At 36.7% G+C, this 72,089-nt stretch overlaps 1 pseudogene; it reads left to right on the top strand.

The window, feature by feature from the left end:
- Positions 1–27,282: 27,282 nt before the first annotated feature.
- On the top strand, positions 27,283–49,773 carry LOC110566517 (60 kDa heat shock protein, mitochondrial-like; annotated as a pseudogene).
- The last annotated feature ends 22,316 nt before the right edge of the window (positions 49,774–72,089 follow it).

Genomic DNA, 72,089 nt, shown 5'->3' with positions numbered 1-72,089 from the left:
TATATGTTTATATAATACACAATATATTATTCAGCTCTGTTTAACATGGCACTGTAAATTTAAAATGGCAGAGAATCTGCTTAATTTTTCTGCTAATTAATTAGTTGTTAATTACCTAGAACACTGACTATTTTACTGGAAAGTTTTAAATAATTTTACATAAGGCTGCTGCTATAGTTTCTACTATAGTTTCTCTCAGAACTTTTGGGAGTTAATGATCATCATGGAACTAGAGTGGGCCTTAGAAATCATTCACTGTAACTGATTTCTGAAACTGAGTGCCACCTAGTTTCAAAGATGTCCATATATCTTGGTTTGAATAGTGTTAATGATTAAGCTGAATTAATGTTCACTGCTACATAATTATATTGATGCCTCTCATTCTTTAATTTTATGAATAACTATCATTTAAAACAAATTTGCATATTTTAGCTAATCCAGTCTGTGGTGTCACTAAAATATATCCCAAATGAAAATAAAAATCAAAGTACTTGACTAATAACTTAAACTTGTAATTTACTTTCTGTGCTTGCCATTCTGAGTGTATTGTGTTCCTAAAGGGAATTGTTCTATGCAGTATTCTGAAAACCTGAATTAGTCTTTCACAACAATGGTTCTCGATCTTTTTAATGTCTTGGACCCATTAAAATCTTAATTCTATAATCTTAAAAAATGGCAAAATTAAGCACATTTATCTTGAAAATAATGACCATGGCATGGCTTTCATACACTGTCAGAAGAATGTTAAATAGATTGGATCAATTTAGAATCTCTGCTTTGGATGTGCATGGAGTTGAAATCTTCTTACAGTTATTTATTTTGAGAGAAAGACTGTCAGTGTGTAGTAGCACGCATTTTAACCCTAGTACTTGGAAAGCAAAGGCTGGTGGATATCTATGAGTTCAAGACTAGCTTGCCCTATATAGATCCTTATTGCGCCATGTTGGTATAATGTTCTTTTGGAATGCATACACCTTACCCTTGTTCATTCAAATGCTGATTTCTGATTTCTCTCCTCCATTCTCTAGTTTCAATCTGGACATTGCATTGTGATACTTATTCTAAGCATCACTTGTCTCAACTTGTGTAAACATGCCAAAATAAAACAACCAGCCACAATGTTGGGCAATGGAGAGGAAGAAGTAGGCAGAAGAGGGGAGGAGCCAGAGGACAAGAAGGAGTGGGAGGCAAGGAGGAAAGAAAGGAGAGAGGCTGGGAGAGCAGTGGCTGGAGGAGAGGTCTTGGAATAATGTGGAAAATTGAACCATACCTAAAATTTCACAAAATGCAAGTATAATGTAGGAAATCTAAATGTTAGGAAACTTTTGAGGGCTTGGGGATTTAGGTTGGAGTAACTATTGCCCAGCATTGTGTTTTAGGTTAATTAAATAAATCCCAGTATCTGTGTGGTGATTTGGGTATACAGCTGGTTTAGGATTAAGTAAAAGATACTAAAAGATAGATCAATAGTCACTAAAAGATAGTTCAATAGTAAAAATTAATCAACAATACAAAAGAGCTATACATGTGTTGGGCCATATCTAACTTCTTTTTTCATATCATCCATAGGATCCTTTCTTTGACACTTTAAGATGGCACTCATACTTATTAGCATGGCTATGTGGCAGAGTCCAATATTATTTATATTATTTATCCTATATTATTGCCACAGTATCATGGATGCTATAGGATATATGTCTTTCTCTTAATATAAAAATGGAAATACAACATGTGACAGAATAAAGTTAAAGTAAACTATTATCCAGATGTAAATACAGAACTCCACTGAACTTTTGAATAATAATTACACTCACTAAAACTTAAGAGAAAACAAGCTATCTGGTAAAAGAAATATGTGAACGATCTAAGTGGACACCTTACAAAAAAGTTTGAGTAGCTAATGAATTCAAAATGGGTCTTGATTTTTGAACAATCAAAGAAAAAGAAATTAGGATCTGCAGACTAAATCCTTTCAGTTAGATTATCTGTTTTAACAAGAAACACATAAAATAATACAAGCCAGTGAGGAAGTGGAGAAAAGGAAACTTTCACATTACACTGTCAAAGATTTTGAGTATGGCTATTACTAAGAACAGTAAAAATGATCCTCAACAAAACTATACCGAGCCTACCAATGAGCTAGTGTTCCAGTTTTAAGTTATATATGTCCAAGAAAAAGCTTTCAACCAAGAGATATGCTCAAAATGATTTTTGTAGCAGTATTTAAAAGAACTAATATGTCATATTTATCTACCCTATAGCGAAAGTGTAATAGATAAAGGAAAAAATGGCAAATGTACACAAAAGAGTATTATTCATCCAAAATTGAAAATGAAATATGTCATATGAACCAAAATGGAATTGAAGAATATCTTTGATCAAGTTCATTAGCCAGAAACAGAGAGACAAGTTTTGCATGTTGTCTGTCATATTTGTGTAGCTGTGGTTGGTTATTTTGTTACAGCAGTAAGGAAAGTAATGAAAACAGAGGACAGGAAATGTCAACCTAAAAGTACAGTAGTAATTAATATATATTGGTAGTAAGAATGGGTATAGGTAGGTAGAAAAGGGGTGGCCTGGAATTTTTTCTGTGCACACTGTATGTTTGCATAGAAATATCATAATCATCTTCATTAATATGTATCATTAATGTAAATAGATAATGAAATGAATATAAAAATGTTAAAGGAAAAAATCTCCAAGAAGATCTGATTGCAAACTATTTTCTGTTTAAAATTAAATGTAAGTAAAAATAAGACTAAAATTTAAGGTCAAAGACCTAGGAACAAATAATTGTCAGTTCCCACCCCTAAATGAGACATCTGTGTCACAGGAGAATATGAGGTGGGAAGAATCAAAAGCAAGCGGATGGGGAGCAGAGGTATGAAATCTTGTGTTCTGGACATGACATGGTTATTGCAATCATGATCTCACAACTATGTTACCTACAGACTTATGGAAAAGAAATCATCCGACAGCATCAGCAGGTCCGAGGAGAAGTTCTTGAGGATCGACTAAGGAGCAATTGGCCCTTCACAGCTACTTAAGGAGGAAGAATTATTCACTGGGAGTGTGGTTACATGTGGGTTGCATTCTTGATTAGTTTTTAATTGTCAACTTGATACAAGCTAGAATGAGAAAACCCAACCTGAAGAAGAAATAACTCTCTTGGATATTCACACTGGCCTATGAGTGTGTGTGTGAGACAGGGAATGCACTGTTAATTGATGTTAAAGGAACAACCACTGTGGGCCACAGCCGCTCTAAGCACAGGATCCTGGGCTGCAACCAAGTTATCTGCAAACAACCAGAGAGTAAGTCAGTAAGGAGAGGTCCTTCATAGTTGCTGTTTCAGTTCCTGCTTGCTTTCCTGCCCTGGCTTCCATGTATGATAGTTTTGAACTCAGAAGTATAAGCCAAAGAAGCCCTAACCTCCCCTAGTTTTCTTTTGAACGGAACAGATTATTACAACAATAGAATTAAACCAGGAGGGTTGCCCACGCTCAAGTGTATGCTCACGCCCTTATGTGTAAAACTAACTGAACTTAGCTGGTTACTTTAAAAAAAGGAGCAAAGCATCTGAAACTGAGAGGGGATTTGTTGGCAAGAATCTAGGGAAAGTGGCACAGGTAAAGAATCTGGGCAGATATGATCATTTCATTGTATGGATGTATGAATTTAAAGTAAAAATGAAAAAAAATAAGTAGAAATCAAAAATAAACTATGATTTAAAGATACAAGTAGCTATATAATTGCAGCTGTGCCTGATCTTTATAAGAGATTACGAGCTTTCTCCCTAGTCCCTTTTTTCACAGAAAAAGTGTGGAAAGCGAGATCTGAAGCTAGCAACCATACAGTAAGGTGCCGGTTTGTTTTGATTTGTTATATTCAAGTGCTTAGAATCCTACATCTTAGAAGTTGGTGATAGAACTGGCTAATTTTTTTTTTCTATATAATGGGGAAGTTTGTCTTCATTGTCTCCTTTTGTCTTGGGGGTACAGAAGGGCAAAGAAAACAAAACCAAAAAACGGCAATAAAAGTAGAAAAGATTATGTAACAGAGCACAGGTAAACACAAAGTGTTTACAAGCGTAGAAGTGTATGTAAGTCAAGTACCCACGTCTGAGCTGTTCCTGTGACTGCCTTACAAACCTCCTTCACCTCTCCAGAGCTTACAATAAATGGTACATTATAACATAAAGACCTAAAGAAAACCTGATCTATCAGGATTTACAGTTGCAGAAAGTAGGGAACTGTTGTTGTTAGGAATGGAGAAAATTTGAAAAAAAAAATCTTCATAGAAGCTAAAACTTCACAAAGTGAGAATAATCATGGGTAAGTCAATAGTGAAAAACTATATAAATTGAAAAAAAATATAGATTTAGTATAAGTGATAATTACTAGGCCCAAACAAATAAAAAAATGCATACTTTGTTAAACTGTTGTAACTATGTTTTCCAAAAACACAAATTGTCAATATTGCAGTTTTCTAATACAATACAAAATTGCAGTCTTTTTATTTAAAAATCAACTATCTGAACTGTTTGCCCAAAATAATAAAGTCTCTTATTTAGACTCTACCAACAAAATCAAGAAACCTCACTCAGGAAAAAAAAAAAAAGTTTCGTTTTTTTTTTCAAAACTTCAGTGATAACGACTAACTTTCCATTAGAAGGACACATAAAATTAGGTATTTCATCTTTGAGAGTTCAAGGACAGGTTGGTCTACAAAGAGAGCCCAGGAAAGCCACAGCTACAGAGAGAAATCTTGTCTGGAGAAAATAAAACAAAACAAAGGTTTTTCAGTGCTGTGTATCTGCATATATCTGTATTGTAATTTAATTAGTTCCACATTGTTAAGAATATTCTGAAAAGATCTTGTAGGTGATAGGCTATTTGTCTATTTAAAAAAATATGTTTCATTTTATTTAAATTTCAAATATGTTTAATATGTCTTATTTTTCATTTTATACGAAAGGAAAATAGCAATTGTAAGAGAGAAAGAATTTATTTTGGAATTATGAGTATATTCTGAAGCTAGACAATAGTAATGTGTGTGACCATAAATCTACTAGAATATGTACATCTATTTTTTGCTTTTTATTATTCTTATTATAACTTATTACAATTTATTCATTTTGTAGCCTAGCTGTCGCCCCTCCCTTGGCTCCTCTCAATCCCACCCTTCTTCCTCTTCTATCCCTATGTCCCTCCACTAGTCCACTGATAACGGAGGCCCTCCTTCCCTCTATTTGACTCTACACTATCAAGTCTCTTCAGGACTGGTTGCATTGCCTCTGTGGACTGCCAAAGTTGCATTCCCTAGGGGGAGGTGATCAGAGAGCCTGTCACTGAGTTCATGCCAGAGAAAGTCCCTGATCCCCTTACTTGACACCCCACTTGGGTGTAGACTATGTAGTCTATGGACTACATCTGAGATAGGATTTTAGGTCCTCTCCATGAATTGTCGTTGGTTAGGGTATCATTCTCTTCAGGGGCCCTGGGGTTCAGTTTTCATAGCTTTGTTGGTCTCCTTTTGGAGCTCCTGTCCCCTCCAGGTTTTTCTATCTTACCCTTCTTTCATAAGATGAATGGATACAGAAACTGTGGTACATTTATACAATGGAATACCACTCAGATATTAAAAACAAGGAAATCATGAAATTTGCAGGCAAACAGTGGGAAACAGAAAAGGTCGTTTTGAGTGAAGTATCCCAGAAGCAGAAAGACATGGTATATACTCACTCATACATGGTTATAAGCCACATAATATAGGATAAACATGCTAAAATGTATACTCCTAAATAAGTGAAATAACAAGGAGGACACTAGGGAAGATGCTCAAGTGAATGAGGATTCAGAAGGACAAATGCAATTTAATCAGAAGCAAGAGAAGAAAAGGAACAAGATAGAAGCCTACATAGACAGCCTCTGAAAGACTATACTGATCAAGGCATCAAAACAGAGACTGAGAACCTGAGCTAAAATTTGGGCAGAGTGTGGGGAATCTTATAAAAGAAGGGGGAGCTACAAATACATCTAAATTTTTATAAAATAATTTCATGGCGATTTGCATTTCAATAAGACTGGCAAAATATGAGCAATGGAGACATGAAGGGCAAAGTAAAATATCGTATGACTATAATCCAGTCATAGCCATAGATTATCAATAAATATTGTCATGGGTACAAATTTACCAAAATGAACCTATCAGCTATTAAAAAATTGACATTTGTATTCTAAACTAGCAGAACAACAACAGTGAAAACACATTTGTAATAACAGGATGAAATCTGAAAACCTGATAGTTCTAAAGGTTTGGCCTTGAAAGTTGTTTAGAATATATTTTTTTCAGGTTTAAATTAGACTATGTAAACTGCAAATAGTTAAGCAGAAAACTGGTTTGAACTACTTAGCAAGTTCATGAATGTGTAGACATGTGCGAATGTGATACATATTGTACTAGCCTGATGGTCTAATTGTATATTTAGCTCTATAGTCTACAAGGTAAATATATAAAATATGTACTCAGAATAGTGTTTTTAAATAATTAGAAAACTACGCAGAACACATTATATCACCACATTTCTACATATGCATATGTATATATGCACATACACAGCATATTATCATCTACAAATTTAACATCATTCTTTTGTTCTTAAATTTTTTTTTGTTCAATAATGTTTTCAATAATATAAGATTAAATTTGGGGATCACTCATTCATACTATCATATCATCTGTGAAAAGTGATACTTTGACTTCTTCCATTCCAATTTGTATCCCCTTGATCTCTTTTAGTTGCCTATTGTTCTAGATAGGACTTAAAGAACTATGTTGAAGATGTATGGAGAGAGTGGGCAGCCTTGCTTTGTCCCTGATTTCAGTAGGATTGCTTTAAGTTTCTCTCTGTTTAGTTTGGTGTTGGATATAGGCTCACTGTGTATTGTCTTTGCTATGTCTAGGTATGTGCCTTGTAGCCCTGATCTCGCCAAGACTTTAGCCGTGAATGGGTTCTGAATTTTGTCAAGTGCTTTTTTGGCATCTAAGGATATGATATTGTGTTTTGTTTATTTTTTATTACAGTTGGTTTATATGGTGGATTATATTGATGTATTTCCATATATTAAATCACCCTTGCATGCCTGGATGAAGCCAACTTGGTCATGGTGGATGATATCTTTTATGTGTTCTTGGATTCAGATTGTGAGAATTTTATTGAGTATTTTTGCGTAAATGTTCATGAGCTAGATTAGTCTGAAGATCGTTTTGTTGTTGTTGGGTCTTTGTGTGGTTTAAGTATCAAGGTCACTGTGGCCTCATCGAATGAGTTTGACAATGTTCCCTCTGTTTCTATTTTGTAGAATTTTTTGAAGAGAATTGGAGTTAGCTCTTCTTTGAAGGTTGGGTAGAACTCGCCTCTGAAACCATCTAGCCCTGGGCTTTTATTTTTTTATTTTTTTATTTTTTTAGAAGGAAGACTTGATGACTGCTTCTATTTACTTTGGAGATATGGGACTAGTTAGTGTATTTATGTGATCTTGATTTAATTTTGGTAGGTGGAATTTATCAAGAAAATTGTACATTTCATTTAGAGCTTCAATATAGGCTTTTGAAATAGGACCTAATGATTATTTGGATTTTCTCAGAGTCTGTCGCTATATCCTCCTTTTCAAATATGATTTTGCTAGTTTTTCTCTGCCTTTTAGTTAGTTTGGCTAAGGGTTTGTTTATCTTGATTTTCTCAAAGAACCAGTTCTGGTTTCATCAAATTATCACTCTTTGCAGATGATATGATGATATACATGAGTGACCGCGAAAATTCAACCAGAGAACTTCTTCAGCTGATAAACACCTTCAGGAAATTGACTGGATACAAAATTAACTCTAAAAATCAGTAGCCCTCCTGTACACAAAAGGCAAAAGGGTCGAGAAAGAAATTAGGGAAATTATACCCTTCACAATAGCCACATATAACATAAAGTACCTTGGTGTGACTCTAATCAAGCAAGTGAAATACCTGTTTGAAAAAAAAAACCTTCAAGTCTTTGAAGAAAGAAATTGAAGAAGAAATCAGAATCTTGAACAATCTTCCATGCTCATGGATCAGTAGGATTAACATAGTGAAAATGGCCATTCTGCCAAAAGCAATCTACAGATTCAATGTAATTCCCATCAAAATACCAACATAATTCTTTTTTTATTAATTTTGGTTTTTTCTTATCAGTTACATTTTATTAACTCTGTATCCCAGCTGTATCCCACTCCCTCATTCCCTCCCAATCCCCCCCTCCCTCCTTCATCTCCACCGTGCCCCTTTCCAAGTCCACTGATGGGGGGGACCTCCTCCCCATTCATCTGATCTTGTTTTATCAGGTATCTTCAGGACAATTCTTTACAGACTTTGAAAGAACAATTCTCAATTTCATATGGAAAAATAAAAAACTCAGACTTGCTGAATCAATCCTGTACAAAAACAGATTAACTGGAGGTATCTTCATCCCTGATCTCAAGCTATATTACAGTGCAATAGTAATAAAAACTGCATGGTACTGGCATAGAAACAGAATGGTGGAGCAATGGAATCTAATAGAAGACCAAGAAATAATCCCATAGGCCTATGGATACTTGATTTTTGACAAAGAAACCAAAACCAAACAATGGAATAAAGATAGCATTTCAACAAATGGTGCTGGTCTAACTGGATGTCTACATGTAAAAAAAAAATACAAATAGATACATATTTATCACCCTGCACATATCTAAAGTCCAAGTGGATCAAAGACTTAAGTATATAGCCAGACACACTGTATCTGTTAGACAAATATTTGGGAAGAGCCTGGAACTTATTGGCACAGGAGAGAACTTCCTGAACAGAACACCAACAACACAGGCTCTAAGATCAACTATCAATAAGTGGTCTGTCATGAAACTGAAAAGCTTCTGTACAGCATTGGACACTGTAATCAAAACAAAAGAAGAAGCTACAGTCTATGAAAGGGTCTTCACCAACCCTATATCTGACAGAGGGCTAATATCCAGAATATACAGAAAACTCTATCATGATCTCAGTTGACTGCTTTCACCCCTGATGATGCAGCCTTGCCAGGCCACGATGGGAGAGGACCAACCAGTCCTGACAAGAGTTAATAAGCTCTGGGCAGATGGAAATAGTGGAGAACTCCCCCTTTCTGTGGACTAGGGGAAGAGGGAAGACGATGAGGGGAAAAGGGACTGAGGGTGAGACTGGGGGAGTTGAGGGAAGGGGCTTCAATTGAGATATATAATGAATAAATTGTAAAGAAAAAAAGTTTAAAAACAGTAAAAAAATCACAGAAAGATGGAAATGTATATACTTTAATATGCATGTATTTTTAATGTGTTTACATTTCTGAATGTGTGCATACACCTGTACACTTCTTGTGCCATCTCTATGTTTTATTTATTTTTTTAATTCTCATTTGTTATTTTTTCTCATTGCTTTATAAACACAATGAGAAAGAAAGATCATGGAACTGGTGGGAAGGTGCGGAGGTGGGAAAGATCTCTGAAGAAATAGAAGACGAGAAACCATGATATGTTGCTTAAAATTGTTTTCAATTAAAACAATAAAAGGAAAAGAAAGAGGCAAAATATACTTCACCTCTTTTAAGCTGCCATGTCTTTAATCTTGATACTCTATTCATCCAGAATTGCCTCAAAAATTAATTAATAGATAGATAGATAGAAAAATAAATGGAAATTTGAAGCTCTTTTCAAATCATTCAAGCTCAATCGAAGACTCCAGTTAATTTTTTTAACATTTCAGTACTATTCAAGCTAATGTGCATGTGATATTTTTTTCAGCTCCATCATTATTCTAACCAATCTACCACATTTTAGATACTAAACTTTCCAACTACTTCTTACACTTTCTATTCAGAGACAAGGTCTTATACAGTCTAGGCATACCTAGAACTTACTGTGTATATTATATGACCTTGACTATCTGCTCTTCTTGTGATTGATACAGAGTTTTGATATTACAGGCATGTATCACCTCACCTAGCTTATGATGGTGCTGAGCCTCCAATCTCTGGGCTTCATATGTGTTAAGCAAGCACTCTACCCATCGGGTTGTGTTCTCAGCCCTACTTTCCTGACATATTAGGTAACCACTTAGGAAATACATCCTGCGAAGACGAATTCTCCCTCTCTCAGTAGTTACTAGTAGCCAGTAGCTGTTCATCAAAGAATAAGGACCACTGATATTTTTGCCACCTACATTGGCATGTCAACTGTTGTTGTCATTGTTCAGGTTATATTTAGGCAGCAGTGTTGTTGAAATCTCAAGATATAGCTTCCATGTCAGACCTAAAAGACACTATCTTGCATCAAATTTCCAGGCACTCTAATTTTTCAACACTTTTTCATGTCATTTCCTTTTATTAACAATATCCTTGGTGGTCCATAGGAGTATCCCTTTTCTTCTGGAAGAACCCTTTTGACAGGGTGCATATATATGAGTTTTATGACGAGCACACATTTCACTCAACCCAGGCCAATATTTTCATTGTCCATACCTTATAACCGAGAGCTGTCATTATTCAATGAATGTGCACTCTGTGCCTAACACTTCCTTTTTATTTTTTTAAGCAAAACAAGGTTTGAGGAACTCTATCCTCATGAAATATACTTGTCATTTTACTTTAGAAAAAAATGGTTGTAACTAACAACATGACCAAACAATTGACATTAATATAAGTGCTTAAGTAGCTAGTCATTATGCAGATTATAGGTTACAAAATGTTTACAAAGGACAAAAAGAACTCTGTGTCATGAAGTGGAAAAGACACAGCCACAACCAAGTAAATAACCACCCAGCACAACTGAAACAATGGGTAGAGTCACTAGACAGAAAATGTGGAAATATTCATTATTTCCAGCATGGAAATCAGCCATCAATAAGCTTTCAAGGGCTTTACATGTCTTTGTAAAGGTTGTTTAGTTTACCTCAAAATATTTACATAATTTTTTTTCTGACTTTTGACTTAGTCCCTTGGAATAAAAAAAAACTAGATACAGAACAATAAAGGAAAACAAAGAAATCAGAAAATCTTATCTGTGCCAAAGAGACAGGTGGACATTTTGCAAGTACCTGAGGGATCTATTAAGAACAGAAAGAATGCCAGATGTAACATGTCAACTCCTGTGAACACTGAAAACAAAGTTTGTGGAAAAATCTTTAGTGACAATACTAGATTAAAAACAGACAGAGACATATCACAAACACACACACACACACACACACACACACAACCATGCTAATGTGAAGACAGAGTTACTCATACATACATGTACTATACATTCAACACAAAAGTAAATCCCTCACACTACATACTACAAATCATATACACTTCTCAGTTTCAAAGTGGTCATGGGACTGAAGTCCAAATATGTAATTTACTCCAGCTGTAAATGAAAAAAGAATTGATTTGTAAAATCAAACCAATCATTTTATTTAAAAGTGCATTATTTCTCCTTCACAGGACAAGAACTTTATAATCTATATCTGCATATTAAAAAGCTTTAAACTGTTAATAGCTTGCTTTTACCTTATGATTTCCAAGATGTGTCTTTAGCCTCAGCATCTGGATCAATAGAGGCAGATAATCGGTCAGTCAGAAAAATGAAATCTTATTAAACAGATAAATAGCATATAGCATGCTTTCATGGCTGAGGGATTTTAAAAACTGATAGGTCAGGAAGGAATTTAAGCTATAACTCTGAAATAAAAAGTTATTTTATAATATATCTTGAAGGACAAAATAGTGAATAGGACTCCTAGAGGATTATTTAGGCATTAAAAGAAAAAGTTGTTTTGGCCAAAAATTTCTTAGCTGTCAGCCAAAGGGACAACTTTGAGTCTGTTCATTGGCAGCTTCCTACTTATCAGAGCAGTAGCAGGAAACTAGGTACTGGCCTACACAATTATGTTAACTGACTGTAATCAGGAACCTAGTGTCCACAGCAATGCTCTATCTTCCCAGAAACTGCCAAAGTAACTTAAGTAGGTGTCATTTTGAACATAGGTAAGAAGATAAGCACGGTAAGTTCTTCAGAGCGTCTGCATCATCTTCTCTGTGTTATGCTGGAAATCTCTGTAGATATCTCTGCTTGTGACAAGTTTCTCAGTTAACTCTTAAGACTAAATAAGAGTTAATAAGTCTGATAATATAAAATATATAAAAAAGCATGATCAGGTTTCAGCAGTAGGTAGGACTGTGGTATTAACATTTTTCTTATTTCCTTTCACCAGATTTATTTCTACTGCAGGTTTCATTTTTTAATTTTTTTATATCAATCACAGGTTATTTACTTTGTTAACATTTTTTTAATACATCCTTGGTCTGTCCTCTTTAGTCTTCCTCCCATTTAAAGTACATCTGCAACCAAACGGCGCAGGCAAGTGCTCAATAAGTTAAAAAAAAAAAAAAAGGCTTATTAAAAATACTTGCAGCCAGACCTGATAAGCTATGGTCAGATGGAAGGGGAGAAGGACCTCCCCTATCAGTGGGAGGGGCAGGGAGGAGATGAGGAAGGGAAGATGGGATTGAGAGGTAATGAGGGAGGGGGATACAGCAGGGATACAAAGTAAATAACCTGTAACTAATATAAACATTAAAAATTATTTAAAAAATACTTCAGTTATTTTCTATCAGGCCTTTCAATCTTTGTCTGACCGGTAATTGATCTGATAAATTGTCAATAGTCTCTGATGCACAGTAAATCAACTGAAAGTTGGTACTGCCTCGAGAAACCAATAAACTCCTACTAAGGATTCTTTCTATGAAGATGTACGGGCAAAGTGATGCAATGAGAACTTGTAATGGTCAGGCAATAAAGGAACACAGATCATTATTTTGTCTCATAGCTTCTTAGTCCTCATATTTGAAAAATGGCTCACCTTGTCTGATACAACTGTCTTTTAATATTGAGAGTAAAAATATCAGTCCTTGTTTCTGGTTTCTACTCTTAAGGCAAATAAATTAGAAATGCCCCATCCTATATAGCCACTAAAACTAAGGTTACAATTATACCAGACTTGGCTGTTATACTTTCCCTTCATAATCTTCACAAACAGAAGACTTAAAATAAAATAAAATAAAATAAAATAAATAACACAACCGTGTCCATATAGAATATTTTTTAGACAAGTTTCCAACCTCTATGCTAGGAAATTAGTTAGCGGTGTGTTTTAAAAATGTCAAAATCTTATGCAGTTTTTTTTCCTAAAGATTTCTTTTATTTTAATTCGGAATGTGTTCAGATACGAAATCTTTCCTGAGAAACAGATTTCAAATCCAAATGAAAAATGGTTGTTTGCCTCATGAGACGGCCCACTGTTGTGCCGGTAGGAACATCCTGCCTGGCATATATGCACTCTAGCATGCAGGATCTAGCGTTGGGTAAGAAAACGGAGACTTTTCTTCTCAAACAGCAGTCTGAAATCTAGCCTGCAGGGAGAAAACTTTCAGGTCACTTTAAGATTGTTTTCTTAATTGAGAGTGGCCAGCACACACGGTATCTTTGGTGACGGGATCTGATCAGTTGGTTATGGTAGGGAACCGAGAGTAGTAACAGTAGTCTGTTGTTTTGGATACCTGGACCAGTCACTTGTGGGGAGATTTCTCATGCTAGCCTCGACAATTTTCATTTAATTATAACCCTTATTTTGGGGGGTATAGCATTGTGCACACATGCACGATACCGCTATTCAAACTCCATTTGTTAAAATTATAGATTGAAAGAAGCTTACAAACTAGTAAATTGGCTTTTCATGTATCCTTGTTTTTATTAACCTATTCTGTCTCCCTCTTCTCAGCCATGCCCTCACACCCGTCTCCACTAACTTAAACCTTCAATCTCCTGTGTTATATCTTCTTTCATTCCATATATTCTCTAAAAACCTCTTTTATGTATTTTATTGGGGTTGAGATACTGGATTTCCACATGGCTCTTTGTAATTCCTCCTTTACATTGAACTCCTCCCTTCATTCATTCCCCTCACAGGTTACTGATTTCCATGCCTAGTATTCCACCTCTCTTCTTTTACTTCCCCTATAATATACTATCACACTTCCATTAATCCATTCTCAAAACTAATCATCTGTAATTATTAGGATATATATGTGTGTGTGTGTGTGTGTGTTTGTGTGTGTGTGTGTGTGTGTGTGTGTGTGTTCCAAAATAACTACAAAAACTTAAATTAAAATTGGCAATTCAGAGAGTCCATGAGGCATTTGTTCTTTGGGGTTTGAGTTAGTTACTTTACTCAATATGATTTTTTCCAGTTCCCTTCATTTACCTACAGATTTAATGTTTCTTTGTGTATGAGTAACATTTCACAGTGTGTATAAACATCCAGTTTTGCACATCTGTTCATTGGCTACTGACCATTGATTTTCACTCAGTTTTCTAACAGTGAACATGGCTGTGCAAGCATTACTACAGTAGAATATAAAATTTGGATACATGGCTTACTTGGATCTCAGCTTCTATTGTTCTAGTCTCATATTTGGAAAAACCTCAACATCGATTTCAATGTCACTTCAATGTCCCTCCTCTTACCAACAGTGCATAAGTGCTCACTGATCACGTCATCCACTCGAGCATTTATTGTAACTTTTACTCCTGATGACTTGTATTCTCACTATCGTGATACCGAATCTTAAAGTAGTTCTAATACTTTGTCCCTCATTGCCAAAGATGTTGAACACTTTATAAAGTGTCTGCTAGCCATTTGTAGTTCTTCTTTGGAGAGTTTTCTGTTCAGCTCCGCAGCCTATTTCTTTTATCTTTTTATTGTTTCTGAATTTCATACATGCATAATGAACTGTTTTTATCCAGTCGACAATATCACTGTCTCTCTACAATAATCTTTCTATGTTCCCACAACTAGTCCTTCCCAATTTAATGTGACCTGATGTTTTTTAAAACACCCATTGAGTCCACTTTGCTGGTCATTATGAGTTTCTCAGTGGCTGAATTCTTGAAGAAAATTGACTACCTCGTCTCATCAAAGGCATCAGTTGAAAACAGCTCCTTTGGTATATATAGAAATACACAACCACCTTCTGCCATCCTGCTGATTCGTTTTCTGTCTTGATCTTTCTCTTGTCTTCTGCATGTCGTCACCATTGCTGTGAGCTTACATGTAAAACTACCTTATGTCAAAAAAAAAAAAAAGCAAAAAAAAACCTATATGACTGTACTTATCTCCTGCCTTTGGTTCTTGTAATCTTTCAGCTTCCTATTCTGCAGTAATTCCTAGACACTGGGAAGAGACGTGGAGATGTAGAAATGAATGTTCCACAGTCTCTTATTCTTTGCACATTGGCTAGTTGTAGGACTTTCTTAATCATCATTTATTGCAAAACAAGTCTTGTCTGATGGGAATTGACAAGATGCATTGATCTGAAGTTATAATAATTAGTCTTTCCCTACATCTCTGCTCTATCTTTATCTCTGTACATCCTGTAGGCAGGTTAAATTTAAGGTTAATGTTTTTTTGGGTGTGTTGGTGTTCCCTCCCTTCACTAAGAGCTCTGTCTGGTTAGAGGGTGGCCTCTTCAGTCTCCCTGACCCCTGCTACTAGAAGTCTCAGTTAGAGTCTCCCCTATTCCCCACACCCTCCCAGAAGCCTACTCTGTCTTAGGTTTCCTCTTGTCTCAGGGTTTCTCTTCCCTGTACAAGTCCTCTGTCTCCAGCACCCTCTCTCCATGCCTGACCTCCTCTTTCATTTCTCTTCACACTTGCTCTCCTACGCTGTTCCCTCTCTTCAACTGCTTCTTCTGTCCATTCTATTTACCCTTCTGAGTGAGATTTAAACGATCTTCCTTTGGGTCCTCTCCTCATTGTTATTTATATTATTTGGGTCAGTGAATTATAGTATTGTTATCCTGTACTTTATGGCTAATATCTACTTTTAAGTGAGTATATACCGTGTGTGTCTTTCTGGGTCTGGGTTACCTCACTCAGGATGATCTTTTCTACTCCCATCCATTTGCCTGCAAATTTCATGATTTCTTTGTTTTTTTTATAGCTGAGTGGCATTCTATTGTGTAAATTCCTCTCCCAACCTGAGAGCCCCCCTGCCCCATGGGAGAGAGTCACCCTTGACATTACTGACTACACTCTGCTATGCTTACAAATAGGAGCCTAGCATAGCTGTCCTCTGAGAGGCTCCACCCGACAGCAGATTTAAACAGATGTTGAGACTCACAGTGAAACACTGGGCAGAGTTTGAGGAATCTTGTGCAAGAGTGGGGAATAGAATAGAAGGACCTGGAGAGGAGAGAAGCTCTACAAAATGAACAGAGCCGACTAACCTGGGCCCTGGTGGGCTCACGGAGACTGATGTACCAATACAGGACCATCCACGATTGCTACCTAGTCCCTTACACACACATAGCAGATGGGTACTTTGCCTATCATGTGGATCCCCTAAAAATGGGAGAGGGGCCTGTCTCTGACATGGAAACTGTTGACTGCCTTTTGAACACTTCCACCGGGCTGGGCTGCCCCTCCAGGCCATAGGTGAAAAAGATGCTCTCAGTCCTGATGGTACTTGATCTGCTGGTGTGAATTGAAAGGGGAGGTATGGGGGTTCTGCTTATCTGATGAGTAAGAGGATAGAGGGAAGAGGGAGAGGGGTGGGACTAGAAGGAAAGGAGGCAGCGCCTATGATCGGGATATAAAGAGAATAAAAATGATGTTTTTATGGATCAGTTATCTATTGTGACCATTTAACAGAGTAATAATAGTATGTTCTTCTCAAGAACTGTGAACTACATAGTTATGGGATCTTGATCCTCTTAATGGTGCCAGATATGAGTGTAGACTTGTGGAAAACATGCTAAATTCAGTCAGAAATATGTCGGCTATTAACATAATATTGTGTCAATATAGTACTACTCCATAGTGGGACTATCTTGCCAAACTGGTTGTTAGCTAACCCACTGCTCATTATTGGGTCAGACTGATTATGCTTCTACCTACGTGGTTTACAGATTCCAGTACTATGAATGCTACCCATTAAAAATGAAGTCGCCATGTCAGTCACAGCTTGGTTTCTATATCTCATAATGACTTAAGGGAGTGATGTCACTTCAAAAGAACTCAACTTTCAAGTTCTGAAGAAATGTCAAGAGCAGTGACAGCAGGCTGTAATATTTGTGGTGACTGAAGTGTTCCACTGACCAACATCCCCAAATGAGATAACTCCTGCCTAGCCCTGGACGCTTTGTATGATACAGTAATGTGTCTAGGACAGAAGTTGTATTCCAGGAATAGACTAATTTATATATGTATATGTATATAGTTTAGGAAGTTCATATAGTAGTTGGTTTTCATTATTATCCCCACATTCCCTCTTTTACCCTGTTAGCCCTAGAATTAGACTTAATTCTTCTTTGTCTATTTTTTCTCACTCCTCCTTCATACCACCTGTATTCTAGCCCCTTCCATTGGGAAACACGTCTCATGTCCTATTTTCCTGCCATAGCACAGTTGTAATTAAGCTTTTATTTTTATATTTTTATTTTATATTTTATTATTTTTCAGAGACAGGGTTTCTTTGTGTAGCTTTGACTGTCCTGGAACTCACTCTGTAGATCAGAATGGCTAAGATCAAAAACTCAAGTGACAACACATGCTGGAGAGTTGTGGAGAAAGGGGAACCCTCCTCCATTGCTGGTGGGAATGTAAACTTTTACAACTACATTAGAAATCAGTCTGGCGCTTTCTCAGAAAAATTAGGAATATTGCTTCCTCAAGATCCAGCTATACCACTCCTAGGCATATACCCACAATATGCTCAAGTATACAACAAGGACATTTGCTCAACTGTGTTCATAGCCGCTTTATTTGCAAGAGCCAGAATCTGGAATAAGCCCAGATGACCCTCAACTGAGGAATAGATACAGAAATTGTGGTATTTTTTTTTTTCAATGCAGTTTATTCAGGAACCTTGAACAATCCTCGGACCCTGGGGAAAGCCAGCCCACGAAATACTATACAGCAATTAAGAAAGAGGAAATAATGAAATTTGTACGGAAATGGTGGAAACTAGAAAAGATCTTCCTGAGTGGGCTGTCCCAGAATCAGAAAGACACACATAGGTCATGCTGTTTTTATTAATATGTCTCTGTACTATTATTTGAACTTAGGTATGGAGGTAAATTCTGATGATTTCTGGGTTTTACTGTTGTTCAAAATTGAGTTGGCTTTTGTTATTTAATATCAGTTTGTGGGGGTGTGTCTATATCTTTGGAGTGTTTTCTGATGTGAATTCTGATTCTGTTGAGTTTGTAAATTGTTTTTGGTAGGATGGTCATTTTTACAAGATCATTCCTATCGATGCATGAATATGGGAGACCTATAAACATTTTCCAGTTTTCCTCAATTCTTTTATGTGTCTTAAAGATTTTACTGTAGTGTTCTTTCATTTCTTCATGAAACTATTTTCCTGGGTCTTTCCATTTTTGAAGGCTGTTGTAAGTGAGATAATTTTCTGGTATACTTCTCATTTGTACATAGGAAGACTACTGATATGTTAATTTTACTTTTTGTTTTGACAGAGCGCTTATTTATTTGAAAAGTCATCTTTGAGTGTGTTCATTTTGTAAACTAATACTTTGCTTGAAGTTGTGTAAGACATGTTGAGGATTCTTTCTTTTGTTATTATTATTAGTAGTAGTATTAATGCAATTATTATTATTATTTACACTTTATTCCCTTTGAATCCCAGTCATAGCTCCCTCCCTCATATCTTCCTGGTTGGACCCTTCCTCCCTCATCCTCCCCTATTCCTCTTTCCTAGTACACTGATAGGGAAAGTCTTCCACCCCTCCTATCTGACCATAACCTATCAGATCTCATCAGGACTATCTGGATCCTCTTCCTCTGTAGGCTGACTCTGTTGCACACCAGGAAGAAGTGATCAAGGACCAGGTAACCTAGTTAATATCATAGACTGTCTCTTCCCCTCTTATTAGGAAACCCACATGGAGACTTAGCTGTCTACGGGCTACATCTGAGCCGGTTTCTAGGTCTTCTCTATGTGTGGTCTTTGACGTTTTAGTCTCTGCAATCCTTCCCACCAGTCCCTGCACTTTTTAGCTTTGTTGGTCTCCTAGTGTGGTTCCTGTCCTCTCTGGGTTCTTTTATTTTCCCCTTCTTCTATTAAGACTCCCTGCATTTTGTCCAAAGCTTGGCTGTGAATCTCTGCTTCTGCTTTTATTCCCTGCTGGTCCCTGTCTTTTAGAGGACATCTGTGCTAGGCTCCAGTTCCTGTTCCCTCTTCTGCTGCTTCCAAAGTCTATCCTGTTTTTCCTTCTGAATGAGAATCAAGCATCTCCCACAGGGTCCTCCTTTTTGTTTAGCTTCTTTAGGTCTGCAGATTTGAAATTAAACACCAACAAACCAAATAATCTGCTTTAAAAGCGGTGTACAGGGATAAACATAGAATTATTAATGGATGAATATCAAATGGCAGAGAAACACTTAAAGATATGCTCAATGTCTTTAGCCATCAGGGAAGTAGAAATCAACTTCACGATTTCATCTCAAATCTATCAGGATGGCTAGGATCAAAAGCTCAAGTGACAACATATGGTAATGAAGAAAGGGGAACCCTCTTCCATTGCTGATGGAAATGTAAATTTATTTTGAAATCAACCAGGTGCTTTCTCTGAAAACATGGAATAATGCTACCTCAAGATGCAGTTATATCACTTCTGGGCATGTATCTGGAAGATGTTCAACCATAAAACAAGGAAATTAGCTCAACTATGTTCCCTGCAGCTTTATTCATAATAGCCAGAATCAGCAAACAACCTAGAGGTCTCTCAATCAAATAATGGATACAGATATTGTGGTGCATTTACCCATGGAATATTAGTCAGCTATTAAAAACAAGGAAATCATGAAATTTATAGACAAATTGATGGAACTAAAAAAAATCATCCTGAATGAGGTATCCCAGAGAAACACAGTGTATACTAACTTATAAGTGGATTTAAGCCATATAATATAGGAGAATTTTTGAAAAATATTTTGTTAACTATGATATTAAACTTACTTTATAAATGCCACCACCATTTTTGTTCTAAATGTAAATTCACAGTAATTATATGATTTGTTCTTTTTGAAATTCATCTTGGTGTTCAGAGACATCTCCCTCCAAGCTTATTCTAGGGTAAACGAATTTATACTTTGGCAAACATGTGAGTTTAGTTCATTTTTTAAAATCACTATACTTTTCCCTGAGCACTGTCTTCTTTATGTTTTACTAAATTCTCTGAAATTATACCCCCTTTATGAAGGCTTACTAGCCAAAGGAAATGATATGATGAGGAACTTTTTGTATTAGTTATTCATTGCTCATTCTCAGTTTCTTGATTACCAGATAAATATTGGTTCCTATCATTTTTGAGCATCTTTCATCCTATGCAGTATAATTTTATATTAAGGTTTAGAGACACCACGATTCAGTTGCATAAATCTACTCATTATATCATTTAAGCTTTGACTTTATAGTGTAGCCTCTGGGAAAGAAGGCCTTTCCCCATTCTGCAGTCTAAATGTAAAATCTAGAAATCTGACCAGATGTTCTCATTAAGCATTAAATGAATACCATGCATGGATATCATTTCATTCTTGCACATAAAATGCCTAGCTATTTTAGTTTTAATTAAATATGGATTTTCCTTTCTACTTAGCTCATTCTCTAGATAGCTACACTAACTGTAATAATATTCTTAGCATCCTCCAATGCCATTGAATTTTTATAGAGTCAGTGTCTCACTGTGAAAGCTCAGCTAGAAACGTATGACATTTATGATCTTACTACACAAAGGGAGAGCTCCTAAAATAAAATATCCCTTTCATTTTAAGTATTTCTAGCATCAGAAAAATGTATAAGATTTATAAAACGTGTATGCTATGATTTAGACCAAAGGGGAGAATTTACCCATATCTTCATAAGTACGCTTAAAATATGATATAGTGTGAATATAATGGCAAAATGTGTTCATACTTCAGTGTGAGCCTTCAAAATCCAGAGAAAACTGAACAATGATCTGAGATACCACTAGTCCCATCCACTCATTACATAATTACACAGTGTCAGTCACACACCTGGCATCATGCTCAGATTTAAAGTACGAAAATCCAAGTTCACATTTATTAACCTCCAGTCTTCACAGAGGATAAACATCTATAGGAAGGAAGAGAATCATTGTTAAAGGAGATGCACGTGGGAAGTTCAAAAGACATTTTTAAAAGAACATATTAACAAAGCTGGTATTATAAAACAGTTTCGAATTTGGATGTGACTAAGTCAAAAAGGAAAAATGTATACTCAGGGGAACGGCACTTTTCAGCAGCCCAAGGCAATGGTTAAGAAGCAAAGATACTGAGAGCACATGCTTGGGGTTTGGATGGAAGTCTAAACGTCTCTGAACCAAAGCGTGGGAACTGCTAAGTACCCTCTATAAGCCACACTTTCCTTACATTTATAATAGGGTAATTATGGTGCCACCATGGCATGGTGTATGTGAAGTGTTTTAAATAGTTTCCCTTTAAGTGTTAATTAAACAAAATAAACAAATTCAGGATACTAAGTTTTGAAATATAGGTTTCTTTTTTTTTTTTTTTTTTTTGTAAATAAATAATGAGTTCAGGTGGCCAGACCATAGACCTTTGAAAGTTCTTTAGAAGAAGAGAAATATCAAGTAACTTTGAGGAAAGAAGTATGCTATAGACAGTGTAGATTCATGGCAAACCTCTTGAATCTATGCCAGAGTCCATAACGGATTCCATAATAATTGTGGCAGAATTCAGGAAATTTTGGAACTCAGAATTGGAAGATAGTCTTTGAAAATCAATCTGGCACTTTCTCAGAAAATTAGGAATAGTGCTACCTGAAGATCCAGCTATAGCACTCCTAGGCATATATCCAAAACATGTTCAAGTATACAGCAAGGAAATTTGCTCAACCATTTCATAACAGCTTTATTCATAAGAACTAGAATCTGGAAACAGCCCAGATGTCCTTCAGCTGAAGAATGGGCACAGAAATTGTGTACATTTACACAATGTAATACTACTCAGCAATTAAAAACAAGGAAATCATGAAATTTGAAGGCAAATGGATGGAACTAGAAAAGATCATCCCGAGTGAGGTATCCCAGAAGCAGAAAGACACATATGGTATATACTCACTTATAAGTAGATATTAGATACGTAATATAGGATAAACATACTAAAATCTGTACACCTTAAGAAGCTAATCAAGAAGGAGGATGCTTGGTCAGATGAACAATCCTCACTCAGAAAGGCAAATGGGATGGACATCCAAAAAGGAGAAAACAGGAAACCGGACAGAAGCCTATCACAGAGGGCCTCTGAAAGACTCTACCTAGCAGAGTATTGAAGCAGATGCGGAGACTCATAGCCAAACTTAGGGAGACAGGGAATCTTAAGAAAGAAGGGGGAGATAGAAAGACCTAGAGGGACAGGAGCTCCACAAGGAGAGCAACAGAACCCCAAAAATCAGGGCCCAGGGGTATTTGCAGACACCAATAATCGAACCAAGGACCATGCATGGAGTGGTCCTAGAATTCTGCTCAGATGCAGCCCATGGCAGCTCAGTGTCCAAGTAGGTTCCCTAGTAAGAGGAGCAGGGACTCTCTGATGTAAATTCAGTGGCTGGCTCTTTGATAATTCCCCCTGGGGGAAGCAGCCTTACCAGACCACAGAGGAAGACAAAGTAGCCGGTCCTGAAGAGACCTGATAGGCTAGGGTCAGATATAAGGGGAGAAGGAACTCCCCTCTCTTGGAATAGGGAAAGGTCATAGGAGGAAAAAAGGGAGGGAGGATGGGACTGGGAGGAGACGAGGGAGTGGCTACAGCTGGGGTACAAAGTGAATAAATTGTAGTAAATAAATATTTTTAAAAACAACTAGAAGATAGCTCACACTCACTTCAATACCCTGGAAACCCCTTTTCTTGAAGCCTTGAGACATGGTGCAAGAACTCTCAGTGCAAAGACAAAACCACTCAAAGATGTTCCATGATTGATGAGTCTGTGGAGCCCATGTTTGGTCTTCTTTCCAGGTATAGCATACAGGAGTGAGGGAAACTTCCTTTTCTAGACAGACACATGAACCCCTAGGAAATAACCAGGGGTTTCGCCAACTTTAGATGCCATAAAAGAATTCTCTCAGCTCAGAAAAAAATCTTTATCAATGATATCACAAAGAGTTTTAAGCAAAAATAGCAACACTTTTATCACATTAAATTTGGGTACAGTTTATTCTTCACAAGGCACAAGTTCATTAGAATAAGATCAGGTTTTTATAATACACATATACTCTAATTCTAAGAGAAAATAAAATTTCTATTTAGGCACTGTAGCATGGTAACAAGGTACTTATGATGTTCCTGAAGGGAAAATATGAGGGTCTGAACTAAAGCAGTATGTTTGCTTATAGAGAAGGAATAAAAACAAATAAATATAAAATTAAATTTTTTGGATAGGATCAATTGAATATTTGAAAACTACTCAATCTCTCTCTTTTTCTCTCTCTCTCTCTGTGTGCATGTATGTCTGTGTGAGTGTGTGTTATGAAATCAATGATTTGGAAGAGCTTAAATTCTTAATATTTCTATAATGATCCATTAAATAAGGAAAGGTGCAAAGTGGTTTAAAATGTCGCTGTGGTACAGCTCCCCCCACTCCGGAAAAAGAAAAAAAAAAGATTACTGGGTCTACCCCAGAGTTACTCCGAATAATGTTGAAAGTGTTTTATTAAATGTACAAATTACTTGCACTTAAGATTAGGAGTCAGAAGGCATTTATTATTTCACACACACACACACACATTCCAAAAATTTTATAAGCTGTTCTTTTGGGGGAAACTGATATATCATAGATGATTTTAAATATTGTGGTGAAATCACATGCCCTAATGTGTTGATGTCTCCAACCACCGCAGACTCCCATTTTAAAAGCTATTGCAGCAAGGCATGCTGTCACATACCTATGATCTCAGAATTTAGGAGACTGAGCTAGGAAGATTAAAGAGTTAAAAGGTCACCGCACTTAAATAGAGACTTGGAAGTCAGGCTATACTACATGAGGTCTAGACTGAAAACAAATAATAAACACATACCATTTACTGTTAGCAATGTAAGTAGATAGTTAAACAGACACCAGATACAGATAAATACATATAGATAGATGATAGGTAGACAGAAATAAACACATGATAGATAGATAGATAGATAGATAGATAGATAGATAGATAGATAGATAGATAGATGATAGGGAGATAAATAGGTGATAGATAAAGATACTATAATTTGTGAATTTATATTTAAAAGAGGCAGAAATTCTCTACTTACAAAAACATCTCAAAGAATTATTGCATTGAACATGAATTCACAGCTACTGAGTATCATCCTTAGAAAAGTGTAGTATAAAATACCTAACATTTCAACCTAGAGAGGCAAAGGTAGCAGCTTTGTGTGGCCCCTCTGAGGGCCAGACTCAATCACCGAATGTGTAAATGGAGCAGTGTTTTGGACGCTAGAGGAGCAACAAGCAGTGGATGTGGATAGGATGACTGAACACCTTGTCAAGGCAAAGTCACCTCTGGGTGTGTAGGAATTACACATAAACTACAGCTGAGTCCCAGCAGAGGCCTATACTGACAAAAGACAGGAAAGGATCAACAACAGTTCTACCCTCCTCAATACCAAGTTGATTCTTTTTTCTTTAGACATGTTTATTCTTTGCTCTATAATTTTAGATTAGTTTGAGAATATGTATGGTATTACATATAAAATCTCATTTTTCCAGCCAGGTTTAGATAATGAAAAAGAAAGATGAGATTTCAATCATTATCATCTATTTCTATTTCACTCTTGTATTTACCTCTTCAGGGACATGATTCATCCTGATGTCACTGGTAAATTACTTGTTGCAAAAATTAATATATGTCGTTTTCCCTTGTGTATTTTAGTGTTCCACTGAAAATAGAACTTTTACTTTCTTAGTTTTGTAAGATGAGGATTATTCCCTTTCACTGGGGTACTGCTAATTTACCTCTATTATTTACTCTCTTTTCATTTCCTGTTAATGAAAAGCCATGGTTCATTATCAAGCTTAATAAAAGATCAATTATCACCTGTATGTTCATGGCTGCTTTAAGGTCTACATTATATTTATATTATTTTTAATTCTTTATTAATTACACTTTATTCACTTTGTATCCCACCTGTGGTTCTCTCCCTCCTCCTGTCCCAATCCCTCCCTTCCTTCACCCTCTGCATGCATGCCCCTCCCCAAGTCCACTGATAGAGGAGGTCTTCTTTTCCTTCCTTCTGATCCTAGTCAATTAGGTCTCATCAGGAGTGGCTGCAGTGTCTTCTTCAGTGGCCTGGTAAAGCTGCTTCACCCTCAGGGGGAAGTAATTAAAGAGCAGGCCAATCAGTTCATGTCAGAGACAGTTCCTGTTTCTATTACAATGGAACACACTTGGATACTGAACTGCCATGGGCTACATCTTTGCAGGGGTCTTAGGTTGGAAAAGGATCTTCACCAACCCTATATCTGACAAAGGACTAATATCCAGTATATATAAAGAACTAAAGAAGTTAAACAACAAAAAAATCAAGTAATCTAGTTAAAAAATGGAGTACAGAGCTAAACAGAGAATTCTCAATAGAGGAATATCGAATGGCAGAGAAACACTTAAAGAAATGCTCAACCTCATTAGACATCAGGGAAATGCAAATTAAAATGACCCTAAGATTTCACTTTACACCCATGAGAATGGCTAAGATCAAAAACTCAAGAGACAACACATGCTGGAGAGGTTGTAGAGAAAAGGGAACCCTCCTCCACTGCTGGTAGGAATGTAAACTTGTACAATCACTCAAGAAATCAATCTGGCTTTTTCTCAGACAACTAGGAAAAGCACTTCCTCAAGATCCAGCTATTCATCTCCTAGGCATGTACCTAAAAGAGTCTCAAGTACACAATGAGGACATTTGCTCAACCATGTTTGTAGCAGCCTTATTTGTAATAGCCAGAAGTTCTACATTCTTAAAGAGCCTTTACAAAAACCTTTAAAACAAGAAAGGAACCTACTATGCTGTAGTTTCATTGAGAACTCACAGGAAAAGGGCAAATATAAGACATTGCAAATGTTCTTTTTTTTTTTTTTTTTTTGTCTTTCAACACTTATCTTCCTTTCCTCCACTTATATTTCTCTGAGTTAGTATGCAAATCAACCGTGTGCCTGCCCAAATGGATTTTTAGACAGTCCTTGTTATTCCATTACCAAGCACCTCCCCGGAGAGTCGTTCATAGACAGCCTTCGGGTTTTACATGAGGAACTGCTAACACAGTTCCATTTTTACCTGAGAATTTTTACTTATAATTCTTGTTCGAGTTTTAACAGCTTTGTGCTAGAATATGTAGAGAAACATGTGTCTGCCTTGAAGACAATTGCTAGCTAAAAAAATAAAAATAAAAAAAAGAAAGGAAGAAAAAAACACCTTCTAGAGAAAGTAATTTTGGAAAGGAGGCTATGCTGAACTAGAGGTGAATGTGTCTACATTAGTTTGTATATGGATAAAAATCATGACTTAAACCTGAGAGGCAAAAAGTAAAGCCTAAATCTAAACTCATGGAACAACTGCTGTATTACTGATACTGAAGAACTGAGTTGATAGGAAATGGACCAAAAATTCCAAACAAACAAAATTTTTTACAAATATATTTTGAGGCACTTAGTGTGAATTTAAAAAAGAAAAAACTGCAAAAGTGTTGTGACTAAGAAAAGTTATAATTACCATAGAAATTATCTTCATTTTAATTTTTTGTGAATCCATCTAGTGTATCAACGTAAGTGTAATACTGCTACAATTTCTTCTGAAAATTTGTAAAAAAAAAAGTCTTATCTCCTCCAGTATCTTCTGCCTTGGAACTTTCTTACATGTGATGTCATCCTAACACATGTGCAAAGGCTGCTCCTTAGACTAATTTCTTATCCTTATAGATGAAAATGCAAAACTAAATATTCAACAAGACCAAATTGACATTAAACATTCCACCACACTCAAAAGAGTCATGAGTTTAAGCAAAGTCACACAATTAAATTATGTTCTTCTGGTGCTTTGCAGTGAGGCCCCAGCTCAGCAGAGTAACATTTATGTTACTGAAAGGCGATGGCACGGTAAATCCTACTCCATTGCCAATAAACTGAAGATCAAAATAATCAACCGAGCTCCACTGGTAATAAATTGAAAGTCAGTGGAGTACAAAATGTATTACTGTTAGAATTAATTTTGGCACAAATTGGGTTGTTGAGTTTTTCCCTTTTCTTAAAACACATCAACCCCAAGCAAATAGTTAATAAGCTGTTGAAAAGTAAATCCATTCTGCTTATAGTATTCTAATGGAATTTGAATTTCATATTTTATTTTTTGAGCACAATGTAATCATTTGGACTTTAGCTTTTTAAGTATTTTGGTGAGGATTTTTTTTATTTTTACTGTTAGCTTCCTGATTAAATTGCATCTTGAGAACTTCATTAAATCTCATGTATTTTTTTTTTCTTACTCATTTACTAAAATTTACTCTTAGAGAGCAGAAATCATTCAAAGTGTTGTTTATAATCATCTGGATTGGTATTTAATGGACTTCTGTGATGTAAAACTTACTGACAAACCTGAAGTATATCAGAAAAAGTTGTTTGGATGCTTATGGGATTTATGGTTATATACTATAGTGCCAAACTCAATAAGCTGACATGTTTTAAAGGTAGTCTGGAATTATAGATTTAAAACATCTAATGGTGGACACTGTGGGGAAGTACAATGCTCTGTAAAAGCTACAGAAAATCATGCAAATGTGTGAGTGTGCGGTTGCAGGTTGTTAAGCTTCTGATTTTCATTCATCCTTATTTTTCTCCTAATCTCCCCTTTCTTCCCACACATGCTTTTCACTAACATTTAAATAATGTCATTTTGATTTTGTTTTCTAATACTGAAAATTTTAACCAGGACCTTGTGCATGCTAGGTCAAGGCTCTAGACCTCAACTATGTGCTTTGCCCTGAGTGATGTTAGTTTTAATGGTGACTTACAGTTTAATATTTATCATTGGAAAAATTACTCATTGTTGAAAGGGATTCTTTGCATATTTGCTTACATGCAATCAAGTCTTTTAATATCTATAAGAATAGGTAGTATTTTTTTATTGTTTGTGTTTTTGTTTGTTTTTGTTTCTGAACAAAGCAAACTGTACTTCTAGCTGGCCTGAAAAATCTATGGCACAGGTTGTCCCAAAACTAACAGACATCCACTTGTCTCAGCCTCTCAAGTGTGAGTGCTTAGATTAAAAGCTTGTGCCATCATATCCATTTAAGCACCATTGGAGTTGTTTATTTATTTTTCACTGCTGAGTATTGAACCCATGGCCATGAGAATTCTAAGACATTCTACCAATAAGAAACAATTCGTTGATAGATAAGTTTTCATGTACAACATGAAGCCAGTCATATGTTCATTATTTGATACATGAATAAAAAAATGTGCAACATTTACACAATGGGCTCAGTCATCAAAACAAAAATGAAATTAGTAAATTTGTAGGCAAAAGAGGGAACTAGAAAAAACTCTTCCAACATGATGCAACCCAGATCCAAAACAATGTATATCACATGTATTCACTTTTATAAGAATGTTAGCTGTTAACTCTTCCGCAAGAAAGCTATAATATATATATCCAGAAAGATTGGATATACAATAAGAGTCTAGTGGAGAATAATGGAATAGCTTGCTACTGTTGGACACAGGTGGAGACAGCCACTGACAAGGGAGGAAAATGGAGACAAAGAGGGAAGAGACCTGAGAGGGACTTAACATGGAGAGGGACAACTAAAGTTAAGGTTCATTTGATTAGTCTTATGGAAACATAATACAGTGTAAGCTTCCTATAATACATACATATATGAAGGGAGCTAAATGAAATTGCCAAATATTGGGAGAGCCAAAGACCCAATAGACATCTCTCAAAACCAAATGAAGCTTCCAGTTCAGGAAATCTGGGAATGGTTTACATTTAACTGAGTTGTTGGCCAAAGAAAGGGACCCATGTGTTTCACGATATTTGATCACACAGCAAAACCAGAGATTGTGTTGTATACAAAACAAAACAAAACAAAAGCCTGTTTCTAGATATAGTATGGTTCATCCCTAGCACAAACCTTTAATACTTTAATACTTTAATCCAACAATGTTCTACTTGAACAGGGTTAAATAATGTCAATTGTAGGTCAAGAAGTGAAGCAATGAGCCAGTTGACAAAGAGTGAACATACAAAAAGAAAAAAATAGTGAGTAAGTGGTGGAAAGAAGGATGAATAGAGAGATACACAGAAAATAAAAGGGAGGGACATTTAGTTGGAGGGGTTTTTGAGACAGCATGGGGAAGGAACATTCCTTCTTTTGGGACATTTGATGAGGAGGTAGGTCAGCTGGGTGCTTTCTCTGCCTTTTTGAGCTAACAGACATTCATCCTATCATCTAGCTCTGGAGTTTTTATTGGTAAAATCAAATGTCTGAGATTTTGTTTAAAAAAACATTTGGCACTCCAGTGTGTGGCACAACCACATAGACAGAGAAATCGTGCCAGCTCTGAACAAGCTGAGAAGACTTCATATTTGGTAAGTCACCTGGGAAGTCCTCAAGAAGAGACTTAAGGATGAGAAATACCTTAATATAAGGCACGAGAACCCCGTACAGTGTTACTTCAAATGGCTTGGGAATAGAAATATAAAATGAAGGATAAATGACTTAACTGACACTGACATAATGCCAGTTATAATTACTATCAGTCTACTAGTACATATTTCCTTAATAGTCATAGTGTTTGTGTACTAAATATGAAAAGTGGATACAAAACATAGAAGGACTTATAAAAGAAAATAAGAAAAATTGTGGGAGACAAAGGAATTTAGACAATAATGTACAAATTCACTGCATGATGAAACTGAGGAGGGGTGGCCCAAGATTCCTACAAAATCGACCTTAGTTTACACAGTTCCTATACAAGAACTACTAGCAGATGATAGGCACACCTAAAGTTAAGGAGAAGTAAAGTGGAATCCAGTAGAAATGTTACATTTGAGGAGACTTATGGAAGCGTTTGTTTCATATAATATGTATTCATCCATTGTCAAGCAGATAGTATAAGCATGGCCAATTCAGAACAGAATTATCCCCCAAGACTGGAAAGATTGACAACTGCAATATTGAAAGCTGGTCTTCAGTTACAGTGGCAAACATGGTGGAAAGAGGAGGCTAGGACTATAAAGCAATGACATAGAGCTAGAGTTTTTAATATTTCCCAATATTAGTTGCTAGGTGAAGGTCAATATGCTGAGCTACAAAGGCAGTTTGGATTTCATGATCACACCTTGGTACTATGTCATTTAGTAGTTTTAATTCTTGGGAAATAGTAAAAATCAGAAAAAAAGGTCTGAATCATTAACTAACATTATACAAGGCTCTCAAAAAAAAAACTTTCACTGTTTTTTGTTTGTTTGTTTTTTGCAAATATTGACCAGCTAAATAGAATTGTATCAGATTCACAAATCAGATTAACGTAAACCAAATCTTTGGCATTTGAAAAATGCTAATTCAGAATGCAAAAGTTGATCAGACTTTTAAATACAAGATCAGCACCATTAGATGAAAGGCTTAGAAATACAGCTGACATCTGATCTCACATTTATGATGTTACTCTCATAGGAGAAGTAATTTCTAAAAAAATTAAGAAAAATTAAAACAGCAGATGTTTTAATTGTGGTGACCCAGATAATGTGAAGGGATTATAGGCAAGGCATTCCTAGAAATATTTTCTTTCTAGTGATGATTAAAAAAGAAAGCCCAAGACTTCTGGAGTATGCAGGAGGTGTTAGAAAGACCAGCATTGGAATAATAGATGCTGATCAATAAGGGACAGACAGGGTAACCCTTTGCCCTCAAGAATGCCCTAGGGGATCTGCTGCTGACCTTGGTATCAAATTTGATTCACTTGTTCCCTGTCAGCATTAAAGAAAGTCATCCACAGAATAATTAAAAGATTCAATGCGTGTTGTTAAGAAAAAGAAAAAAGAAAAAGAAAAAAGAAAAAGAAAAAGCACTTCTCTGGATGTAATCAAGGACAGAACAGCTTCAGTAGATACAATAAAATGTTCAGGAAAGACAGGACAACTACTATCTTGACAAACTGTTATAAGTGATCAGAAACCAAAGCTAAAAATAAAAACAAAAGGCACAGAAATTGAATGTGTACTAGACATAGGAGCAGATGTATCACTAATTTCACCAAAATCATGACACCCAGATTGACCTTTAGGAGGTAAATACTCAGCTTTTAGGGATTGAAACTTTAGCTCATGTAAAACAAAGTACAAGATGGGTCAATTATATAGGACCAGAAAGACAAATAGAAAAATTAAAGCCATATATGGCTAATATACCAATGAATTCATGGGGACATATTTATTACAGCAATGGAAAACACAAATTAATATTTCTCCAATCTCAGAAACAAACCATAAAGAATGAAAGCATCTGAGAAAAATACTAAAAGGTATTATCATGAACAGTCACAGACTGTTCAGGTTGTACATAAGCAGGACGCAACAGCTGTTGGTATTTCAAAGATGCCAACTGTCTTACCTTTGAAATGGCTACCTTTTAAATGACAAGCCTTTATTGGTAGAACAATATCCAATGACAAAAAGAAAATGTCACAGGTACTAGGACAGCTGATAAAGGAATAGCTAAATGCTCAACACATTGAAAAATCTCCCAGCACACGGAATTGCCCTTTGTTTGTTATAAAAAAGAAATCAGGAAAATGAAAGTTGCTATCAGGTTTATGAGCCACAAATAAGATGATTTAGGCAATGGACTATTTGTAGCCTGAAATCTCATTGCCTTCTTTATTACCTAAGGCAGGGTCTTTGATGGTAATTGATTTAAAAGATTGAATAGAAAATGCCTCTGAAAGGTTCTACCCTGCAGGGTATCAAGGCAGATGCTGAGACTTATAGCCAAACTTTGGGCAGAGTGCAGGGAATCTTATGAAAGCAGGGGGAGATAGTAAGACCTGGAGAGGACAGGTGCTGCCCAAGCAGAGCAACAGAACCAAAAAATCTGAGCACAGAGGACTTTTTTGAGACTAATACTCAAACCAAGGTCCATTCATAGAGAAAACCTAGAAACCCTGCACAGATGTAACCTATGGCAGTTCAGTGTCCAAGTAGGTTCCATAGTAATGGGAACAGGGACTGTCTCTGACATGAACTGATTGGTCTGCTCTTTGATCACCTCCCCATGAGGGGCGGAGCAGCCTTACCAGGCCACAGAGGAAAACAATGCAGCCACTCCTGATGAGACCAGATAGACTAGGATCAAAAGGAAGTTGATGAAGACCTACCCTATCAGTGGAGGAGGGACATGGGTGGAGAAGTGGGAGGGAAGATGGGATTGAGATGGGAGGAGGGAGGGAGCTACAGGGGGGGATACAAAGTGAGTAAACTGTAATTAATAAAAATGTAAAAATATAAAAAACAGAAAAAAGAAAATGTGCTAGAAGCCTCAGAATTTCATAAAAAGAAAAAAATCATGTGAAGAGCAAAGGTTTAAAGAAACATTTTTCTAACACTTGGCAACAAGCCTAAGAAATTAGTTGGTAATGTCTTACTTGTTCTTTGTACAACCTAACTCCATTACCTGCAGGAAGTAAAATTAAAGAATATGTACCATAACACAGATACATAGTAAGGATTTCAATAGGCAACTGTTTTTAGCTCTGAAAAGACTGATTCTGTAATTAAATATTTATTAGCTGTTATGGTTAATATGCGGATACCTGAATGAATTAAGAATGACAGTGCTCCAGCATATATCTCTAGTGAAATGAAACAGGTTTTTGTATAAGACAACATAACCATATTATAGACATATCATATATCACACACTCTTAGAGGACCAGCAGTTACAGAAAGATTAATTGCACTTTAAAGGATATACCAAATAAACAGACAGGGGTAATAAACCTCCACCCAGAGATAGATTACATAGTGCTTTATTACCTTTAAATTTTTTTAAATGTAATGAGAAAGGAGCAACAGCTGCAGGAGACATTGAATAGCAGATGTGTTGACCTCAGAATGGAAATTGGGATATGTGTTATGTTGGCGAAGAGGTTTGTTAATCGTTTCCACAGGAGAAGAAAAGCTGTGGATACCATCAAAATTGAAAAAAACTATTAGGTTCCAACAAGAGAGATCTCCTGATTAAGAAGAGGCAATTGTTCATCAGACAGCTTGGTCATTTAGTCCAAACTAACATAAACAAACAAAAAAAAACTTTCCTCTTCCATAAAAAAGGATATTTTTGTGGTTTGATATTAAAAACACGGTTAAAATACATAATTTTTGGTTCTGTTGCTCTCCTTCCTGCCCTCTACAGATCTTACTATTTCCCACTTCTTTCATAAGATTCCCTGCACTCTGCCCAACAGTTGGCCATAAGTCTCAGCATCTGTTTTGATACTCTGCAGGGCAGAGCCTTTCAGAGGCCCTCTGTGTCAGGTTCTTAACTTGTTTCCTGTTTTCTTCTTCTTCTGATGTCCATCCACTTTGCCTTTCAGGACGGGAATTGATCATTATAGTCAGAGTCCTCCCTCTTGATAAGTTACTTTAGATGTACAGATTTTATTAGGTTTATCCTATATTATATATCTATATGAGTGAGTATATATCGTGTGTGTCTTTCTGCTTCTGGGACAGCTCATTCAGGATGATCCTGTCCAGGTCCCACCATTTATCTGCAAATTTCACGATTTCCTTATTTTTCATTGCTAAGTGATATTCCATTGTGTAGATGTCCCACAATTTCTGTATCCATCAGTGGGGTCTTTCCAGAGACTCATACTCCAACCAAGTACCATGCATGGAGATAACCTAGAACCCCTGCACAGAATTAGCCCATGGCAGTTCAGTGTCCAAGTGGGTTCCATAGTAATTGGAACAGGGACTGCCTCTGACATAAACTGATTGGCCTGATCACCTCCCCCTGAGGGGGGGGGGGCAGCCTTACCAGGCCACAGAGGAAGACAATGCAGCCACTTCTGATGAGATCTGATAGACTAAGATCAGAAGGAAGGAGAGGGGGACCTCCCCTATCACTGGTCTTGGGGAGGGGCGTGCATGAAGTAGGGGGAGGGAAGGTGTGATTAGGAGGGGAAGAGGGAGGGGTTTATGGTGGGATACAAAGTGAATAAGGTGTAAGTAACAAAAGTTTAAAAAAAGAAGAAAATACATATTTTTTTTAAAGTAAACGGTTGCTGTAGTTCAATCTTGTTTTCTAAATTTCAGGGAGATGGAGTGATTTGTAGCTAAGGAAACATATTTGAGCAGGGCTGTGCTACCCACATCCCAGCAGAAAGAGGTGAATCTCTCTAATTTTAGTTGTTTTCTAAATTCTAGAGTTACTGTGAACAAAGTAGTTGAGGCACACTTTTTACCACCCATGGACAAAACTAAGATACAGCTCCTAATTGGTATGTTTGCACACCAGAGAAATCACATTGTATATTTATAGAGTATTATTATATTTTTTTTAAAGAAGAACTTTACAAGGTTACTAGAAGGCAGCTAATTCCCAGTGTGTATAGCTTTTGTGACTGCCAGTAAGCTCAACTTCCTGGATGCAAACTTGACCAGTATTGAACCAGATGATACCCTAATTATAGATATCATATTGGTTGATAAATTGGCAGCATAAGACTCTTCTTAAATCAAAAAGAGTTCACCAACATTCTCCTGTTAGCTTCCAATGCAAACATATTCTACATCTGGACATTATATGTCGCATGGAGAACCTTATACTCAGTCATTGCCAACCACCTGTGGTCATAAGGGTGACCCTAACAATAAGAATTGGATCCATTCAAAGACAGAGAGGAACCTTCTCAAGCTTATCCATGGAAGGAAAGTTATTACAGTGGAACTAGTACCTATCTGAATTCCTTCCTGTTAGGATGGTGTATGAAAGGGGTCTGTGCCTTCCTTTATTGAAGAAATAGCCCTACAATCCCTGTGCTCTTTCTCTAGTGTGAAAACATACCAATTAGGAGCTGTATCTTAGTTTTGTCCATGGGTGGTAAAGAAATGTGCCTCAACCACCTTGTTCACAGTAACAGCACCTACTGAACTGTAGGATCCAAATAAATTAAAAATATATATATTTGAAAAACAAACAAACAAACAATGGAATGGTCACAATATTTGGCTAAACATTCTTTACTGATAGTTAATGAACCATGGATGTAAACAAAACTAATGGAAAATGGCATCCTATAGACTGGGGGATGGATTGGTCAACACTGAGGAAGAAATCCCCAATTCAGCGCACAATTGACTATTAGGTAAACAACTAATAAAGCAAAAGGAAAATCTCTATCTTCTCCAATTCATGGTGTATGTGCAAAGGTATATGGTCATCAAAATGGAAAACAGTTAACTGGCAGATCAATGGTAAAGACATCTGGTTATTGGTAGCATGAGTAGAAATAGCAAAACCTTGTGTGTCTTTCTGCTTTGTACCTCATTCAGGATGATCTTTTCCAGATCCTACCATTTGCTTGCAAATTTCATGATTTCCTTGTTTTTAATTTCTGGATAGTACACTCTTATGTAAATGTACCACAATTTTTTTATCCATTTCTCTACTGAGGAACATCTGGGCTGTTTCAAGGTTCTGTCTATTATGAATGAAGCTGCTACAAACATGGTTGAACAAATGTCCTTGTTGTATATTTGAGCATATTTTGGATATATGCCTAGAAGTGGTATAGCTGGATCTCTTTCGAGGAAGCACTATTCCTAATTGTCTTGAGAGAGCACCAGATTGATTTCCAAAGTGATCATACAAGTTTACATTCCCACCAGAAATAGAGGAGGGTTCCCCTTTCTCCACATCCTCTCAAGCATGTAAGTGGATACTAGACCGATAATATAGGATAAACATACTAAAATCGGCACACCTAAAGAAGCTAAACAAGAAGGAGGACCCTGGGTAAGATGATCAATCCTCACTTAAAAAAACAAATGGGATGGACATTGGAAGATGTAGAAAACAAGAAACAGGACAGGAGCCTACCACAGAGGGCCTCTGAAAGTCTGTACCCAGCAGTGAATCAAAGCAGATGCTGAGAATCATAACCAAACATTGTGGAGAGTGCAGGGAATCATATGAAAGAAGGGGGAGATAGTAAGACCTGAAGAGGACAAGAGCACCACATGGAGAGCAACAGAACCAAAATATCAGGGCACAGGGGTCTTTTATGAGACTGATACTAAACCAAGGTCCATTCATGCATATAACCTAGAACCCATGCTCAGATGTAGCCCGTGGTAGCTCAGTATCCAAGAGGTTGTCCTAGTAAGGGGATTAGGGACTGTCTCTGACATAAACTCAGTGGCTGACTCTTTGATCCTCCTCCCCCAAAGGGAGGAGCAGCCTTGCCAGGCTAGAGAGGAGGTCATTGCAGCCAGTCCTGATGAGACCTGATAAGCTAGGGTCATTTGGAAGGGGAGGAGGACCTCCCCTTTCAGTGGACTTGGAGAGGAGAATGGGAGGAGATGAGGGAATGAAGGTGGGTTTGGGAAGGAAAGAGGGAAGGTGCTACAGCTGGGATACAAAGTGAATAAAATATAATCAATGTAAAAAATAAAAAATTAATTAAATAGAAAAAGAAAAAAAAAAGAAATAGCAAAATTTAACCAAGACATCAAATTTAATGTAGCTCCTTAAGGCCAAGAAGACAAAACATCTGAAAATAATGAAACAGTAAATAAATTGGCATCTCAGAGAAAACTTGTCTTGAAAAACCAAAAATAAAAACCCTAGAATATTAAAGTTTGCCAGAAAATGAATTCTGTATAAATAAGCAAGTATGATAGATTACACATTTGAAAAACTTGAAAGATTACCCCTAACACTAAAAAGTAGAGGAAAATAGAGAAACATAATTAATCTAGGAAAACCCTATGAGAATAACTATTATAAGGAATTCATAGCCAGGCAGTGGTTTATGGCTTTCACTTGGGAGGCAGAGGCAGGCATGTAATAATTACAGTGATTTAAATTCAAAAGCCATTTGCAATAGGCAGGCTGAAAGGCAAAGTGAACGTCCTTTGTGATCTAAAAATACTCTTAAACCTAGAATTTATATATAAAAGAAAGGGGAATATAAGTATATTTATCCAAATATACAAAGGCATATTTAGTTTCAATTTTTCAAGTTTTTTTTTTTTTAAATATCAACTGAAAGGTAATAGTTTCTCCCCGCCCCCCTAGAATGATATAACCTGCCAAAAAGGAACCCTTCTGCCATCTCAGAGTTAGGGTTAAGACTGGGTTTTGCTTATATTTCCAGGAGTGTAAAAGCATCCAAATAAGCAATCTGGATACCACTGGACAAATGAAACATCTGAAGAAAGAGGATAGATGAGTAAATTGGTCAAGTGGTATCACCCGCATCTTGCTGTCCTCTATAGACTTAAATGGCAAATTGTCTTTATTGGTCTCATTCCAATTAAAAATTAAAGCTGGCTTTTTTGTTGGAGAGCATCTCTCCCTTATTGAAACCCAGGTAAGGTTTTTAACAAGAAATCCAAAATTCCTGTCTCATATCACAAGAGCCATCTGTTACGGGACAGAGGAAAACAAAAATTATGAAACTATTGTACTGCCAATAATCCCATAATAGTTTGGTTTTCAGCTGACTTTTAAAAACTTTTCTTAAGGTATAAATATTATCTCAAAACCTGTAAGGGATTGTTCTGTATATATAAAGTATTTGTCATGACACTAGCAGTCAAACAGCACTAACTAATTCTAAAAATAAGCTTCACCTAGCATCCTGTACTTGCTTTCTGAAGCAAAGTAGAAACAAAGTTTGTGTACCTTGGGTGTACTTGATGGACTGTGGTCCTCAAAACTTTTGATCAATTGAATATGACGTTTAAATTATTTTTGTTTTCTATCATTCCTAATAGTAACCTTGAGTTCTCCAAGAAAATGATGGGGAGCTACAAATCTACTTGGATCACGGTAAAACTAACAAAGGAAAAAAACTGCCAGTGCTTCTTCTGCCACAGGGTTTGCCACAAACAGTGGACACCTGTGGGTTAACTGCTATGTTCTATCTAGCCAGGACTACCACTAAACTGACCAACAAAAAGATCAGCTTTGGATTACAAACTGGTCAAAACCCTCACACTTCTGGGCTCATAGGAGAGTGACACAAACTTTGTCCAGGACTTTGAACTCAAAAATACTTAATCCTAAAACTGCCAAGTAAAATCTAGCTGGACATCGTGGAAAGCTTGGTAGAAATTCCTTCATTATTGTAAATAATTTTACTGTGTTAGTTAAAATCTTTTCTTTTTACTTAGACGAAAAGGGGGAAATTTTGCCTAATATTTGATCATACTGTAAAACCTGAGATTGCGTAGTTTACATGAAAAACCTGTTTCTAATTGTGGCATGGCTCAGTCCTAGAATGTATATTTAATCCAAGAGCTTTCTGCTTAAACACGATTAAATAACCGCAGATCAAGAGGTGGAACAATCAATCAACTGACAGGGAGTAAACACAGGGAAAAAAACAAACACAGATAGAAAGAATATATCAGGAGGATAATAGAGAAACATAGGAAATAGAAGGGAGGGACATTTAGTTGGAGGAGTTTTTGAGAAAGCATGAGCAAGGAGCATTTCTTCTTTGGGGATATTGGCTGAGGAGGTAGGTCAGAGAGGCAGTGCTTTCTCTGCTTCTCTGAGCTAGCAGGTTTTCTTCCTAATATCTGGCTCCAGAGTCTTTATTGGTAAAATAAAATATTGGCGATTTTGTTTAAAAAAAAAAAAAACTTATGCAAACTTCCAAACAACCAAGACTATTACTAAACCTATTGCTTGCTCTTCACAAACTGCTGATAATACCTATTTCTGAAGACAACAACTACACAGATCACTGAATATGGAGAAATTAAACAATTGCCTACCTACATACAACCTTAACCCCTATGAATAGTACTGATAGTACTGGAAGGAACTCTCCTTGCTTCCAGCGTTAAAACCAACTGCAAAGCCTTTGATATAAAATGATGTCCTACATACATGATATACTAGTGGAATAGTGGTACAAATCTTATGGGAGTAACCAGCCATTATACGATTGAACCTAAGGCCTACTTCTTGGGATGGAACACATCCCCAGTACAACTCAGGTTGCCAAGAAGCCAAGAGCAGTTATGCCAGCTACCCAGGGGCCAAATATCACTGTTTAGTTAAGAAGAAAAGTAGCAATAAATGACTTTTAACTACATTGTGTCATGCTCACAGACCAGTTTCTTGGTCATACATTATAAAAGAAGACTTTTTCCCACAGGGAATGGGAAGAAATACAGAAACCCACAATCACAAAATGGACAGTGAATGGAAAGCCTTAGGATAGTCAGTTGTAAATGTGATGTTTCCATTACACCCCTCTCTTCAAGGCCCAGAAACCTTGAAGAGGAGGCAGAAGGACTTCAAGAGCCAGAAGGGATGGATAACACCAAAGGAAACATGATCTAAACACATCAGTATAGATGTACATATAAACTCACAGAGAAGGTGGCATCATGCACAGAGCCTGCACCAGTCTTCATGAATTGAAGTCTCAGCACTGACAAGTACTTAAGTCCCCATCACTAACCTAGAAGCTATCATCAATTGATAACCTTAGAAAAATGAAAATTGTTCTTATGGTCCAGTGGAGTTTACGGGGGATACAAACCATTCTTGTGACCCTCACTTGCTCCAGGGATCCTAGGCAGGTATCAGTCCATAAGGGCAAAGTATTAAAAGGTCATGTGTGTGTGTGTGGTGGGGGTCAGTACAACAGAATAACTTCCCAGGACCACCTTCAGCAAGATTTCTCAATTTGTGGGTTAACAAAGGCTATATGTTATTTGTGATGTATATAAAACTGGCTGAGGCTTGAGGTGCCAGGAATTCTTTACATTCCAGAAATTCCAGATACTTGTTGGTCAGGGGCTTGCTCTGGCATGAACCTGGTGACAGGCTTTCTTATCACCTTCACTGGAGGGATCAGCCTTGCCAGTCCACAGAGGAATACAGTGCAGCCAGTCCTGATGAGACCTGATATGTTAAGGTCAAATAGAAGGGGAGAAAGACCTCCCCTTCAGTGTAATAGGGGAGGAGCATAGGGGGAGAAGAGGGAGGGAAGGTGGGATTGGGAAAAGTTGAGGGAGGGGGACACACCAGGATACAAAGTGAATGAACTGTAATAAATGATAATAATGAAAAAATTTAAAACAAGAAAAAAGAAAAAAAAATTCAACTATCTGAAAAAAGGTTCAGAAGATACATAATTTTATTCAAATTCATATTGCTCCTTTGAGACAAAAGCTAAATATATTGTATGTGAATCTTTTAAAATGAAAGGAAGTTATTATCACTGTTAATCCATTTTGTGATTAATTTTGTTTGCATCTAACAAGTTACAGAAGTCCCTTACCTTGACTCAGGGTTAACAACCACATTTATGTCAAGAGGTAATTTAGTTACAAGACATTCTCATTAGATACACAAAGCAAAGTTTATCTACTGGTAATGAAAGACCAAAGATAAGCAGCGATTGTTATGTAGAGTAGGCGCAGTATAGCGGTAAGTTCCCTGAGGGGATAGCTACCTCCGCTGCATTCTTTCCCGCCTTCCGGTTCCGGGTGGGTACGTGACCCTGCTCACAATCTGCCTTCCCGCCTTCCCTGTTCTGGGTACGTGACTTAACTACGGATTTGTTCAAACCACCCAATCAGAACCCTGTAACTGCTTCTCGCTTCTGTAACCGCGCCTCCTGCTCCCGAGCCCTATAAAAACCCGTCACCCCAACCGAGAGGCGCGCAAGTCCTCCGATAGGCTTGGTCGCCCCGGGTACCCGTGTATCAAAATAAACCTCTTGCGGCTTGCATCCGAAGGCTGGTCTCGCTGTTCCTTGGGAAGCGGGGTCTCCCAGTCTAGATAGGCTCCTGGCAGTCTTTCATTTGGAGGTCCCACCGAGATCTGAGACCCCCGCCCAGGGACCACCGACCCAGCATCGGGAGGTAAGACCTGCCGGCTTTTTGTTCTGTGAGTCTTGTGTATCGTTGTGTTAAACGGTCTGTCTTTGTGTGAGTTCGTTTCCAGGGGGTTCGAGTCCCCCTGTGGTCTGGACTTGGCCAGGTCATCTGTATCAGACGGAAACTAGAAGGAGCCGACGGGCTCGTACTTCTATTCCGTGCCTCCTCCTGGGAGACGTCTCAGGAGTGCCTGGTAAGGGTAACCCTTCTTGGGTTCCCTTCTGTCTGGAAACACGAGCCGAGTGGGACTCTTTGGGGCGACGCCCCTGAGAGAAGGCTACGTGCTTCATCTGGGAGACGGAGGAACCGGACCTCCGACACGGTCTCCATCTGAATGTTTGTGTTCGCTTTGGCGCCGATCTCGTACCGCGCGGTTTGTGTCTTCTGTCTGCCTGATTTTTGTCATAAGTGTAGTGAGTGTTGTTTGTCTGTCTACCTTTTGTTTTCTGTTCTGAAAGGCCTCACGAAATTTGTTTAAAATGTGTGCCTATGCTCCTTATTAGATCCATAAGCGCGTACTGTATAGGCTGCCACGTGGTCTAAAGTGTCTCAGTGTCTCGCCGCCATCTTGACTTCACCATGTGATTTTATAATGTAACCGCCATCTTGGTATGGATAAAAAAAAAAGAAAAACCTTGGTCAAATAATTCTCATTTCCTTCTAGGTTAAAAGGATAGCTTATTTTAAATTGGTATTGGTTTTAAAAATTAAATTGCTTGCACTGGTAAATTCTGGTTTTAAAATCTGGTTTTAATTTTAAAGATTATGTTTATGCCTTGTGACTTCTACAAAAGGGGTACTTTGTTTTAATATTGCAAAAACGGGTTTTAAAAAATTGTTTAAAGTTTATCAGACATTTGGTATGACAATGACTGAGAAAATTGCAGTTTTTGAAATGTATCTTATGGAGAGCTGTTTGTTTGATAAGCTGCTTTGTTTATAAAAAACATGTTTACACCCTCTTTATCTTGAGACAAAGAAAAGGGGAAGTTTCACCAAGTTCCTTAAAGCTTGTTCTAAGTTCCTTAGAGTTTGGTTGTTACCTTTATGTTATCAGATGCAGGAAAGTTATTAAAAAAAAATTGGCAGTTTCAGAACTCCTCTTTATAGTAATGTAACTTGCTTTTGCTTTGCCTATAAAAAGCAAATCGTACGTAGACTCTGGGCTTCAGCAGGATCATGTCAGAATGGAAAGGATTTTAGTGAGAGTTTTTATGTTGTCTGAAAAGCAAGAAAGAGAGCAAAAAAGTAAGCATGTCTGGTTAAGCCTGTTTGGTATTGTCAGTCAGTCACAGCCTGTGCTAATGCTAGCACGTGACCAGCCGCCATGATGGTTCAGCAATGGAGAGCTCGTAAAGCTGTAGTTTGGCTGCCATATTTGTTTGAGACTTCCAGCTCAGTTCGGTTACACGTGGCCAGCCGCCATGATGGTTCAGCAATAGAGAGCGCGTGAAGCTATAGTTTGGCTGCCATGTTGTTTAGGGATTCCAGCTCAGTTCGGTTACACATGGCCAGCCGCAATGCTGGTCCGGAGATATGTTTAGTCATTAGTGCTAAATGCAAAGCTTTTTAATGTTCAATTTTAATGCAAGTGGTAGGAGCAGCAAGATTAGCTAGCCTCTCTATAAACTGTATCCGATTAAAAGGTTTGCTTTGATTTTAGTTCAGAAAGAACAGATTTAAAGTCATGCTAAATACTGCAGTTGAGCCTTACCTAGTCTCTTGTCTATTTGTCTTAAAATATATACTTCTAGGACATGCATCTCGAAAATATGCTAGAATGAGAGATCATAGCATTCTGTTTTATAGGACACAGTTTAGAGCAGATGATAAAAACAGAGCAACTCGGATATGCTGGCCCTCAAGCTTGTCAGAAATCTGAATTAGGCATTTTAACATGTGTAAGCTTATTGTGACAGGAAGTCCCGCAATCCTGGCAGTAGGTCCCCCAAGGTCTCCGAGAAGATTTGGGCACAACGACAGATGAATGCTACTCTGGATTGTGGTATGCTAACCACTGGGCAATATTGCCTCAACTGGCCCACTGCTAAGGCCCAGCCAAAACTGTGGACACCTGGAGTCAATGTTTCACGTTGCTAAGGGCGAGGTGAGGCCATTCTCTCGTTTCTTTCTCCACAGAAACAGTCTCTCATCTTATGTGCCTGGCAGAACTGCGTCTGTTCAGGATGCTGAACACAGGAGCCAGGGACACTGCCTAGGTAATGGGCTAACTAGTCATCCCTGTCATTTTGATTGGCACATGGATTGGTATTTATTTAGCTTATAATTTATCCTTCTCAGGTCTCTGAACACCTTGACGGCTATGCTAAGCTTACGGTAGCTTTGCAGCTAGAGAAAAGACAATTAGATCGACTGTTAGCTTATTGATCAGCTCATTGGCTAGAACCACAGAGTACTAGATACCTTATTTAGAAAAAAAGACAGGTTTGCCTTGCTCACAGGACTCATGTCTTAAGATAAATAAGTGGAGCTTATATAGGGTCTGAGAATACAGGAGTTTAGGTTGTAAAAATCTAGAGTGTTATTATTTAGTTTAAAAAAATGTTTCAGGGTTGATAAATACAAAAGATTGGAGAGTCTAAGTAGTTTTTTTTAGGTATATAATTATAAATTATAAAGAGATAGAAATATTTTAAAGCAGATTAAAAATGGGAAATATTTTAAATTTCTCCCCCCTCTTTGCTACTGTTGTGCTTATTTTATAAAATTTTAAAAGTTCAGAGTGTTGACATTGATCAATAGAGTTCTGATAAGTTGATGGAGCAATAACTGCTTATTATTCAGTCACCAGGTTAAGATTTTAATTTCCTTTGTTGGCTTCTAAAGATAGACTAAAGGTGCTTCTCGTTATTTTAAAAACATCTGTTTAATGTGTGTATCTGACCCAAAAGTCATAGCTTTTAGTATGGTATTCTTAATATCTGCCATTTCTGGGGTAGATTTTGACACAGAAATATCCTAAACCTATTCCTTCTAGTTGCTTTGTTAAGGAAAGTCCAAGCATCCAGGGTTTAGCACTAAAAGCCAGTAATGTATTTCTGCCTAACTTTCCAGTGTAAACATAAAGTAAAAGTGAAAACTAAAAGTATATGCTGAGTGTATAAAAATAGCCAAGCTTCATTCGTGACTAATTACAAACAGCTATGCCCACAGAAGAAAAAAAAATGTTACTGTGGACACACTTAGGTTGTGTATAAAGGTTATAAAACAAACAGCTAACTGATACTCATTCAGTGGGATGCAGTTTTACCTGTTCCTCTCAAAATGTTTGATTTGCTGATATGTTACTTTTCTGAGTATTTAAAATTATGTATATTTCCTTTTGTGTACTAAAATTTCATATGAGTTTCAGGGATGTGACCTGGATCTGGCATAGCTCAAAAGGATCGCAGATGAGATTTTCCCTGATCTTTCCCATTTAATAGACAAATTTTAACTCCTGTCTCCAGTCTGAATTTGTCTCAGCAGATCTTCACCTGTTTAACTCTGTCCGGGATCAGCTGTGGACTGCAAGCTGAGATCTGGACTTCCTGGAAACTGACATGATTGCTCCCTGCCTCTTCGGGTGGATCAACGAACCAGATGCTTGGGACTTCCCCATTGCCCAGCCTTTGACTGGCATTTCAGCCTTCCTAGCCCCTGATGCCTACGGTCCAATGGTCAGCTCGAAGAAGCTCCAGAAGACGGATCTACGCCCAAATCCCCCCTAGCAGGCTGAAATGCTAAGTCAAAAGGGGCTCCCTGGCATTAGCTATTGTCTTGGACATCTGCTTAGCTGAAATGGACACTAATATTGCAGCAACTGGGCTAAAAGCCTCGAGAGATCCTGTAATCTCCTTGGCATACTACCCCTATATCCACCCTGAAGGGACCCCGGATCCCATTATAAAAAAAAATAATCTATAAGATACAAGGGGTCATATCTGGAAGACCCAAGATTGGGTCTTCAAATGATCATAGGAAAGGGGGAAATGAAAGACCAAAGATAAGCAGCGATTGTTATGTAGAGTAGGCGCAGTATAGCGGTAAGTTCCCTGAGGGGATAGCTACCTCCGCTGCATTCTTTCCCGCCTTCCGGTTCCGGGTGGGTACGTGACCCTGCTCACAATCTGCCTTCCCGCCTTCCCTGTTCTGGGTACGTGACTTAACTACGGATTTGTTCAAACCACCCAATCAGAACCCTGTAACTGCTTCTCGCTTCTGTAACCGCGCCTCCTGCTCCCGAGCCCTATAAAAACCCGTCACCCCAACCGAGAGGCGCGCAAGTCCTCCGATAGGCTTGGTCGCCCCGGGTACCCGTGTATCAAAATAAACCTCTTGCGGCTTGCATCCGAAGGCTGGTCTCGCTGTTCCTTGGGAAGCGGGGTCTCCCCGTCTAGATAGGCTCCTGGCAGTCTTTCATTAATGATATCACAGTCCATCATGGATAACCCTCACAAATAATAGCCTTCCAATTAAATTATAATCTTTTTAAATAGAATTTTAGTATCATGACCATATTGGACATGGTAAATAAACTTATATGTCTGTGCCTATTAAGTATGATTCTGTCGGTAATCGGGGTTTACTGACTTGATGGTATCACCTCCTTAAAATGAATCTCTGTATTCCAATGATGATGATGATGAGAATGATAGCTACAGTAATAGGATGTATATCTGTTGCTAACTTATTGAGTTACTCTTTGTTCGTGCCTGGTATGTCATTACTCATTTTACCAAATAATAAGCAAATATTCAAATATTATATAAATACTCAAAATAACTGGAATCGCTTAAAATTAATGCAAAATTTTGTAAGTGCTAATTATTTGTAATCATTGACGTTTTACAGAATTCTTAGTTCTTCAATATTAACAAAATAGTTTATAATATCTAAATATAATGGTGTGTCATTCTTAATTAGTGTCTTCGCATTGTAAGTTTTTAATAAAACTTTAAATGAAGTAAGTTGAAATGAACATAATCTTAATGAGAAATCATGCAAAGTCTAATACACATACATACATACCCAAGAAACACACACACACATTTAAACACACAAATTGTGAAGGGTTATTGGAGAAATAAGTCTTTATCTTACTCACTGAAAACCTCATACATAAAATTAGGCAAATGACCCATCTTTTGTAGGATAAAAAATAGTATTAAGTGCTTACTATTTACCATTTTATATGTATATGACTGCTGAGGATCAAACCCAAATTCATATCTTATTTTCCAGTTTATAATTCTGGAGTTAGCAAAACCCTATGTCTCCAGCTAGTAACAGGGATTTTTTTCTATGTTGAACTCAAAATGTTTACCCTGTTTGTTTGGTTTACTCTATCTGCAGGATTTATCAATAGAAGTAATAATATCCATCATGTTTACTGTACTGAATTAATCCATAAAAGCAATTTTCAGGATTATAATTACCGATTTTTTGACCGTGGGTTCCTAAAGGATCTTATTTTGTAAGATCAAGGACTGATTGCATGCTACAGATGAATTCTGGAGATGTAAATATGCTGAAGGGGACCAAACTAAGACAAAGGGGGAAAACATAATGTTCTTTTTTTTCTTCATCTTTTTTTTTGTTTACTTTAAAAAATATTTTGTAAACAGTAACTGAAAACCTATATAAATTTTGGCACCTTTATTTCTGTTTTGAGAATCCTGAAAGAGAATTAAAATAGTATTTTATCCTCATTCTGTTGTCTAACATTCAATTATTAACTTACCTAACAAATTAATTAAAAAGCTAGAAAACTGCCCAACCTCAATAGCAAAGTAAATATGAGATATGAAAAAATGGTGACCTAAGGCCCCTAAATTCTCTTTAGTGTCCATAATAATAATAAACATCAGATATAACTTCCTTTAACCAGTAAATGTGATTGGATTCTAAGAGTTTTAGAATTTATTAGTCTATGTATTGTGTGTTTCAGTAAAAACTGTACAAGCATAGTGTTGAACTTAAAATGAAAGCAGTATGTTACAGTGATGTGTACCTCTAACATTCAGTTTAAAATGTGTGCGGCATCCACCGTGTGATTTGTTTGGATAATAGAAAGCACCATTACAGCAATAAAATGTAGATCTGAACAAAACAACTCTTTGCTGCCCACTTTGTAGACTTATTTCTTGCTGGAATAAGTCTTGTTAATATTAAGCAAAAGGATTGGTGGTTTCTTCCACATATAAATTGTTTCTGTTCTTAATGTTACATTCACATGTGTAATGCATCAAGATAATCTATAAAATATTATTAAATTAGTAAAATTACCATTTGCTGAAAGGTGAAGAAAGACTTATAAGACAAATCAAAGGATAAAAAAAAACCTAAATGTTTTTCTCACCTCACACTATTTTTACTTTAAATCAAAACTCATCTATAGTTTGTAAAAAGCGAAGAACTGTCGTCATTGTGTTCTTGACTTTAGGAGGGTGTGAATTTAGTGATAAGAATCAAATTTTCCACAATTTTTAATTTAAACATTTGAATAACCATGCAGCTGTTAATGGAAATTCTCATTTTACTTTTCCATCTACAACATCAATCCAGTTCTGCTACCCTTATCAGTTAAACATTCCAACTTTCATCAGCTTGGGACGCAATTGTAAGTAGAAGCAAGGAAAGTTTCTCAAAAGAAGAACTGAAATTAAAAAAAAAAAAAGTCACCCTCACTCGCCAATGGCCTTCTTCTGCTGCTGCTGCCCCACAGAAATGTTCAACTACCCACAATCCTTTGTCAGATGAGACCATTGTCCAGGGCACTGGCCCCTCATCTAAATCGGGACTATGCCAGAGATATATAATTTGGTGTGGATGCTCAAGCCTTAACGCGTCAAGGTATAGACCTTTTAGACTGAGGCTGTTACAATGGGGCCAAAGAAAAGAACAATGAATTATTTATTTATTTATTTATTTATTTATTTATTTATTTATTTATTTTAGGATTTTTGAACAGAGTTGAGGAAGTCCCAAAATATAAGAAGATCTGGTCACTGTTGCAAAGTTGGTTGATTTAAAGTATAAATACAAAAACGTCGGAACCCAACTTTTTTGTTCAAGATGTTGCCAATAACACAAATGAAGAGGCCACGGATTGCACTACCACTGCTACTGTTCTAGCACATTCTGTTGCCTAGGAGGGCTTTGAGAAGATCAGCAAGGGGCTAATACAGTGAAAATCCGGAGAGGTGTGATGTTGGCTGTTGATGCTGTAATCACTCAGTTTAAAAAACAATCTAAACCAGTGACGATGCCTGAAGAAATTGCTCAGGTTGCAACAATTTCTGCAAATGGAGACAAAGTATTGGAAACATCATTTCTGATGCAATAAAGGGAATGAATGGAAGAAAGGGTAACATCACAATGAAAGAAAAACCTCGAATGATCAATTAGAAATTATGGAAGGCATGGAATCTGATAGAGTATATATATTTTTTAACAGATCAAAAAGTCAAAAGTGTGAATTGCAAGATGCCTAAGTTCTGTTGAGTGAAAAGAAGATCTCTAGTGTACGGTCCATTGTACCTGCTCTTGAAATTGCCAATGCACATTGGAAGCCCTTGGTCATAAGCACTGAAGATGTTCATGAAAAAGCTCTAAGGGCACTGGTTTTCAACAAGCGAAAAGTTGGTCTTCAGGTTGTAGCAGTCAAAGCTCCAGGGTTTGGGGACAATAGGAAGAAGCAGCTTAAAGATATGGTTCTTGCTACTGTTGGTGTGGATTTGGAGAAGCAGGGTTGAATTTAAATCTTGAAGATGTTCAAGCTCATTACCTAGGAAAAGTTGGAGAGGTCACTGTCACCAAAGGTGAAGCCATGCATTGAAAGGAAAAGGTGATGAAGCCCAAGAAAACACTGAGCAGCTAGATATCACAACTAGTGGATGTGAAAAGGAGAAGCTGAATGAGCACCTTGCTAAACTTTCAGATGGAGCAGCTGTGCTGAAGGTGGAGGGACAGGTGACATTGAAGTGAATGAGAAGAAAGACAGGGACACGGATGCTCTCAGTGCTACAAGAACAGCTGTTGAAGGAGTCATTGTTCTTGGAGGGGGTTGTGCTCTGCTTCTGTGTATCCCAGCCTTGGAGTCACTAAAATCTACTAATGAAGATGAGAAAATAGATACTGAAATTATCAAAAGAGCACTCAAAATTTCTGCAATGACTATGTGGGTGTTGAAGGATCTTTGATAGTTGAGAAGGTTTTGCAGAGTTCCTCAGAGGTTGATTATGATGCTATGCTTGGAGATTTTGTAAACATGGCAGAAAAGGGAATCATTGATCCAACAATGTGTTATTGGATGCTGCATGGGTGGCCTTTTTGCTAATTACAGCAGAAGCTGTAGTAACAGAAATGCCTAAAGAAAAGAAGGACCCTGGAATGGGTTCAGTGGGTTTAATGACAGGGGTTATGGGAAGTGCCATGTTCTAATTCCTAGAAGAGTGCTTTGTCCTTATCAATGAACTATGACAGGGTGCTCAAGGCAGGTTCCTCACTGATAACTCCAGAGAATTCACCTGAAGAAAATTACTGGAAAAACGGCTGGTTGATCACTGCAACCGTCAGTGACCGGTTTCCATTGACAATATATGATGGTTTACGCTGTCATTGTCCATGCAAGATAATTTATTTTGTACTTTTGAATACAGACATTTGTACATTCCTGATACTGGATGAAAGAGCCACATACCAGTGTCCCGCTTTCAACTTACATCACTGAGGCATTTCTTCTCTTCAGTTACCATTAGGACTGTAGAGTTATGTCACTACAAGAGAAGTTCAGGAGCAGCCCTTCTGTGGAAAGTGAAATACATGCACCCACAACCAAACCAGCCAAGATGAATGATAAAATAGTATCTTTTTATAGGAATTATAATAATATTTGAATCTCCACAGTTAACATTTTTTGTTCACCAGTTATTAAAAATGTCCTTATATATTTTCAAAGGAAAGCAGAATATTTACTTGTGTTTTTATATCTATGTATTGACATTTTAAAATACCTGTTATGTTTGGAAACATTTTGCTGAATCTTCTGATTCATTTTATCATTCTTTGCTGTTTTTGATCATGGAATTCTTTTACCAACCCATGATGAAAGTTCATACTTAAAGCTCTGCCCCAGTATGCTAAGAAAACATAGAACGTGTGTGAGACAATTTGAAAATTTTAGCATTAAATGGAAAAATTGATTTCTCCAGGTGGCATATGTATCCAAAAACTATTCCAAAAAGATGGAAACAGTAGCTAGCACAAATCTGTTAGGAAAACTATGAGTTAAAGAAAAGTTTATATGGAAAAATATACCAACAGCATCGTTTTCACCAAGGATAGAGATTTGTTTAACCTTCAACATTTATAAACACTGGTATTACAGTGGATATAGGAAAAATAGTTCTCTGCTTTGGAAAAACTCTATAGTTTGGAGAACAAAGAAAACAGTAACTTAAAAAATTCATATCCAAATGACCTGAAGTTTTGCTGTAACATGACCTAGCAAGGTAAATTTTAGTTTGAGGTCTTTCTATATCAAACTTTCTCCAATGGGATTTATTAGAAAAATACCAGAAAAATCTAGTCATGACATTTTCTAACCTATAGCAAGCTAGTGTAGTGTGTGCTGCTGACCATATTATACACACTCCTGTACCCAATTGTTTACGAAAGTGTAAATAAATTCATATGAAAACAAAGGAAAATATTTTTAAATTGCTGTCCACAGGACTGTTTAGAATCTTATTATTTACTGATACCTTAGCTAACTAGTCACAATGCATTTTAATTGCTACAAATTTTTCTAAAAATATTGAGCCTAATGAAGATTTATGATTAAAAACATTTAAAAAAATAAATAATTTTTACTTTTATATTAATTACAGGTTATTTACTTTGTGCCCCAGCCTTAGCTCCCTTCCTCATTTCCTCCCCATCCTACCCTCCCTCTCTCATCTCCTCCTTGTCCCTTTCCAAATCCACTGATAGGGGAGGTCCTCCTCCCCTTCCATCTGACCCTAGCTTATCTGGTATTGTCAGGACAGGCTGCAATGTCCTCCTCTGTGGCTTAGCAAGCCTACTCCTCCCTCGGGAGGGAGGTGTCAAAGAGCCAGCCATTGAGTTCATATCAGTAATAGTCCCTGTTCCCCTTACTAGGGTTCTCACTTGGATACTGAGCTACCATGGGCTACATCCAAGCAGGGGTTCTAGGTTATATCCATACATGGTTCTTGGTTGGAGAAACAGTCTCATAAAAGACGCCTGTCGCTGAAAATAGAATTTTCTCTTTTACAATACAGCCTGACCACAGTTTCCTCTCTCTCCACTCCTCCCAGGTCTCTCCCACCTTGCTTTGTCACTAAATCCACTACCACTCCATTTCCTCTTCAGAAAAGAACAGGTATCCAAGCGTCAATATCCAAACAGAATCAGAAGAAAACAAGATACAATAAGACAAACAAAGCAAAATTAAGGATGTATTATCTAATAATTTACTAAACCTCTGAAACTGTAATCAAGCCCCTAATTAATTATTTCTTTCATAAGTGTTTCCTTGGTCATGGTGTGTCTTCACAGCAAGAGAACGGTGACTAAGAGAGAAGTTGGTATTAAGCAAGAGGCTGTTGCTGTGAAAGGCCTGACCATGCTGCTTGTGGGACATTTTTTATAGTATTTTGTTTTTATTTTTATTAAGTACAGTTTATTTCTTTGTATCCCATCTGTAGTTTCCTCCCTCTTCCCCTCCCAATCCTACCCTCCCTCCCTCTTCTTTAAGGACTTTGTATTAAGAAAGTGGTTAAACACTTTAAGCTGAGTTTAATGACATACAAGTGGGAACATGAAGTCCGTGGTGATGAGACCTATGTAGATTAACATGGCCTGGTTCAAAAAGTTTAAGAGAAGAGAAATATTAGTAAATGGCTTACAGAGACTCTTTTTGTGATATTCTTCTATACAAAGACTGGTAAGTTTAATTCATATCCTTGTCCAAAAAGTCTGCCTGAGGCTAAGTTAAAGAATTTAGGATTAATGGCCTTGGTAGAGATTTCAAAGCAGCTTAATATTATTACCCACTTTAATGCATATGTACAATGAAAATGAAGAAGCTGAGAAAAAAAATAACCCCTACAAAATGTACACTTGAGGAGAAAAGGAGCACCAGACAGTGTAATAAAGTCTAATGTTCAAGGAGATAAAAAAATTTTAAAGATAGATTGATGCTGAATGAAATAATGGGAAAGACACCACACAACTAGGTTTCCAGTTTGTGAAAAGAAATTAAAGAAAAGCTTGGGCAGTGAAAGTAACCATTGAAAGCACAATATTGATTCAGATGGAATTGAAGAAGAGATCCAAGTTCCAGGCCCAGCAAGCAGCTGAACTTTGTAGCTTCACCAACTTGGTCCTGGGTTTAGAGTCAAGGATACAAGGAAGTGATTGGGAATTTCCCTTTATGGTGAAGGAAAGCTTCAGAGACTAGGTAGGTGTCAAGGTTGTCCCTGCATGGAGACCCAGAAATATCATTGAATTTAGTTTTGAAAGTAAACCATGGTTTGTCTTGGAGGCCACAAGATATTCAGAATGCCGGAGTAATGTAATACATCCCAAAGCAGGCTGCATAATGGGTGTGAAACCAGCCCAAAAGAAGTATGCTGGCATCAACAAAGCTGAAAGGAATTGGAGATATGAAGAGTGCTTTGACATCAGACAAGACATACAGAATTTGGAGTTTCCTGCTGTTCGTGAGTTTCGCTTTTATCCAATATTTTCTCATTGCATTCTTTTCCTCCCACTTGGATCAGTATTATATATCCTGTATCACTGTATATTAGAAATGTATGATCTACTCTTTAAGTTTTATTTTACAGGGGATTACAGTTAAGAGATTGTCAAGAGTCTCAGAAGAAACTTTGGATTTTTAAGCAGTCTTGAAACTGTGAAAGACTATGGGAACTTTTGGAGTTAGATTAAATGCAGTTTGCATTATAATATAAGCTTGCAGGGGCCATGGAGTAGAATATGGTGTTTAGAATAAGAATAGCTTGGAGAGGAGAATGCATATGAATGCTTAGTTATCAGATGCACAATTTAAAGGATGAGAATGTTAAAGAGATGTGACCTTCCATCTGATACTAATTTATCAGGTAATCGTCAGGACTGGCTGCAAAATCCTCCTCTGTGGCCTAGCAGGGCTGCTCCTTCCTTGGGAGGAGGGGGGAGGTCAAAGAGTCTGCCATCAAGTTCATGTCAGAAACAGTTCCTGTTCCCCTTATTAGGGTACCCACTTGGATACTGAGCTACCAAGGGCTACATCTGAGCAGGGGCTCTAGGTTGCATCCATACATGGTCCTTGTTTGGAGAAACAGTCTCATAAAAGACCCCTGTGCCCAGATATATTTAGTCCTTGTAGAACTCCTGTCTGCTCCAGGTCGTATTAACCCCCCCCCCCCCCGATTCCCAGGAATTTCAAAATATTTGGTAAGACAAACATTATTAAAAATAAGGTAATCATTTGAAAATAAACTACATTAGAAACAAACAAACAAAAGAGATGTGACCTTGTTGGAGAATGTATGTCAGAAGGTTGGGTTCTGAAGTTTCAAACATCCATGTCAAGCCCAGAATCTTTTTCTTTTTCTGCTTGTGGATGAAGATGTAGCTTTCAATTACATCTGCAGCAGCACTCCTGCCTCCCACAATGCTCTTCATCATGATAGTGGACTAAGCCTCTGAAATTATAAGCATGCCTCCAAGTAAATTCATTTGTAACAGTTGGCTTTGTCTTGGTCATGGTGTCTCTTTAGAGCAATGTAACAATGAACAAAATGTTGTCATTCCCTCAATATTTAAAAATAATGTTAATTTAATTATTATAAATTGAAACATTGAACACATAACAGAAATATGGTGAAATACAAAAGGAAGGGATCATCATTAGTTAGGATTATGCATTAAAGCAAGAAATTTAGATAAGTACTTACTTAAACCAATAGATAACACAAAGGCACCATGTTAAGATTACATATTTTTTCTGATAAACCCACAAACAAGTCATTTTAGAAGGCAAAATGTCATTTTTAAAAGATAAAATTTATTTGCAAACATGTAGATTTTTATGTCAGGTAAAATAAAGCATAGAAAATTTCCAGAGGGTCTATGCTAAGTAAAGCTAAGAAAGCCTTATCTTTATAAATATATATAAATATGTAATATATAAATATATTTATCTTTATTTTCTTTTAATTAAATTTTTACTTTTTACATTAATTGCAATTTATTTGCTTTGTAGCTTAGCTGTAGCCCCCTCCATCATTCCTCCCAAATCCCACCTGCCTTCCCTCACCTCCCCCATCAGTGGACTTGGAGAGAGGGGCATGGGAGGAAAACCTTATCTTTTAAATAGTAACCTATAGGATGACCAGGATGAGCTGGACAGTGAAAAACTGGAGAGATGGGAGAACAGGTAGATATTTGATTATAGCTTTATTGCCATAAGAAGATCTGTTCTACCTTGCACTGTAAAATGAATACACCTTGTGTTTCAAAAAGTTTAAACAGGGCTGGGAAGATGTCTCAGTCTGGATAGGGTCTGTAATGTGAGATTAAGGACCTATGTTCAGACCTTCAGCAGTGATGGAAAATTGGACATAGGGATGAACAGCTGTAATCCTCATTAATCTGGGGAGGAAATAGGTGGATTACAGAGCATGATGTCTAGCCAGTACAGGAAGTCAGTTCAGAACACAATCAGTAAGAGTCCTTGTCTCAAAATATAAAATGGAAAGCAATGGTAGAAGACTAGAAGATATCTGAATTATATCTCTAGCCTTCCCATGAAACTACACACACTCATTTATGCACAAGTACATACACACACACACACACACACACACACACACACACACACAATGCAAATAAAAAAAAAACCCACAAAGAAAGCTCAAGAAAATGATTTGTGTTCTCGCTATGACAATTGACAAGATACACATTTTCAGTAATTTAGCTTGTATATGACACCAACTTTTGTTAATTTATTTATTTTTATTATTAGTTATATTTTATTAACTCTGTATCCCAGCTGTATCCTGCTCCCTCATTCCTTCCCAATCCCACCCTCCCTCCCTCATCTCCTCCCTGCCCCTTTCCAAGTTAAAATATAACAAAACCTCATAAATCTGCACCATTCTCATACTTCAGTTAGAACAGATTTAATTTAAAATTAAATTGTTATTTTCTTATTTTGTTATTACGCAATACCAAATACCAATTTGTTCTCTTCTAACTTTTTGTGTCTATCTTTTACTATACTATTCTTAATTGTGTAACTAAAGCAGGTCCTCATTTTATTACACTTTGATGGCTAATTTCACATTCTGATTCTATAGAAAAAAATAATTATTCCTCACCTGTTCTTTATATTTTACTTTTTCCTACTTTTCTAACAAATGAGTAAAACTGTGATCAATTTCATTTATTTGCAAGACTGTCTATGGCTCCATTACGTTAAATGTCATAACTTGACTTCAATTACTAAGCTTTCCAGACTGAATGGATAAGCTGGCAGGTATTATTCATGAACTCCATACCTGAGACACACCAGATGGCCCTGTGCTATTCTCAGGTTGATCACTGTTGAGAAGCCTGGGATCACGGCCAGCCATATACACTACTGACAGCAAAAGCTATGTGAGGCTGAATGAAGCCTAGGCAAAATCCACCAGAGATGCATTTCACTTTAAGTAGATATCTGCTTTTACATGGCATGTTTATTACATCTATGTAATGTGACATAATACATATATGATTGCATATATTTAACATACAGGTGGGTATAAGCCTATATGTTACAATATAATTTATATTGTCTCACTACATATAATACTACATAGTTATATGTTATAATATAACATATGTAGTTACTTTTATAACTCTCCCTATTTTTTCATCCTAAGCCTTCCTTACCTGATGCTTCTTAAAGGATTATGTTACTATATTCACCTTGGGAAAATCTCCACATCTCCAAATTAACAAAATTACCACTTATGCATGGGTAAAGACTTTGCTTTCTGTCTGATGAGTCCTGCAATCACTTTGGAAACTTTTATAAAGACAACTTTTCATTTGAAACAGCAATAAAAATATACAAAATATTTTTTTAATCTTCATTCATTCTCCCTTTGACTTACCATCATTGGTTTAGACAAATGCTTAATACCCTCTCTGATTACTTTTTATTTATGTACTTTTAATTTTTGAGAATTATATATATATATATATATGCACTGTATTTACCTAATTCCCACAACTCCCTTATCTACTACCAATATTGCTTCTGCCCATTCTCTCTCAAATTAATAACCTCTTTCTATTTAATATTTATTACTATGAAATACTTATATAAACATGCACACAGTGTTGCTCATTATATACTTGGTGTTTTACATGTGCTCATATATGTACATAATTTAATATACACACATAAATATTATTCATGATTCTTTTAGCCTAAAGTTTTTTATTTAAAATAAAATTATTGTTTTATTTTATTTTATTGTTTTATCGCCTCCTTCTCTTCCCAGGTACATATCCTGCTCTCTTCAAAATACATGGCCTTTTCTATTTTAAGCATTGTTTTAACATACATATAAGTGAATCAATATATGAACAGAACTTAGTAAATGCATTCAGTGCTTCCTGCAAGTATATATTTATAAGCATGGCCATTCATATCAGATAACCCAAATAAAAGCTCATCCCTAGGAATGAATACTTCTTTCTCTATCAGTAGATTTAACTGCTAGTCTCTCTTTATCTAGGAGCGATGAAATATATACTATCTATGTTGGGATGTCAACTGTTGCTGGAAATATTCGGGTTTTGTTTAGGCAGCCATGTTGTTAAATTTTTATATGTTTAGCTTTCCTGTTATATCTGGAAAATATAATCTTACACCTCTCTTCCTGGTACTCCAACTTTGACAATCTCTCTGCCCATCTTACCCCATGAAACCTGAGCCCAAGGTGCAGAATTTCTGTCACTGTTCTATCAATTTCCATGGAGCATTGAGGTCAGTATTCTGCATTGTGAACAGCTGTATTTTTATGCCTGTTGAAAAAAAAAAAAGAAGTATCTTTGGTGAGTGATAAGAGGTACAATTATCTGTGGATATATGAATAAGTATTTATAGTGTAGTTAAGGAGTTATACTTGTTGAAGAAACTGTTGACATTAGGTTCTCCTCTCAAGTCTAGATTTATAATATTAGTCATGACTTCTTTCCTGTACAGTGGGTTTTATCCTATTAAACTGCTGTTGGTAACAGTTAAAACAAAAATGCCATTTTCACCATTGTGGATATGTTGTCAGATTAAGCACAGTTGTATTTTTTTTCTATTTATTTTGACATTGTTTCAGCTCATATGTTTGTCTGTTATTTGTACATAGTCTTGATCTATATATGTACTCATATAGATATAGATGGGAATTAATATAGAAAAAGGGATATATGTGTGTATAATATATATATATATATGTATTCATACATATGTACACACATATAGATCTTTTCCATTCATATCTTGGTCTTTCAAGCATTCAACTATTAATAACAGCTTTGAGTCATTGAGTCATTTAATCAATAGCCATTTAGGTGAGAAGTATAAGACATATTTTTACAGCTAATTGGAGCTATATAACAAGAGATACAGGATTTTAAGCCCCATTTTGATTAACTCATCATGCAGTCTGATTTATTTATTTTTTTACTGTTTTGTTAATTTTTATTTTTAAATTTTTTTGTTTATTGATCCTTCGTAATTTCACACAATGTACCCCAATGCCACACTTCTTCTCCCTGTACTCACCTTCTACCCCTGCAGTCCCCCAAGCGTAGAAATAACAAATCCTGTTGCAGAAGCTGTAGTGTGTCACAGTGTGCCCCACAATATACCCTTTGTCTACACTTCTTTGCTTGCAAGTGCTCATTTGAATGACTCTGCCTCACTGGTCTAGTTAGAGGCCTCTGGCTTCTGTTCCTCTATCAATACGGGAACCTCACTGGGACTCCTCTTGTTGTTACCCTGTGTCATAGGGATCCTGTAGATCTCAATCTGTAGGGCCTTGGGCTAGTCCTTTTATGAGCTCCAGCAGTTCATCAGTGAGGTAAACAGGGAGGTAGGTCCCAAAGTCATCGGAGCAGGAGAGCTGTCCCTGCCCCTCACCTGCTGTAGCACTTGGGGGAGCTGGCCTTGTACCTCACTTGGGCAGCACAGCAGCGCTCACCCCGGATGGGGAGGCTACAGGTGAGCCAGCCCCAAGGGCACTATGTGGGAGAGTTTGCATGCCTCATGTATGCTGGTCCTTTGGTAGACAAGAGAGAAATCCCTTCCTCCCTTTCCGTGTCCCTCACCATTTATGGCAGGAGGAAGGCCTGGCCCTGGGGTCATGGGAGTGGGATAACTGGCCATGCCCTTCACTGGCTGCAACACTCTGGAGAGTGGGCCATGCACCTTGCCTGAGCAACAGGGTAGAGCTGGCCCTACTTGTGGGGGTTGCTGGTAAACTGGCCCCAAGGACCTGAGAGGGGTGAAGCTGACTTGTTGACTGCGCTGCTCAGCTACCTCTGAGGCCCAGATCCAGAGTTTTCTGTTTTGTTTTGTTTTGTTTTTTTTGATACTGTATTTTAATTACATTTCATTTTTTCATTTCCTCCTGTACAACTACTATTCCTTCTTCTCTTCCAATCCATGCCTCCTTTTTCATTATTTTTTTAGTGTACATGTAAATGTGGGTATGGTTATATTTGTGAATATTTATTTATTTGTTTATATATTCAAATACATATTTATCTATTCCCAAATATTATATAGTACATATTTATATATACCAAAATACTGCCTGTTGGGTCCATGTAATGTTACTTGTGTGTATGTTTTCAAAGCTGACCGTTTGGCAACAACATGTGCATTCTTTCCTGGAGATGTCAAGCTATCCCCCTCCCAGCTTTACTCAGAGGACTCTAATTCTTTGTGAAGAGCTGTAGTCTCATGTGTGTTTCTCCATGCAGTTTGGTATATACAATGATGTCCTCCTTGGTCGGCTCACATTTGCGTGATCACGTTGCCGAGTCCTTTTGATGGTACTTAGAGTCACATTTATTCACATCAAATTCCCTGATTATGAGTATCTCACAGTGTTTCTATCTGCTCTTCCACAATATCTCCTGAGGGTTAGATGCAGAGTGTTTTATAAACTTATCCTTTGGGGCTGGGCTCCACAACTGTGCATATTGATTGATTGTGGTTTTCTGCAGAGGTTTTTTGGTTTTGTTTTGTTTTGGGTTTTTTTTTTTTTTGTTGTTGTTGTTGTTTTTCTGTTGGAAAGGGAAGATTTATTGATGAGGGACAAAGATTACACTTAACTATGGTTATAAAGAAAAATGGTTATATATAGCTGTTAAGGATTATGGTGGTTTGGTAAATTCATGGTTGTACATTCTTGTCAAATAAACATGATTTTACTACACCTGACTAGTTAACTAGGTTTCCAATAACAGGGTTGTTTCTGTCTTGTTGAACAGGTGTTAAGTTCAAATATAGAACTTTCGGTTACCAAGAAAAAAGTTGTGTGCCATCATGACTGGACCTTAGGGTTATCATACCACGCTGTTTATTTTTGTAGTTCATAGGTTTCAAATCTGGGTGGGACTATGGGCTGCCTATATATTTCCCTTGGAAGATAACATATTTAGGTATCATGGAAGCTAGTCCTTAGTGATGCAGCATTCTGTTGGTTTCCAGCCCAAAGGACCCCGGAACATCTTTCTAAAGTACATAAGGTCTTCAGCAATAGAGACTTACCTCCATAAAATAACTAAGAACAATACCAAAAGGCTGGATGTTTTGGTATCTCTCAGGCAGCTTTAGTCAAAATTTTAAAAAGAAGAATTATCAAGTCTGATATTGGGTTTCAGTTTAGGTGATCTTTGGTTCTTGGAATGAGCACCTCAGCCAACACGAAAAGTTTCTTAAAAATAGGATGTAGCCCATGGCATCTCAGTATCCAAGTGGGTTACCTAGTAAGGGGAACAGGGACTGTCTCTGACCTGAACTCAGTGGCTGGCTCTTTGACCACCACCCCTGGATGGGGGAGCAGCCTTGACAAGCCACAGAGGAGGACAATGCAGCCAGTTCTGATGAGACCAGATAAGCCAGGGTCAGATGGAAGGGGAAAAAGACCTTCCCTATCCGTGGACTTAGAGAAAGACATAGGAGGAGATGAAGGAGGGAAGGTAGGATAGGGAGGGGAGGAGGGAGGGGCCTACAATTTGGATACAAAGCAAATAAACTGTAATTAATACAAAAATAAAAATTTAATTAACAATTATTTATGTATATTTATGCATATACTTATGTGCATTAAATGTTTGTATAATTTTCTGTGGGTTTTCAGCCAACACATTCTTATTTTACCTTCTATATTTACCCTTCAATTCCTTCAGGATCCCTTCTTTTACTTTTCTCACAACAGATCAATTGTATCCAAATATTCCTCTTTCCCCTCCTCCCATTTTTTTTTCTGTAATAGCCTTCCTCCCTAAGAAGGCTGTTTTACTTTTTTATAAGATATTATGTAAAAGATACAGTTAACTTGGCAAACTTAAACTTCTCAAGTACACATATTTTAATTACGTTCCTAAATTCAGTTTTACAGTTAGATAACAATTAGAGAAAAAAAGTATTATTGGAGCTTTACACAAAATTAATTAGGAGTAATAAGATATAATGTTTACATGGTAGTATAAGTAGAGCTGAACAAGGCAATTAATCGTTGAGTGAGCCTGGTCCATTCAAAAACCATTATGCTTGTGTGGCCTGAATGTAAGAGAAGATGAGCTAAGCTTGTTTCTCTTCCGTTAGTCTTTTCTTTGAATAATTTAAATCAAAAGGTATGTTAGGTATAGTCCATAAAATATACATATATATACACACATATATGAATATATAATGTGTAATATATGCACAGTTATGTCTTTCCATGTATACATGCCTGTGTATTAATCACCTGTATGAAAAAATATAACAGTGCATCCGTTTAGACCTGAAAGTGAAAAAAAAAATTACATATTTTCATAAAGTTAGGGTTTTAAATTTCCTGTTTTGAGTAGACCATAATGCATGAAATGCACCTTATTAAAAGAAGTTAAGAATATAATAAAATACTGATACCTATAGATTTATAGGATAGGTTTTATTTTATTTTTTTTAGAATTATTAAGCCAATAGTAGGAAATTCACTTTACATTTTCATGGAAAAATATGATCAGTCCGAGGCAGCTTTCTGTGGTGGGTTGGGTTGGTAGGATTTGGGAGCTTCCCTTTTCTGAGGAGAAGGGGAGTGGGCATATGGGGGAGAAGGTGGGAGAGTTGGAAGAGGAGGAGAGGAGGAAAGGGGCTACAATCCGGATATAAAGTAAATGAATAAATAAACACACATATGTATATAGATAGATAGATAGAGAGAGAGAGATATTAACTACAGATATAAAATTGGAATAATAAAACATAAAATATCAACAATAAAGTCATCCATCTTCTTAAGACTATTTAAGAAACTGAAGTTCTGATAACTTGAATAGTCCAATGTGCTTATAGATTTTAGAACTTCAGCAGCACTGTGGATTTATTGGAGATACCATTTTATCCTTTACTAATGAATCAATCCAAAATATAGGCATGCTTACAAATTGTTTTATCTTTCAAATTTATTGTTAAAATATGAAAATCTAAATACAGCTATCCAGTATATATTTTAAATAGATAGATCAGTTCAGAAGCCTTGCTAGGCCACAGAGGAGGACATTGCAGCCAGTCCTGAAGAGACCTGATAAGCTAGGGTCAGATGGAAGGGGAGGAGGACCTCCCCTATCAATGGACTTAGAGAGGGGCAGGGAGGAGATGAGAGAGGAAAGGTGGGATTGGGAGGGAATGATGGAGGGGGCTACAGCTGGGATACAAAGTTAATAAACTGTAACTAATATAAAAAATAAAAATTGAAATAAAAAATTCCAGCAGTTTTACTCTACATGAAATCACTCTTATGAAAAAAAAAACAACCATGTAAAATAAAAGTAATGTTGCATTGTGTTAGAAATAGGAAAACCAGAAAAATAAAGTCTCACTACTATAAATATCTACAGTGCTTGCTTGTTGCTTTTGTAATTAATGAGGTCATACAATAAAAATTAGAAAATAAAGAATTATGTGGTCTGTGCTCTTCTCATCAGGAATCATGAACAGCAAAAACTGAAATGGGAAGGTCATGGACCACTGTGAATTAAACCGTAGTTAGCAAGTAAAATGGCTGCTTATCAAATACTGGTTGTTTATTTTTCTTCTAAATCCAGATATCTTTTTGCCTTTCCACTGACATTTATAGATTTGACCTGAAGTTATAAGTAATCCATAGAGTATATTTATTTTATTTTTAAAATAGCATCACATCTATTTTAAAAATTTAGATACAAAGCCATTCAAATTCTTCCTTATTTCAAAATCTGCGCTGTTAGAGAAAATTAAATATTGTACATTGTAAAGAGCAATTTTAGTTACTGGTTACATTCCCACTCTGAATTTATAGTGTTAAGCTAATTCACCAGTCTCATATCAAAAGAAAGTAATTTAGTGTAGCAAGTAAGTGTTTTATACTCTATAGTATCTATTTATTTAATATTTCTTTAATAGCTATTTCTTTAAAATGCATGTATATTATGGAATATAAAAGATAAAATAACAAAATGTTTTGTCTCTATCTCTATTTATTAATAAAATTATGAGTAGTAACACAAACCTCATACACACATCAAAGGGCATGAAAAGTAAAGCAGATCTCCATAAAATTTCACATTACCGGAGGACAATATTCGTCATTATTAGTGTAGACTGGAGTGTTGTCACCTTAGGACAAGCAAAGGTTTAGGTGTGGGATGACATAACTTATGTACAGTCTACAAGCAGTAAGTGTTGAGTTGGGCAGGGGGTCAAATTACAGGCGTAGGCCTAAATACCCGTGTGTACTGGGAACTGTTCCTAGCACATAACATGTACAGCACTTATGCATGAACTTAAATGAGTCTATCACCTTCTGGTTTGACCAGGTACAGTGCTAGAAACTATCCTGCTTCTTATATAGCCTGATATATTTAATTGAAAACAGAAGTGCATCTGGGCTACTATCATGTGTATCATGACTGGACAGAAGTTAATTCTTTTAACAGTTCTAAATTACTATTACCTTTATAGAAAAAAAATGACAAAAAGATGACAGTTCTTTTTACAAGTTAAAAAATGATGTAAAATAGAAGGCATCCTCTTTTTTTGTATCCTAACACAGAGATACACAAAATCAGATGAAGATAACGATCATCACAGTAGAGTGAAATGTTTACTAAAGCAATTCCTACACATTTTAAAAAGGGTTTCTTTGAAAATGACAGTATTTTACTTGTCTACTAGAATCTATCATAGTTTTCCATCCAGTTAGTGGAGCTGTGTAAAGAAAGAAAATTTTAGAGTGACTCAGTTATGAAAGAATCATCTTAGTAATGGTATCATTACTGTAGTATTGTGAGGATACAACAGGAAAATGACATTACATCTATTTTGTTGTACAGTAGTATAGAAAATTCATACAAAACCCTCAAGGTGTTAATGTGCACATAGATTTGAATAAATATATCTCTAATGGAAAATAGCATGCATTCACATACCACTTGGAAACCCATTCATCAAATATCATCAGAAAAAGATACTTATGGAAGTAAGTCACTTATTTAAAAATATAAAGCCTAATCTCTTGAGCAATATTTATTTAATTTCATATACTGACTTGATAAACAGTTACTGTTAACTAAGACTGAACATGATGTACTTTACAAAACCCCAGAAAGTTTGTCTAATTTTCCTCTTCTCATGACAGCCTTTGTGGAAGGAAGGTAAATATACAGTTGTATTTATAACAAGAACATTGGGTGAATTTTAAAAGACAAGTAGAAATGTATATCCCAATGCGTCTAAGCATAGAAATGAAAAAGTATGTCAATCATGTCCTAAGTAAGTCACAAATTACTATAATATTTTCCACTCTTATCTGACATTTACCAAAAATCCAATATTCTGGAACCAAACATTTATTTTAGAATACTTCATGTATATCACAGTTTGCAAAGTGATATCATAAAAGTCAAACTCTATGCTGAAAAAATTTACATGTGACCAAAGCAAAAGAATAGTCAACTCTGATAGACATGAGTTTTATAAAATATATTATTATTATCAATTTTATTATAATATTATTATTAATTACAATTTATTCATTTGTATCCCAGCTGGAACCCCTCCCTCATCTCCTCCTGGTTCCATCCTCTCTTTATCCTCCCCCCTACTTCACTCCCCTCATGTAATAGTTTAAAACTTTAAAATATTAACTAAAGTTCTACAATTTGAAAATACTTGATGGAGAAGCAAACTAAACTAAAAGTTGCATTAGTAAAGATGCTCCAGGAGAAGATAATGCTAGGATGAATCATGTGCTTTAATTTCACTTGAAATTGTAAAACCAAAGAATTATGAAATAATGAAAGTCTGAAGTATTTATTTGTCCATGAGTAGTAAAATAGGAAGTCAAAAATATGGCATCATTGTAGGGATATGGTTATGACAGTGAAGTAAACGACATACTTCAGGTTTTGAAAGGGAAACATGATAAGATAGCACCATGCAGGCAAATTCACAGAAAGGACACTCTACTCTTAGAACACATTGTAAAATGACTGTAAATAGTACGAAAACATTGAAGTTGAATATAGAAGTTGGCATTAAATATCTGTTTGTCATTTGACTAACTGCTTAATTACTTACAATAGGTGCATAGATGTCTGAAGAGGTGGCCAAAGAGCACTCGTTGCTCTTGTAGAAGATCACGGTTTGACTCCCAGATCCTACATGTGGGCTCACGATTGTCTTTAACTGCAAGACCATAGCAGCCAGCATTCCCTTTTGGCCTCCATGAACACTGCATGCACATAGAAATACGCAGTAAAAACAACAAAACACATAAAAAAACACATTAAATAAAATCCTTATTGTTCAAGTACACTTAGTGGATGAGATGACATTCAAATAAAAAATTATTGTATGCCTGTGGGAACTGAGAGAAACAATGTACACATCAGAGAGCCATAAAATGCAGAAGCACACAGCACAACGAGCAGCTGAGGTAGGAGGGCTAAAAATGCTAGTGAGAGTAAGGGAAGAGTGTCCACATATAATTGCATATATATATATATATATATATATATATATATATATATATATATATACTGATAATTTTAACAAGAGTTTACAAATAGATACTTGAATTTGTGCACGGGGCACTACTCTCCAATTATATACATATATATTTACATATGCATATATTTCATATTTTCTTTTTTATTATTATTAATTTTTATTTTTTATATTACTCACAGGTTATTTACTTTGTAACCCAGCTGTAGCCCCTTCGCTCATTCCCTCCCAATCCCACCCTCCCTCCCTCATCTCTTCCCTGCCCCTTTCTCATGATGCATTTTGTCGTTCAAATATACTTCTACTGAGCGCATCTGAAAGACTCTAACTAGCAGTGTTTTCAAAGCAAAGACTCATGACCAAACCTTTGGCAGAGTACAGGGAATCATAAGAAAGAAGGGGAGTTAGTCTGATGGGGAAAGGATAGGAGCTCCACAAGCACCAAATATATCTGGGCACAGGGTCTTTTCTGAGACTGACATTCAACCAAGGACCATGTATGGATATAACCTAGAACCTCCACTCAGATGTAGCCTGTGGTAGCTCAGTAACCAATTGGTTTCCCAAAGTGAGGGGAACAAGGACTATTTCTAACAGGAACTCAATGACTGGCTCTTTGGTCTCCCCACCCCCGAAGGGAGGAGCAGTCCTGTTAGGCCACAGAGGAGGGCTTTGCAGCCAGTCCTGAAGATACCTGATAAAACAGGATCAGATGAATGGGGAGGAGGTCCCCCCTATCAGTGGACTTGGAAAGGGGCACGGTGGAGATAGGGAGGGAGGGAGGGACTGGGAGGAAATGAGGGATCGGGACACGGCTGGGATACAGAGTTAATAAAATGTAACTGATAATAAAAAAAAATAAAGTAATAATAAAAAAAATCTGGTTTGTATAACTATACAAAGGATTAAAGATTATTAAACAGATAAATGATGAGACTAGAGCTACCTTACAGCAGCAGAAATAGAAATATTTTCAAATCTGTTCAAATTACATTATTACTGTTGTAGTGTGTTTTGTTTTTATGCCTTTGGTTTTTGAGTCTTTATCTAAATATACTGCCCTGAGTGACCTTAACAAAGCTCTATTGACCAGATTGGCTCCATAATTGATGAATTTCTTCCTTCTGATTTACCTTCCTTCGTGCTGGAATTACAGGTTGGAGTTGCAGTGTACAGTTCTACAGGACGTAATTCAACCTACGTCTTCCACCCCCCACGACGGCCCAGCCTTCCTCCATGTGTATATATTCTGTTTCACGAAAAAGTGCAAATGTAAAATGTGTGTCAATTAAATCTTTATTTTGACTTTTACGTTTGAAGGTTTCAGTGATAAGGTGTAACATTTATTGTGGAGTTTTATCTTTACCTAAGCAAGATTTGATAGTAGATATTAGGTGTGGTATATTAGATATAAATCTTGGATATGTTAGAACATAGTAGAAATTCCAATTTTTAACTAAATCTCTGTATCAGCTATAAGCTCTTTCTCTCTAGAAGGCCTCATTCTCAAATGGTTATATTTGTATGTTAGAGTAGATGAGAATATAATTTAAAACGTTAGAGAAAGTCCAAACAAACCTTAATTTAACCTTTCAAAATGATACTTAGGCTTCCTTATATATTTTTAAAGAAAGCAATGGATAAATTTTACTTTTATGAGTTCTTCATTACTTTTAGCAATTTTTTTTACAATGCAAAATTTTACTGATTCAGCTTGTTGAATGTTTTTTAACTGGAGAAAGATGATCTAAAAATTACGTGTAACAGATTTTCAAAAGAGAGGGAGCAGTTAAAGAAGACTAATGAACTCACAAACTGCCAGGGAGTAGTCTTGTTGTTTGAGGAGCTTATGTCTCTCACGGGTGCTATTTTAGCAGTTTCTACCATGGTCTCAGAAAAAGCCTTTGACTCTCCTCATTAACCAGTTAAGAGACCTTAGACAAGTGTCCTACTCCCTGTGGGGTTCAGCTCTCTCAGCTGTGTCTAAAAGGACTGAGTCACTGAGATGTGTTTTTTATCTTTATACGTTTACCACCTCAGCTCCCACATAAAGCCACATAAATAAATATTTTCTTGATTTTGATAAACTTCCCTTAAGGAATTAGGCATACCTAACACAACAGTAGTATTTCCTACTAATTGATTAATTGAAAACACAACTTTAAGAATGCTAGTTTTCCATTTTATAATAAAGTTTAGTTTAAAATCAAGCCTCCTTGTCCAGAAAATACAAGCTATAATGTCATCAAATATATATGAGGACACACATATACTCACACACACACACACACACACACACATATGGTATTTTTTAATTTTTATTTATATATTTCTTTTTTTTAGAGTAGGTCTTTTTTATTTTATTTAACTTTTATTAATTAAACTTTATTCATTTTGTATCCCCCCATAAGCCCGTACCTCCTCCCCTCCCAGTCCCACCCTCTCCCCCCCTTTCTGCATGCATGCCCCTCCCCATGTCCACTGATTGGGGAGGTCCTCCTCTCCTTCTTTCTGATCTTAGTCTTAAAATTGAAATTTATTCAATTTTCAGCCCCCTCCCTTTTTCCTCCCAGTCCCACCCACACTCCCTCATCTCCCCCTATGTCCTTTCCTTAGTCCCCTGATAGGGGAGGACCTCCTTCCCTTCTATCTGACCCTAGTTCATCAGGTCTCCTCAAAGCTGGCTACATCATCTTCCTCTGTGTCCTGGCGAGGCTATAACCCCCAGAGGGTATTCATGTCAGAGACAATCCCTCTATCCTTTACTAGAGAACCAACTTGGAAACTGAGCAGCCAATGGGCTTTCTTTGAACAGGGAGTCTAGGTATTTTCCATGTATGGTCCAAGGTTGGAGTATAGGTCTCTGCAGGCCCTCCTGGGTCAAGGCATTTTGGGTCTGTTGTTCTCCATGTGGAGTTCCTGTCCCCTCCAGGTCTTTCTATCTCCCTCTTCTTCCATAAGGATGTCTACTGTGAATATCAGTATCACTTTCAATACCCTGGTGGATGAAGAATTTCAGAGGTCCCCTGTGCAAGGCTCCTGACCTGTTCCTTTCCTTCTCCTACTTCTGATGTTGATTCTGTTTGCCCTTGTGAATGAGATTTCAGCCTCTTCCTAAGGGTACTTCTTGTTTAACTTCTTTAAGGCTATATATTTTAGTATGTTTATCTTATATTATATGGCTAATATCCACTTATAAGTGAGTATATATCATATGTCTTTCTGCTTCTGGGTTACCTCAGTCAGTATGATCTTTTCTAGTTCCAACTGTTTGCTGGAAATTTCATCACTTACTTGTAGTATGTAGTATGTAAATGTATCACACTTTCTGTGTCCATTCCTCTGTTGAGAGACATCTAGGTTGATTCCTCTGTGTAGGGACACCTAGGTTGTTTCCAGATAGATGGATAGATGTATGTACATAAAATGTATACATACATCTATATGTACATATAGATGTATATATACATATAGATGTATATCTATATACAATTATGTATATATATATGTTTTCCATATATATATACTATTTTCTTAATATTCTATTAATTAATATCTTAATTGCTCAAGGTCATTTTTGGAACCAAGTCTTTTGAGACATTAAATACTGTAGACTGCTCAATGTTTGACAGTTTTTGATACTTAAAATTTGCTATATTTTTCTTGTTTTTTAATTACATTATATCCTTTAAGACATATATGACTAATAATCTACTCTAGCTTTCCCACTTTTAAGCAAGGGCTAAAATTTATCTTCTTTAATTTTGTAAAGAAATAATAAGTATGGCTTCTGATGGAGTGCTGGTTGTTTGACACCAGATGAGGTTAGCTTTCCAGCCATTGCCATGGAGACTTTAAGAAATTGGAATTCATGTAGCTGCTATTTGATCTGATAGCTGAAGACCTCTGAAGGACTTCATTCACAGAGCCACAAAAAAGCGCATTTTTTTTTCTGAGATTTCTAAGCCAGTCTGGTCTACAAAGTGATTCCAAGATAGCCAAAGCCACTCAGCGAAATCCTGTCTCTAAAAAACCAAAAACAAAAAGAAAAAAAAGGAAAGAAAAAGAAAATAAAAAAGTGTGTATTTGGAATTGGTGAACAAAATACTCTAAAAACTTTACTATAGACAAATCATATGGAAGCATATTTTTTTGGTCAAGGCTCTTTCATCTCTGAAGCTGCTAGCATGTTTCTAGTTGACATAAAATTAGCTAGTGTATGCAAAATTGTTTGCATACATGTATATATATGTACATATATATATGAATATACATAGTCATATTTTAAATAAAATAACCCCATAGGCTCTCTTCTATAATGTATATATATATATACATACATATAGTGATAAGCAAATCTCAAATACTGTGGGTAAAATAAGGCAATGCTAGACTGTATGGAAGCAAGTTGTCAAGACTATAAGTTATTTTATCTCTTTTATCTTCCAATGACAGTGAGCAAAATGACCCTCTGCATTCTTACAAAGTGGAATCTCCTAGATAGATAATAGACTATCAGAGTAATTTATATCCAAGAACTCAAGATGGATTTTAAGAGAAACACATCAGAAGAGTTATTGAAAATAAAGACTATGAGGAAGGGAGGGTGGGATTGGGAGTAAAAGAGGGAGCGGAATACAGCAGGGATACAAAGTTAACAAACTGTAACTAATAATAAAAAATAAAAATTAAAAAAAGAAAGTAAAGACTATGATTGTTGCTCTTAGAGCCTGTACTGTTAGTGTTCTGTTCAGGAAATTGTCTCCTGTGCCAATGAGTTCTAGGCTCTTCCCTAATTTTTCTTCTAACCGATTTAGTGTATCTGGGTTTATGTTGAGGTCTTTGATCCATTTGGACTTTAGTTTTGGGCAGGGTGATAAATATGGATCTATTTTCATTTTTTGCATGTAGAGATTCAGTTGGACCAGCACCATTTGTTGAAGATGTTTTCTTTTTGTCTATTGAATGGTTTTGGCTTCTTTGTCAAAAATCAAGTATTCATAGGTGTGTGGGTTTATTTCTGGGTCTACTATTCAGTTCCATTGATCCAACTTTTTGCTTCTTTGCCAATACCATGCAGTTCAAAGGGCCTCTGAAAAACCCTACCTAGCAGTGGATCAAAGCAGATGCTGAGACTCATAACCTGGTGAGTGCAGGAAATCATGTGAAAGAAGGGGGAGTTAGTATGACCTGGAGAAGACAGGAGCTCCACAAGGACCAATTATATCAGGGCACAGGGGTCTTTTATGAGACTGTCTCTTCAACCAAGGACCATGTGTGGATATAACTTAGAACCCCTGCTCATATGTAGTACATGGTAGCTACGTATCCAAATGGGTGCCTTAGTAAGGGAGCAGGGAGTATTTATAAAACATGAACTCAATGGCTGGACTCTTTGACACCCCACCCCCACCCCCAAGGAGCACTCTTGCTAGGTCACAAGTTATGACATTGCAGCCAGTCCTGAAGATACCTGATAAGCTAGGGTCAGATGGAAGGGGAGGAGGACATCCCCTATCAGTGGACTTAGAAGGGGCAGGGAAGGAATAAGGGAGGAGGCTATAGCCAATATACAAAGTAAATTACCTGTGATTAATATAAAAAATTAAAACTATTAAATAAAAGAAGAAGAAGAAGAAGAAGCAGAGAAGAAGAAGAACAAAAAGAAGAACAAGAAGAAAAACAAGAAGAAAAGAATATGCCCAGGAGTAGTATGGCTGAATCTTGAGGTCGTTCTATTCTCAATTTTCTGAGAAAGAACCAGATTGACTTCCAAAGTGGTGTACAATTTTGCACTCCTAACAGCAGTGGAGGAGGTTTCCCCTTTCTCCACATCCTCTCCAGCATGGGTTGTCACTTGAGTTTTTGATCTTAGCCATTCTGATAGGTGTAAGATGAAATCTCAGAGTTGTTATGATTTGCATTTCCATGATTAAAGCAGATGCTGAGACTCAAGGCCAATCATTTGGCAGAGAGCAGGGAGTCTTATTGAGAAAGAAAAGGGTCAGAATAGAGGGACATGGAAGGGACAGGAACCCCACAGGGAAACCAACTAAAAGATCTGAAGCCAGGGTGTCGTTCAGAGACTGATGCACCAAGAAGGACCATGCATGGAGAGGACATAGATCCCCTGCTCAGATATGGCCAACTGGCAGATCAGTCTCCATGTTGATCTCTGAGTGAGGAGAGTAGAGGCTGCTATCATGAACTATCATGAACTCAGTTGACTGTTCTTTGATCACTCACTCCTGATGATACAGCCTTGCAAGGCCACAAAGGAAGAAGTTGCAGGAAGTCCTGATGAGACTCAGTGGACTAGAAGAAAAGAGGGTGAGACTGGAGGAGTTGAGGGAGAGGCATCAAATTGGGATATATAATGAATAAATTGTGAAGAAAAAATAAAATTAAA

This window comes from Meriones unguiculatus, chromosome 9, assembly GCF_030254825.1.
Source record: "Meriones unguiculatus strain TT.TT164.6M chromosome 9, Bangor_MerUng_6.1, whole genome shotgun sequence".
Classification (NCBI taxonomy): Eukaryota; Metazoa; Chordata; class Mammalia; order Rodentia; family Muridae; genus Meriones; species Meriones unguiculatus.
The sequence above is the reverse complement of the archived record's forward strand: the minus strand, read 5'-3'. Positions and strand labels throughout refer to the sequence as shown.